At 38.0% G+C, this 72,089-nt stretch overlaps 1 protein-coding gene and 2 pseudogenes across 1 annotated transcript in view; 1 reads left to right on the plus strand and 2 right to left on the minus strand.

The window, feature by feature from the left end:
- Nucleotides 1–12,434: 12,434 nt before the first annotated feature.
- Nucleotides 12,435–18,965, minus strand: LOC118857597 (annotated as a pseudogene).
- A 2,573-nt stretch (nucleotides 18,966–21,538) lies between these two features.
- On the plus strand, nucleotides 21,539–44,536 carry LOC118857598 (annotated as a pseudogene).
- A 22,947-nt stretch (nucleotides 44,537–67,483) lies between these two features.
- The window catches only part of LOC118858676 (VIP peptides-like), an 8,104-nt gene continuing 3,498 nt past the window's right edge, over nucleotides 67,484–72,089 (minus strand). Inside the window, exons 3-7 of the mRNA XM_036769267.1 lie at nucleotides 70,895–71,038; nucleotides 69,361–69,465; nucleotides 69,062–69,181; nucleotides 68,711–68,784; nucleotides 67,484–67,752 (exon numbers count right to left, since the gene is read on the minus strand). Of these exons, the coding sequence (XP_036625162.1) occupies nucleotides 68,754–68,784; nucleotides 69,062–69,181; nucleotides 69,361–69,465; nucleotides 70,895–71,038 (400 nt within the window). The 3' untranslated portion in view covers nucleotides 67,484–67,752; nucleotides 68,711–68,753. The remainder of the gene's footprint in view (nucleotides 67,753–68,710; nucleotides 68,785–69,061; nucleotides 69,182–69,360; nucleotides 69,466–70,894; nucleotides 71,039–72,089) is intronic.

The raw sequence follows: 72,089 nt of genomic DNA on the forward strand, positions 1-72,089 counted from the left end.
TACTAGCTGTGTGACCCTGAGCAAGTCACTTTGACATCTGCCTCAATTTCCTCATCTTAGATAAAATGAGGATAATAGTGCCTACTTCACAGGGTTTTTGTGAAGATAATGAAATAATATTTGTAAAGTACTTTACAAACCTTAAAGCACCATATAAATGGGAGTTGATGTTGTGGTGGTGGTGGTGATCTTGGTGATGATGATAATGGTGATGATGGCCCACCTCTGACTCATAGTAACTGTTTGACTCTTGGCGCAGGCCTTATCCTTTCAGTTCTCTAGGCCTTTGGTGTCAAACTCAAATAGGAATGGGGCCATTAAATCCTGCAAGCTGGTGTCAGCTTAGAAAGCCACATGTTAACATTATCTATGTTCTATTTTATTTTCTATTTATTTTGTTATATATTTCTTAATTACATTTTAATTTGGTTCCAACCAACTCCCAGAGTGCTGGGGGTCACAATGCCCCTGAAGGCTGCTTGTTTGACACCTCTTCTCTAAGCAACTCTAAAAAACTTCATGTTGCAAGGGAGAAAAAAGTGCAGACATGCATTGTTAAAGGAAATTTTTTCACCAAGTTCATTATAGCTTCCCTATCTGTTCATATATCAGCTTCTATCATTCCTCTCAATCAATATTTTCTTTTAATTCGCTAACCCTCTTCCAACTTACTCCTTATATTAATTCAATCACAAGTCTGGTCCCTGTCCTTCTTCAAAACAACTGTACTAAATGTAAAACACTTCTTATTATCCTCATTTTGCAAGTGAGGAAATTAAAGATTCAGAGACATCAGATGGATTGCCCAGAGTCACAAAGCCAGTAAGCGTGGGAGGAAAGACTCAAAGATTGGTCTAGTTCTCTTTTCACAGTGTCCTGTAAAGTTTAATTTGTTTGGTTTCCTGTTTCTAATTCTGGTTAAGCTAGTATAGGGAAAAATTAGCACTGGGTTTGTAAGGAAGTATGTCAAAGAAATACAAGACCTCTGACAGACAGGAGTGGAGAGAAAGAGTTTTCCTTCACATGGTCAATCCGCCTTGGTTTTCAGGTAGCAAAAGAGAAAATAAAGTCCAGTTTTCTTCTGTACTCCAGTATAGATTTGTATGTCTTCAATATTGCAGTAAGAGAAGTTGGTATTTGATATTTAAGACTTTTGTCAAAAGATAAGGTTCTGCCCAGAGAACTTTACCTTTCCTATAGTATTTATGAAGAATTCTGTTTATTTCATCATGGTAGTGTTTAAAGAGCCAGCCTCAGAACCAGGAAGAGCTAAGCTCAAGTCCTTGCTTTGACTGGAGGGAGGAAAGAATAAAGGAAACAAGCATTTACTAAGTACCTACTATGTACCAGTCACTGTACTAAGTGCTTTTTAAGTATCTCATTTGAACTTCACAACAACCATTGTACAATTGGGGAAACTGAGGCAGACAAAGTAACTTGTCCAGGATCACTAGTCCAGCAGACTAACTAGCAGTCATTAATTCATTCAGCATCATTTTGTGTCAGGAACTACGATAAGTACTGGGGATACAAATACAGAAAAGACAGTCCTTGTCCTCAAGGACTTTACAGTTGAAAGGAGCTTACAATCTAATGGGAGAAAAGCTCTAAAGCAGGTGAGTATGTGTGATGAGGAAGGTAGCCCTCATGGGGCCATGGTACAGAAGTCAAAGAAAGAATGTCTGAGATCAGAATTGATTGAGGTCTTCTTGACTCCAGTCTAATTTCTCTATCGACTGTACCATCTAGCAGCAGCTTAGGTATCAGAGTTTCCCATCTTTCAAAAGCACGGAGAAAAGTTAAGCAAAATCTTGAACCATTTGAGTAAGCATATTGTGGCAGGCCCTCCACATGGGCTCATCATGTCTTACCCTGATCTTCATAAATTCCTTGTAGGACCAGACTCTGAGTTGGCTCTCATGGCAGATCCCACTTGTGCCTTTTCAGTGGTGACTGACAGATTTGGTTTCTGATGTTGGCTTACTCTTTTTGTTGTTTACTTTCAGACTTAACCAACATACACCTTTGAGAATCATCTCTGCCTTCTTTGACCTGGGTCCTTGACTATCCCTTGTGGACTTCTGAGCACTAAGTTGCTAAGTAGCCCCAGGCTGTGACAGCTTCAGCATGAGAGAGCCAGGAATCATCATCATTATCACCATCATCATTATCACCAAATAGTATTTATTAAGCAAGCATTCATGTGCACATGGCATTGTTCTGGGCGCTTTGCCAGGGTAAATTTTATAAAGATTTTGCCTACTAGAGTTTACGATCCATAAATAGTATATATGTTACGGCTTAAGTCTAAGCCAACAAAATGTTAACATCAGCTGTGCCTTTTGGTTAATGTCCAATGTCTTTTCAGGGAATCAGCAGTTTCATCTTTATGCAGCTAATGTTGATATTACGGGCTTAATTCATGTAAAGTTTAATGAGCTCTGGTTCAGAAAACATAATTTCTCCATATATTTTGGTTCTCACTTAAACCATCTGGGTTGGGGTAATGTTTTTGTCACTAATCTTAAGCATTTCTAGATACTTCACAGAACACACTTTGTTGTTCTTCATAGTTGAATCAAAATTATGCAAAAGTACTACCTGTATTTATGCACGCTGTTAATTTTTTTTTCGAATAGTCTTTCTTGTCCTGTACACATTAAGACTGTTACATTACTTGCCATTAAAACAGTTCCTTGAAAGGTCTATCTCAGTTTGCCTTTCAGAATCATCCACCCAAACCCAACGCTCTTTGCTGTATACCAGGCTCTTCCATTAGCTCCTCCCATTTTCAAGTTGTCCACAATTATTTCCAATGTTGTTCTTCAATCTCTTGAATTATAGTTAAAAATGCATAAATACAGACAAAAAATAAAAGAAGGTATTTTATCAAGATGCAGAGGAAAAAGGATATTTTTGTTGCCTGTTTTATCAAAAAATCACTCCTTAAGCACCCATTTGTACTTTTTCTATTTTATTATGATAATAAATCTTTGCTGGAGGGCTCAAGGAGATCATCGTATGAGACCAGCTAGGGAGTAAGTTGGAAGAGAGTTAAAGAATTAAGGAAAGAAGCTGATTGAGAGACATGACAGAGACTAGGATTTGAGTAGATAGGGGAGCTATAACTGATGAAGTTTTGAGTTCATTATTTTGGGTAATAATAACAATATTAAGGAGTAGTAGTGATGAGGTTAAAGAAAAATGGTGATGGTAGGGAACCATGTGTTTTTAGGGGTGTTCGAGACCCCAAAATACCAACATACTGGGTCTTGCTGAAAGAATTCGACCCAAGCCTTCCCAGCCAAGGAAAAAGACAAAGTTTATTAAAGATTCGCCATATTGGGTTGTCTTGAGAAATCCCACCCTTTGTGACACTTGTTTTCACTAGCAGGCCAGATTCAATATCTGAGCTAGATTGAATCTGAGGGCCTTCATGGAGTCAAGATGGATCCTATATACAGAAAGATTGTGGGAGGGATTGAGGAGTGGTCGAATAGTCTGGGGTGACTAGAGGAGGGGTTTATGGAGGGTCTTGAGGAGGAGTCTAAGGAGGATCTTGATGGCACTGGGGAGACTAGAGGTCAAGACTCTAGGAAACAAAAGAATGAGGTTTTGGTAGGATTAAGGGTGGGAAGCAGCTAGATAATAAAGGGCTAGGCCAGGTAGAGATTTGGGCCTAGATAATGAAAGCCTTATGGCCTTAGGCAAAGGCCAGATCTAGAGGGAAGATTCAAGGAGAGTTCAAGGGGGTTCCCAGAGACTGTACCCTCATCATTCCCCCCTCAAACAAATGGGATCCAAACCCCATCAGTAGCAGTAGTTGTATTTATATAGTGCTTTAAGGTTTGCAAAGTACTCGATATACATTATCTCATTTGATTCTCACAACAACCCTTGGAGGTAGGTGATATTATTATCCCTATTTTGCAGATGAAGAAACTGAGACAGGAGAGGTTAAGTGATTTGCCCAAGGTCCATGCAGTTAGTAGGTGTCTAAGACAAGATTCAAACTCTGATCTTCCATGACTTTCAAGTCCACTGTTCTACCAATACACTTCAAGTGCACAACTAAGAAATTTTACATATGCCAATTGTTACTCCATGTATTTTCCCCCTTCAAATATATGAAGTAATATAAAAGTGAATATAGAGGGGTGATCAGGAGAGCCCCTGATCAATTATGAGTCCCGATCAGTAAACTAGATAAGATTTCAAAGTGTGAATCATTACTAGAAGGAGCAACTCTCTTGGAAATAGATATCCTCCCTACCCCCTCACTAGAGAGAGGACTTCTCTGATTGGTTCCCTGTAACTTGGCCTGACAATTGGTGGCTGAACCCCAAAAGGAGAGGCCGTTATTTGGGAACTACTTTTCTGTAGTCCACAAAGTAAAGCTTAACCTTTTTACCCTAGGGACCCTTTTCTCAAACCTTCTCTCCGTTGGGTTTCTAGACTGAAATGTAACATGGTGGTGGGGAAGGAGAATTCCGTCAATACTCCCTCCCTCTTTCCACAAAGCAATGGCAATATAAAGAAGAAACACATGACAAACACTGCCTACACTTGCACAGGCCAGTCTGACACTGGAGTTTCTACACCTACTGTTTCCTGGCTCTTTCCTTCTGTGTTTTTGTTTCTTTTTGTGACCATATCAGTGACTAGCAATCAGACTCAGAAAAATGTGATAACTCTCTTCAACTATTTGAAGGATTGTCATGTGGTATGGGGATAAGGCTTGTTCTGTTTGACCCCAGGGGGCAGAACCAGGAGCCTGAGTGGAAATTATAAAGGCAAATTTAGGCTTATAATCAGGATAAACTTTCTAACCATTAGAAGCTTCCCAAAGTGGAACAGCCTACCTCCAAAGATTGTCCGTTTATCCTCCTTGAAGGCATTCAGGCAGAAGTTGAATGACCACTTGGTAGATGTTATGATGGGGACTCTTTTGTATTGGTTGGACTAGAAGGTCACTAACATTGCTTCCATTCTCTACTCTGCCAACCCCCAGTATTTCCAATCTTCTTGTATATTACTGCTTTCCAAGTTGCCTTTGATCCAGTGACACTAGCCTCTGGGCCACTCCAAGAGCTGCTCTGCTCTAGCCATTTTCTCTGACTGTCCATCAAGCCCAGAATGCTCTCTCTTCTAATCTTTATCTACTGTGAATAAAATCTCATCTTCTACAGGAAGACTTTCCCAACTCTTCTTAATTCCAGGACTTTTCCTCTCTTATTTATTTCCTATTTATCCTATATCCCATATCTATATGTAGCTTTTTTTGTAGATATTTGTTTGCTTGTTGTCTTCCCTATTACACCGTAAGCTCCTTGAGAAAAGGAACTGTCTTTTGCCTCTTTTTGTATCCCCAGTCTTTAGCATAGTGCCTGATATATAGTAGGCACTTAATAAAGATATATTTCAACTCTCAAATTCTGTGATTCTGTAGATCCAGAAATGTCCTGGAGAAGAAACGGCAGAAAGCAGATGGGAGGTGGGGAGGGGACAGAATGCTAATTACAGAATCACTTATCTTTTTGTGGCATCTCAAAGTTTAAGAGAGTTATTACTTTAATATTTTCCATATCTAGAAATTAGGAGACTTCCCATTTTCCCTAGATATTTTAAACTATACAGTTTAAGTTATAGAGGCCTGAGCATTTCATTTTAACCAGACAGACAAGGTCTGGGAGTTTTAGTGAATTATAATTCAGTATGAGTTAATAGTGTAGTATGATAGGCAAAAAAAAAGATAATGCAATTTTAGACTTCATTGAAAAATGTTGTCCAGTCTAGTAAGGCATCTTCTATTAACTGGTAGCTGAATCCAGAGATCAGACGAAAACTTAATAGAACCATTTGGTAGTGAGATTGTGCTGCCTGATTTCTCCTTGCTGCCACACAGACAGACCCCAGTGCAGGGACCTTTGTGGTATAAATGAAGCAGCTTCCTGTGGGAGTATTCAACAGGTAGCTAGCTGATCTAGGAAACACCTCACTCAGATAATATTTGCTGAAAATTCTCTCTTTGTAGTTCTTACAAGCAAATGGGAGGAAATTTTAAAAGAATTATTTGATCTCAGGTAAGGAAGCTTTTCTTATTAAGTATGTAATCCATTAAGCAGTAGGCACCAGTTCAATATTGGCTTTAGATACTAGATTCAAGAGAGTCATTTCATTTGTGTGTACACACACACACACACACACACACACACAACTTCTGTGAGTTTTTTCCAACCTTAGGGTCATTGTCTCCTATGCTCCATATAGAATGAGGTAAATCCAGGTTTAAGAAATGAATATGACTTTTCTGATCCACTTCTAATAAATTTATCAGTAAGCATTTATTAACATTAGAAGAACCAAAAGTCAATTACCTACACATATATTTATTATAATTTTAAACAGAATATGTTTGTGTCTAACGGTAGCCATCTCTAGGGCAGAGGTGGGGAAGAAAAAAAGAAAAAAAAAAGAAAGTTTCGTGGTAACTTTATTATATATTTCAAAGGAATAACAAGTTGTAAATAATAAATTTGCAGTTTCATATACAATCATCTCTTTTTTCAATTCTACCATGTTATAGAAATGCTTGTTTTATTTCTTAAGTTCCAAATAAAATAAATAAAAAATTTGAAAATTTAAATATCAATACATATGCACATATAAATTGATTATACTTTCTCCTACTGGCCAAATATACTTTATAAAATAAATAATTACAATCAGATATTTTAATTTTACTTTGAAATAAAAGCTTTCATCTTACTATCTTGATTTCCTTTGTCTTACAGATTTTTTTTTTAATGCCCTGTGTCAATTGGCATAGCTTGGTCCTTCCAGGTATTCCTAACATAGCTTAGCATAGTGCCTGGCATATAACAGGTGCTTAATAAATACTTTGGATTGATTGAACATGGTATAACAGATAGAGATCTAGTTTTGAAGTCGAGAAAACCTGATCTTAAGTCCAGCTCTTGACTCACTCTGGTGGCATGGCTTTGGATTTGATATTTAACTTCTTAGTGCCTCCAAGCATAGCTCTTGAAAACTACAAATCCAAGGAAGGCGCTGAGCTGCCCTGAGAAGGTTATTTTTCTGAGTCATCACTCTGTTAGTGAAATCACAAGTTGGGTCCTACCCCCATGTGCCCAGACACTATGCAATATTGTTTGTTCTTCAGTCATGTCTCTGTGACCCCATTTGGAGTTTTCTTGGCAAAGATACTGAAGGGGTTTGCTATTTCCTTCTCCAGCTCATTTTTAGGATGAGCAAACTGAGGCAAAAAAGGCTTAAGTGACTTGCTCAAGGTAACACAGCTAATAAGTGTCTTGTCATATTTCAACTCAGGAAAATGAGTCTTCCTGACTCCACAACCAGTATTCTACGTATTGTGGTGCCACCTAGCTCCTGGGCAAGGTATTGAGATATAAAGACAAAAACAAAACCAAAACAAAGAAACAATAGTGTAAAGCAGAAAACAGGGGCAATTCTTGAATGAAGCATAAAAGTTATTTCCCTTGCACGAAATGAGATTCCCTCTCTCTCCACCTCCACAAATCCTAATATTCGACAAGAGCCAACTTCTAGGCAGCAGAACATAGTGAGGAGTAGCTGGAAATAGTGAACCTGTTAAGAAGATGTGAGTTTGAAAATGTCCTCAGATATTTGCTAGTTTGGGACCCTGGGCAAGTCATTAAATTCTGTCTCATTTTCCTCATCTCTAAAATGGGGATGATAATAATAGTACCCATCTCAAAGGGTTGTTGTGAGGATCAAATTGTAAAGCACAGTGCCTAGCACATAGTAAGTGCTATATAAAATGTTAATTATTATTATTAATTATTATTATTTTGTGCAAGGCTCTATGCCAGGTGATAAGCATACATATACAAAACAAAAACAATACCTGCCCTTAAGAAACTTACTTTCTATTCAATACATAATAAGAATTCAAAAAAGATCTCAAACTTGAGTACCTGAAGATGGCGGCTGGTAAGCACGGACTAGAGTGAGCTCCGTACCCGAGTCCCTCCAAAAACCTATAAAAATGGCTCTGAACCAATTCTAGAACGGCAGAACCCACAGAACAGCAGAGGGAAGCAGGGCTCCAGCCCAGGACAGCCCGGATGGTCTCTGGGTGAGGTCTATTCCACACGGAGCTGGGAGCTGGGAGCTGGGAGCTGGGAACGGAGTGGAGCAGAGCCCAGCCTGAGCGGCGTGGACGATCCAGACCGGAAGCCGGGCGGAGGGGGCCCTAGCGCCCTGAATACGTGAGCAGTTACCAGACCCCTCGACCCACAAACACCAAAGACTGCGGAGAAGGTTAGTGGGAAAAGCTGCGGGAGTGGAAGGAGTTCGCGGTTCAGCTTCCAGCCCCGGGGGCAGCGGGGGTGGGGCAGCTACAGCTGTTGTTACTTCCGGCTCCAGGCCCACCTGGTGGGGGGAATTAAGTGGCGGATCACAACAGGGGTGCACAGCCTGCCGAAGATCTGAGCCCAGTCTGGACTGGGGGTCCTTGGGGAAGGAGGAGTGCGGCTCTGACAGAGCTGGCACCTCCCCCCCAAACGTAGAACATAGAACTCTGTAATCTACAAGCAGTCATACCCCACTGAAAAGCTCAAGGGTCAAGTTAGTTGGTTGGGAATATGGCCAGGATGCGAAAACGCGCCCAGATTCAGTCTCAGACTTTGGATTCTTTCTTTGGTGACAAAGAAGACCAAAACATACAGCCTAAAGAAGACAGCAAAGTCATAGAGCCTACAACCAAAGCCTCCAAGAAAAACATGAACTGGCCCCAGGCCATAGAAGAACTCAAAAAGGATTTGGAAAAGCAAGTTAGAGAAGTAGAGGAAAAATTGGGAAGAGAAATAAGAAGGATGCGAGAAAACCATGAAAAACAAGTCAATGACTTGCTAAAGGAGACCCAAAAAAATACTGAAAAATACACTGAAGAAAACAACACCTTACAAAATAGACTAACTCAAATGGCAAAAGAGCTCCAAAAAGCCAATGAGGAGAAGAATTCCTTGAAAGGCAGAATTAGCCAAATGGAAAAGGAGGTCCAAAAGACCACTGAAGAAAATACTACTTTAAAAATTAGATTGGAGCAAGTGGAAGCTAGTGACTTTATGAGAAATCAGGATATTATAAAACAGAACCAGAGGAATGAAAAAATGGAAGACAATGTGAAATATCTCCTTGGAAAAACCACTGACCTGGAAAATAGATCCAGGAGAGATAATTTAAAAATTATTGGACTACCTGAAAGCCATGATCAAAAAAAGAGCCTAGATACCATCTTTCAGGAAATTATCAAGGAGAACTGCCCTGATATTCTAGAGCCACAGGGCAAAATAGAAATTGAAAGAATCCATCGATCGCCTCCGCAAATAGATCCCAAAAAGAAATCTCCTAGGAATATTGTTGCCAAATTCCAGAGCTCCCAGATCAAGGAGAAAATACTGTAAGCAGCCAGAAAGAAACAATTTGAATATTGTGGAAACCCAATCAGAATAACCCAAGATCTGGCAGCTTCTACATTAAGAGATCGAAGGGCGTGGAATGCGATATTCCGGAGGTCAATGGAGCTAGGATTAAAACCTAGAATCACCTACCCAGCAAAACTGAGTATCATGTTCCAAGGCAAAATATGGACTTTCAATAAAATGGAGGACTTTCAAGCTTTCTCAGTGAAAAGACCAGAACTGAATAGAAAATTTGACTTTCAAACACAAGAATCAAGAGAAGCATGAAAAGGTAATCAAGAAACGGAAATTGCAAGGGACTTACTAAAGTTGAACTGTTTTGTTTACATTCCTACATGGAAGGATGATGAGTATGATTCATGAGACCTCAGTATTAGGGTAGTTGAAGGGAATATGCATATATATATGCATATATATATGTTTATGTATATATATAAGTGAATGTGTATGTATGCATGTATCTATGTGTATATGTATGTATGTGTATGTATGTGTATATATATATATGTAAAAGAAAAGAGCAGACACAGGGTGAGTTGAGGATGAAGGGAAGATAGCTAAAAGAAATAAAATGAAATTAAGGGATGAGAGAATAACTTACTGAGAGAGGGAGATAGGGAGAGATAGAATGGGGTGGATTATCTCCCATAAAGGTGGCAAGAGGAAGCAGTTCTAGGAGAGGAGGGGAGTAGGCAGGTGAGGGGGGAATGAGTGAACCTTGCTCTCATCAGATTTGGCCTGAGGGGGAATACCATACATACTCAGTTGGGTATCTTACCCCACAGGAAAGAAGAGGGAGGAAGATAAAAAAAAAATAAAAGGCAGGGGGATGATGGAGTGGAGGGCAGATGGGGGTGGAGGTAATCAAAACAAACACTTTGGAAAGGGGACAGGGTCAAGGAAGAAAATTCAATAAAGCGGGAGGGGTTGGGAAGGAGCAAAATGTAGTTAGCCTTTCACAACATGAATATTGTGGAAGGGTTATACATAATAATACATGTGTGGCCTAGGTTGAATTGCTCAACTTCTTAGGGAGGGTGGGTGGGAAGGGAAGAGGGAAGGGAATTTGGAACTCAAAGTTTTAAAATCAGATGTTCAAAAACAAACAAAAAAAAGTTTTTGTATGCAACTAAAAAATAAGATACACAGGCAATGGGGCGTAGAAATTTATCTTGCCCTACAAGAAAGGAAGGGAAAAGGGGATGAGAGGGGAGGGGGGTGATAGAGGGGAGGGCTGACTGGGGAACAGGGCAACCAGAATATACGCCATCTTGGAGTGGGGGGGGAGGGCAGAAATGGGGAGAAAATTTGTAATTCAAACTGTTGTGAAAATCAATGCTGAAAACCAAATATGTTAAATAAATAAATTGCATTAAAAAAAAAAACTTGAGTACCTCAAACATCTGTCCTTTTGTTTTGTGCTGTGGAATATTTTTATCAGTGACTTGACTAAAGGCATACATGTCATGTATATCAAATATGCAAATGACACAAAGTTAAGAGGGACATCTAATATATTTTATTACAGAATTAGTAATCAAATCATTCTTAATCAGTCTAGAACAGTGGGTGAAATCTAATTAGGTGAATTTGAATAGGGATAATTGTAAAATCTAACATGGGTTCAAACAATAAGCTTAATAAGATCAAGAAAGAATCAAAAATAAGATGGAGAAGGTGCGGCTAATTACAAGGTTTTCTTGAAAAGGACTGGGAGTTTTAGTGAATTATAGGTCAGTATGAATTAATAGCATGGTAGGATAGCCCCCTCAAAAGATAAAGCAATTTTAGGCTGCATTGAAAAATACTGTTCAGAACTATGGAGGTGAAAGTCTTTTTGTATTCTGTCCTGTTTTCAGTCTTGTATTATTTTTAGTTCTGGGTACCTTGCTTTAGAAGACACTGAGAAGCTATGGAGTACCAGAGGAAACAGGCCAGGGTGGGAAAAGGTCCCTAAACTGTGGCATAGTATAATCAGTTAAAATAAGTGGGATAACTTAAACTGGAGAAAAGAAGATTTAGAACAGAATACCACTGATGCCATTACTTGAAGGTTTCTCCCATGAAATAGGGATTAATTTTTTTTTTTTTTGCTGTGTTCTGGGGGATAAAAACTAGACCATGAATGAAAGTCACAGAGTCAAATTGAATCTTTGTAGATGAAAAAAATGATAGCTAGGTGGTACAGTGGATAGAGTGTCAAGCCTGGAGTGAGGAGGACTCATCTTCCTGAGTTCAAATCTGGCCTCAGACACTTATTAGCTGTGTGACCCTGGGCAAACCACTGTTTGTCTCAGCTTCCTCATCTGTAAAATGAGCTGGGGAAAGAAATGGCAAACTTCTCCAGTATCTTTGCTAAGAAAACCCCAAATGGGGTCATGAAAAGTTGGACAGTAAGTTTCAGGTACACGCATGCAAACACTGAAATTCTGAATTTCCTGATGGACTTTTTTGTTCCCCTGCTGATGAAATCCATTCCATGTCAAATGCCAATCAAAAAAGAAATAGAATGAAACAGACTCATACCTCTTTAAGAAGAGATTTACAATGGACATGTCTATGCAATCTGGATGGGTAAAGGAAAGAAAAGATAGCAAATAGCATTATCACAAAAATAATTAACTTCTACAGGTCTGTTGCAAGTATGTTACGTGAGGAACTAAAGAAGAATGCTACCCATTTATCATCCAATTGAGTCCATGTAGGATTTTCTGTCAGACCAAAAAGGACACCTTTAGGAATAGATCAGGATTTCCCTGGTGTTCTCTCAGGGGATTCCTTCATACATTTTTAAAAAAAATACTATTCCAAAGTAAAAGTAGTAAGAGTTATTTAGATTAGTCAGTATCGAAACAAATTTCCATGGAATTTCTGGCACATAGTTTCTTCTGTCAACTCAACTTTTCAAACAAATAGTTATCCTCAAATGTCCCTTTGATGGAGGATTTATCCCACAGTCACAAAGTGGCTTTCTTTGTTCTGAGTAAGAGCAATTCTTTGTTCCTTCAGGATCTCAAATGACTCATTCAAAGTCATCCCGGTCTGTTTTGCAACAGTGTTTATGTCAAATTGTAAGGCAACTCCTTTAGGACTCTACTTCTCTTCAGGGTGATCCCTTTTCATCAGAAATGATGGTATAGGAGTATGAGTTAAAGGAAGTCTCTGAACTACTGAAGGATGAATTAATTTCTCCAGGATTATCAGTGGATACAGTCAAAATCCCTCCGTTTGTGGTAGAAATTTGCCATTGACGAGGTCTCTTTGCTGTTGGTTTGTCTAATAGTTGTCCTGGGTGCACCTGGGCCTTAAGGTCTCTGCTGAAAAGGAATGTTCCCTGGCATGTGTGTTTTTGCTGATTTAATTTAGTTCCATTCCTTTTTTTTCTTTTTTTTTCTCCTTTTAAATTCATTTATTTAATATATTTAGTTTTCAGCATTGATTTTCACAAGAGTTTGAATTACAAATTTTCTCCCCATTTCTACTCTCCCCCCCCCCACTCCAAGATGGCATATATTCTGGTTACCCTTTTCCCCAGTCAGCTCTCCCTTCTGTCGCCCCACTCCCCTCCCATCCCCTTTTCCCTTCTTTTCTTGTAGGGCTAGATAAATTTCTACGCCCCATTGCCTGTGTATCTTATTTTCTAGTTGCATGCAAAAACTTTTTTTTTGTTTTTGAACATCTCTTTTTAAAACTTTGAGTTCCAAATTCTCTCCCCTCTTCCCTTCCCACCCACCCTCCTTAACAAGTCAAGCAATTCAACATAGGCCACATGTGTATCATTATGTATAACCCTTCCACAATACTCATGTTGTGAAAGACTAACTATATTTTGCCCTTTCCCAACCCATCCCCCTTTACTGAATTTTCTCCCTTGACCCTGTCCCCTTTTGAAAGTGTTTGTTTTTGATTACCTCCACCCGCATCTGTCCTCTCCTCCATCATCCCCACCTTTTTAAAAATCTTCTTTCTTCTTCTTTCCTGTGGGGTAAGATACCCAATTGAGTATGTATGGTATTGCCTCCTCAGGCCAAATCTGATGAAAGCAAGATTCACTCATTCCCCCCCTCACCTGCCCTCTCCCTTCCTCCCACAGAACTGCTTCCTCTTGCCACCTTTATGCGAGATAATCCACCCCATTCTATCTCTCCCTATCTCCCTCTCTCCATATATTCCTCTCTCATCCCTTAATTTGATTTTATTTCTTTTAGATATCTTCCCTTCATCTTCAACTCACCGTGTGCCCTCTCTCTCTCTCTCTCTCTCTGTATATATATATATATATGTATATATATACACACACACACACATATATATATACACACACACATATATACATACATACACATTCACTTATATATAATATACATAAACATATATATACACACACACATATATATACACATACATATATACATACATACACATTCACTTATATATAATATACATAAACATATATATATGTGTGTGTGTGTGTGTATACACATATATATGCATATTCCCTTCAGCTACCCTAATACTGAGGTCTCATGAATAATACACATCATCTTTCCATGTAGGAATGTAAACAAAACAGTTCAACTTTAGTAAGTCTCTTCTAATTTCTTTTCCTTGTTCTTTTTCTCGATTACCTTCTCATGCTTCTCTTGATTCTTGTGTTTGAAAGTCAAATTTTCTATTCAGCTCTGGTCTTTTCACTGAGAAAGATTAATAGTCCTCTATTTTACTGAAAATCCATATTTTGCCTTGGAGCATGATACTCAGTTTTGCTGGGTAGGTGATTCTTGGTTTTAATCCTAGCTCCATTGACCTCAGGAATATCGTATTCCAAGCCCTTCGATCTCTTAATGTAGAAGCTGCCAGATCTGGGATTATTCTGATTGTGTTTCCACAATACTCAAATTGTTTCTTTCTGGCTACTTGTAGTATTTTCTCCTTGATCTGGGAGGTCTAGAATTTGGCGACAATATTCCTAGGAGATTTCTTTTGGGGATCTATTTGAGGAGGTTATCGGTGGATTCTTTCAATTTCTATTTTGCCCCGTGGCTCTAGAATATCAGGGCAGTTCTCCTTGATAATTTCTTGAAAGATGATATCTAGGCTCTTTTTTTGATCATGGCTTTCAGGTAGTCCAATAATTTTTAAATTATCTCTCCTGGATCTATTTTCCAGGTCAGTGGTTTTTCCAATGAGATATTTCACATTGTCTTCCATTTTTTTCATTCCTTTGGTTCTGTTTTATATTATCTTGATTTCTCATCAAGTCGCTAGCTTCCACTGGCTCCAATCTGATTTTTAAGGTAGTATTTTCTTCAGTGTTCTTTTGGACCTCCTTTTCCATTTGGCTAATTCTGCCTTTCAAGGCATTCTTCTCCTCATTGGCTTTTTGGAGCTCTTTTACCATTTAAGTTAGTCTATTTTTTAAGGTGTTGTTTTCTTCATTATATTTTTCAGTATTTTTTTGGGTATCCTTTAGCAAGTCATTGACTTGTTTTTCATGGTTTTCTCTCATCCTTCTCATTTCTCTTCCCAATTTTTCCTCTACTTCTCTAACTTGCTTTTCCAAATCCTTTTTGAGGTCTTCCATGGCCTGGGACCAGTTCATGTTTTTCTTGGAGGCTTTTGTTGTAGGCTCTTTCACTTTGTTGACTTCTTTAGGCTGTATGTTTTGGTCTTCTTTGTCACCAAAGAAAGAATCCAAAGTCTGAGACTGAATCTGGGTGCATTTTTGCTGCCTGGCCATATTCACAGCCAACTAACTTGACCCTTGAGTTTTTCAGCTGTGTATGACTGCTTGTGGAGTTAAGAGAACTATGTTCCATGTTTGGGGGGATGCGCTAGCTCTGCCACACCAGCACTCCTCCTTCCCCAAGAACCCCCAACCCAGACTGGACTTAGATCTTCAGCAGTCTCTTCACTCCTGCTCTGATCTGCCACTTAATTCCTCCCACCAGGTGCTCCTGGGGCCAAGCAACTGCAGCTGTACTTCTGTAGCTGCCCCACCTCCGCTGCCCCCGGGGTGGTAGCCAAACCATGAACTCCTTCTACTCCCGCAGCTGTTCCCACTAACCTTCTCTGTTGGATTTGGTGTTTGTGGGTTGAGAAGTCTGGTAACTGTTGCAGCTCACTGATTCAGGGTGCTAGGGCACGCTCTGCCCAGCTCCTGGTCTGGTTGGTCCACACCGCCCACACTGGGCTCTGCTCTGCTCCGCTCTGCTCCCCACCCCCTGCCAGATAGACCTCACCCAGAGACCATCCAGACTGCCCTGGGCTGGATCCCTGCTTCCCTCTGCTGTTTTGTGGGTTCTGCAGTTCTAGAAATGGTTCAGAGCCATTTTTTATAGATTTTTGGAGGGACTCAGCGGGGAACTCACGCTAGTCCCTGCTTTCCAGCTGCCATCTTGGCTCTGCCCCAAGTCTCTCTTTTAGTTCCATTCCTGGTGAAATTGACTGGGATGTTATTCCTTCTGCTTAACTGGTTCAACCTCCTAAGAACTGGGATTGGCTTCCTCTGCATGTCATTTTGCCTCTGAAGATCTGTTTTCCATTTTAACATCAGATAATATTGCTGTTTGCTCTTTGTTGGTTGATAGGGCTGACTCCTTTACCAAACCCATTTGCTTTCTGAGCTGTCAGGCCAGTGATAACTCCATACAACCATCTCTTTCCAGGGCCCATTCTTCCTCTTCAGCCCAAACCATTTTTACTAAAACCAGTCTGCTGCTGTAGTCCCCATCTGGGTGTTCTCATCCTGAATTGATGGGTACTGGTATGTTTAAGTCTTCTATTTAATTTTGGAAAGTTCTGCTTTCTTTCTCCCTTCTTACTCAATTTGATGATACCATAATCAACTCTCCGTAACGACTCTCCTCTAACAATTCACTTCAACAGAACCAAGTTTTTGGTATCCTGACTCTATTTGGGGTCCAATACTTCTAAGTATCACAGATCCCACCACTTCTGGCTCTGGCTTGGGGCAGAAAACAGAAATAACTCCATCCAGACTTGTGGAGTCAAAATGCTGGGCCTGGAGAAAGGCTCCACCAAGGCATGAGCTCCCATTCCACTTGGACCCATGGGTCCTAGAAAACCCCCTCAACTGCCACCCCTTGCCCACAACTACCCCTCATTTTGGATAAAAACCACCCAGTTGCCCCCAAAAACAAAGCATCAATAATGATTTTGACATTTTTATATGGCTATAAATTGTTTTGACTTCTTCATTGGAAAATTGCCTATTCATATTCTTGGACCATTTATCAATTAGAGAATTATTAATTGGTTGAACTGATGAACTGTTTATGTCAGAGATTATTTACCTACACCTAATCTCTAGTTATCTGTGCAATTTGGTTCATATCTATATAGCTTATTGTCTCTCATCAAATGTCTATTGATTAATCTGAAGATAATTAAATGACATAGGGATAAAATTGAAAGGAGTTGGATAAAAATTAGAAAAAAAAGTGAAAATATGAAGAAAATTAGTGAGGAGATAATCAAGTTAACAAAAAAAGATGTTCCCTTAGTTTAGATATTTGATTAGCAACCTAATGAAATACCTAGTCGTTTCTGCATATCATTTGTTGTTATAAATTGTTAGAGAGCTTATCATATTGAGTACTTAGATTTTTAAAGTGTAGACCCAAAACCCAGGATTTGGGTCTACTGAGTCAACCCCTGGAACAAGATTTATTTTCTTGTAAGGAATACAAATCAGTAAAGGGGTCTTTTTAAAGACACAAAATCAAAATGAGTTACTACTGAGATTATTACATGAAGTAATTATCTTGGAGAACTCTGTTGTTTAAGAGAACTTTAAAAGGATAACAACTAAAATCTAAAGGAAAGAGCCCCTATTAAAAATGAAATGAAGTAAGAGAAAGCAAAGGCTGTTAAGTATTCACATCACCATGAGAAAAAATATGCAAAGAAGGAGACATTCTGTGTTGTAGATTAAAGCAAATTATTCAAGTCAGCTCCTCTTTCTCTTCCTTTTTTCTTTCATTCTTTCTTTTCTCTCTCTTCCCTAACTCTCTCTCCCTCCCTCCCTCCTTCTTTCCTTCCTTTCTTCCCTCTCTCCCAGCTCTCCCTCCCTCCCTCCTTCCTTCCTTCTTTTGTTCTCCTACCCACCCTATAATGTCATATAATCAATCACTCTCCGAATTCCAGACACAATTTATTCTTTAAATTTCTTCCCCTTTGATCTTTGGTTGGACAGTCAGTCAGTCAACAAATATTTAATCCACTTCCTCTTATATGCCAGGCATTGTGCTAAGTGCTGGGATACAACAAAAGGCAAAAACAGTTCCTGACCTCAAGGAGCTTACAATATTCAAACAACTAGGTATAAGTAAAATGAGCACTGGATAGATTAGAGATAATCAACTGAGAGAAGGTACTAGCATTAAAGAAGAGTTGGAAAGACTTCCCATAGAAGGTGAGACTTCAGCTGAAACTTGAAGGAAGCCAAGGAAACCAGGAAGTAGAAGTTAAGAAAAAAAATTCCAGACTTGGGGAGGGGAGGGAGGATAGACAGTGAAAATGCTCTCAGCAAGACGGAAAATTTTGTGTGAAAAAATAATGAAGAGGGCAGTGTCACTGGATCACAGGGTACTTGGAGAAGAGCAAAGTGTAGGAAGAATGGAAATATAGGGAGGGGTTGGCTTCTAAAGAGCTTTAAAAGTCAAATATGGGGTTTTATATTTGATGCTGGAAGTAATAGGGAGCCACAGGAGTTTATCAAAAGGGAGGGTAACATGGTCAGGCTTGCACTTTAGGGAGATCATCTGACAGCAGATTGGAGGATGGCCTGGAGTGGAAAGAGATTTGATGCATGGAGATCAATCAGAAAGCTAATTCAATGGTCGAGGCATGAAGTAATAAGGGTACCAAGATGGTAGCAATGTCAGAGGAGAGAAGGAAGCACTTGAGGATTCACTCCCAAGAAAAAGAGGAAAATTCTAATGAGATAATGCAATATTTTAAGGATAACAGTTAATTGTGTCTGCAAAATCATTTCAGAAACTCCTAGGTAGTGGCACTGGAAAAAAACTTTAAGTTAAGTTTCTAACAGCAATTTTCTTGACTATTATCATGGAGTAATTGCATAAAAGTGGTTTGTTTTATCACTGTTTTGCAGGTGGCTTCCAAAGTAATTTGTCCACATTAGTTTTAATTTTCTAGACCAGATGTAGTAAATAATGTTTGTGTTTTCTAGATGCTGCCTGATAGACTGCTTGTCCTTACTGTTATAAGGGAATTAGTCACTTCAATTGGAAACAGGTGTGACTGAATTCTATCTAGATGGAAGCTAAAGAAAGATAGACATCCCTAAAAGGAGTATGAGAAAGATAATACCTTAGCAAGTGATAGTTATGTAGTCTGCACTACATAGGATGCAATTATTAAAAAGTTTTTGGCTACTCCATTTTGTTAAAGCCCAAACGGCATAACAGGAGATGAGGGGTCAATAGCCATCATCTCCAGAGCAGAACAGGACTGTGGGAAAACCAGATGAAAAAGAGATTATCGTGATTAAAAGGGGAGGCAAAGTAGAAGCCAGAAATTTCCAATCCAGTGGCAAAAACCAAACATGACTGAAATTAATAGAAGCAAATGAAGCCACACGGGACAGAGCGACAGGGAAACCCAGATCTGAGAAGCCAGGTGTCAAAACCATGGAGGAGCCATGTAGGTGTATATGATCCTGGATCACTTTGTGATAAATTAAGTAATGCATGTGACCATCCCACAGCCTCCATTCAATGGGCTGAGCATGACAATCATGGACAAACTGGTATCTTAAGAAGCCACTACCTAGGAAGCCAGACATATGAAATATGTTTGTTGTTCAGTCACTCAGTCCTATTCAACTCTTTCTTATCCCAGGCACTATACTGCACCAGGTTCCTCTATTCTCCGCTCTCTCAAAGTCTGTCCAAGTTCATGCTCATTGTTTCCATGATACTATCTATCCATCTCATTCTGTGCCATCCCTTTTCCCTTTTGCTTTCAATGTTTCCTATCACCAGAGCCTTTTCCAATGAGTCTTGTCTTTTCATTATGTGGCTAAAGTAGTCAAGCTTTGGCTTCAGCGCTTGACCTTCCAGTGAATAGTCTGAATTATTGACTGATTTGATGTGCTTGCTGTCCAAAGAACTCCCAAAAGTCTTCTCTTTAGCCACAGTTCAAAAGCATCTATTCTGAAACTCCCAGCTTTCCTTATAGTCCAACTCTCACAGTCATACATTGCTGCTGGAGAAACCATAGATCTGACTATACAGATCTTTGTTGGCAAAATGATGTCTCCACTTTTTAGTATGCTATCCAGATTTGTCATAACTTTCCTTCCAAGGAGCAAGCTTCTTTTAATTTCATGGCTTCAGTCATCATCTGCAGTGATCTTGAAATATGTGAATTTTATGCTTTTAAAAAAAATCTTATATCCCACTCTCTTTATCTTTCTCTGGACATTATATGCCTGGGTCTGAAAGAATTTTGTATTATTTTCATACTTACGGCTTTTATTCAGTTTTACGAAATGAATTTTCTATTTCTCTGACAGCTTGTTTTCCTATCGTTAATAATTTTAGACTTGTCTCATCGTCATTTCTGAACATCTACTTCATGCAAGACCTTGCGCTCGCAGAATAATGCACAAAAAAGTCAGAGTTTTCCTCAACAATTCATGGTTTATGGAGTAGAATCACAACATCCTAGAAACACAAAGGATTTCAAGAGATCCTAGAATCCTCTGTCAACATCCAAGGTAGCCGCTGCCGCCACCGCCGCCGCAGCAGCCACAGTAGAAGTAGTAGCAGCAGTAGCAGCAGCAATGTAGAACACCAACAGTGTGAAATAGTGGAAAGAGCAGAGAGTGAGGAATAAGGAAGAGTCATAGATAGAGATATGCACACATACACACACATATGTGTATATGTATAAGCATCTATCAATAGATTGCTATCTATACATACATAAAGATCTATAGATATATATGCTATATATACATGTTTATGTGCATATATGTGTGTATATGTCTACAGACACATACACACATACACAACATTCCTCCTTATATCTATAGATACATAGATCTAGATAGGTAGATAGATATGCCATATAGATATGTTTGTGTGTGTGTGTGTGTGTGTGTATATGTGTGTATAGGCATTCCCCTTGATGTATCTATAGTTAGATTTCTATAGCTAGATAAAGTTAACCTAGCCTTTTGAAAAGTGTTTATTCTCATGTTATTCTAGTGGAAAACACATAAAGTATGGGTTGGCTTACTTTTAGTAGTTGGATGAAAGACTAAGTACAAAGAGTAGTCATTAATGGTTTGATAACCACTTGGTAGGGGGTTCTCCAGTGAGTGCTTCAGGGACTTGTGCCCAGCCCTGTGTCCCTTCACATTTTTATCAGTAAAGTCACTGTATTCACTCTATATCATTTCACTATATCATTTATAATACACTTAACAAATATACAGGTGACAAAGCTTAAAGGGATACCTAGCACGCTGTAGTTAGCATTCAAAAGATCTCCTCAGGCAAGTGTATTGGCCTGAATTCAGTCAGATGAAATTTAAATAGGAAATAAAATGTAGTCTCACCCTTGGGATCCAAAAAAATCAACTTCACAGTTCCAACATAGCAGAGACAGGATGAGATGGCAGTTCGACTGAAGAAAATCTGAGATTTCAAAGGACTTCAAGCTTAATATAAGTTAACAGTAGAATATGGAAGCCAGGAAAGTGAATATAATCTCAAACTACATTAAGAGAAGAATAAGGATGGAAGTGTATCATCATATTTTGCTTTGGTCTGACCACATCTGAAGTATGATTCTTAATTCTGAGAACCACATTTTAGGAAGGATACTGACAAGATGGAGAGCATTTAGAGGGGAGGGGTCTAAATTCCCTGATGTATGAGGATCAAAATGGATTTACTTAGCTTGGAGAAAAGAAGGCTCTGGGGAGAAAGGTGATCATGTATACAAGTCATTAGTCTTGTTCCATTTGATTCTAAAGAGCAGAACTGTGAGCAATGGGTAGAAGTCGCAAAGAGGCAAAATTAGGCATGTTGTCAGGAAGAACAAGACAAAACAAAAACTTGCTATTAGACCTATTCAAAAATGGAATGTGCTGCCTCCAAAGGAATCGACGTCTCAGCATCTATGATGATCATTTGCTAGAAGGGACACTTCTTGAGGTTTGAGAGATGATCACTGAGATCCCTTCCAGCTCTGAAATACTGTGTTCCTATAATTTTTATGAACATAGCTACTCTATACATGTACAAGGCTGGTATAGGGAGACAAGATGTTTTAATTTCTCATCTGCTTCACTCCTTTGAACTTCCCCATTGCACACCCCAATGTTTCTCCAACAATAACCACATTCTCCTTCTAGATTGTATCAGACTTGGTATTCAGTGCCTCATCTGCCTCATCTATACCCTCAGCACTCCCTGCCCTTCTGTTGAGAGGTTGAACAAAGAGCTCCTCCCAAAGTTTCCATCTAGGGAGGACTCTCAGGCCTGCCATCTCTTCTTTTCCTCAGCTGGTTGTACTTCTATGGACTTCATCATGTCCTATGCCAGGTACCGTCTCCCTCTCTAACCCCCCTACCCCATTTTCAGCTTCTTTTTGTTTTCTTCCCTGATAGATTTTAAGTTCTTATGGCCCAGGCAGTATCTTTTTTTTTTTAATCTCCAGTGCTTAGCCTGGTGACTAGCACAGGGTAGGTACTTAATAAATGCTTATTGACTGACAAGAGAAGCACACACATATTTACTACACAGTTTGTGTTGTGTTTTGGTTTGGTTTTCTGTGTACAAGGAAAACGTTGTTTTCGCTGAGTAAATCAGAAATATTTTTTTTTGTAAAACATTCAAGTGATTTAAGGCCCCAAGGTACAGTGGTTTAAATCATGGCATGGCCACCTTCTCAGGCAAGCTTCTCTAGGTCTTAGTTTTTCCATCTGTAAAATGGAGGATTCTTTCTCATGATTCATTCCATTGGTCAAAATTCTTCTCCACGACTTGACTAGTGCATAAATTAATTCAATGTGAAGTTATACATGACAGTTATATGAGACTTCATGCCGTCTTGGGGAGGGAGGGGGGAGGAAGGGGAGAAAAACTAGAACTCAAAACTATGTAGAACCGTGCGTGGTAAACTAAAAATAAATAAAGAAATTTATTAATAAAAAAAATGGAGGATTAGGCTAGATGGTCCCCAAAGGTCCTTTTCAGTTCTAAATCTTCAATCTAATGATGTATATAAATGAGAGGCCAATTTCTTGTTAAATGAAAACTTTCTAATCCTTAGGCCTATTTAAACTGTTAGTTAGAATATGCATATGCATACTATCATTGGCCACTAGTTTTTGTGTATATTTGTGTGTGAGAGCATGAGAAAGACAGAGACAGAGAAAATACAATCTTGTTTAAGTGTGTTAATGTTAGTGTGGCTGTTGGATAATCAATTGGCTAGATCACGGGGCCTAGAAATCAGGGAGATCAAATCCAACCTCAGTCACATATTGGCTGTGTGACTCTGGGCAAGTCGCTTAACTTTTTTTGCCTCAGTTTTCTCAACTGTCAAATGAGTTGGAGAAGGAAATGGCAAACTATTCATATCTTTGCCAAGAAAATCCCAAATGGGATCACAAGGAATCAGACATGACTGAAACAACTGAATATTAGTGGAATGGCTAAACCAATTGATAATCCAAAGATCATTTATTCTTGTCCTTGTCAATGATTGAAGATTGTGCTTAAAGATTTCACTTTGCCACTAAATAAGTTCTACTCTCATCAGTCCAGAGTAGGGGAGATTAAAAGCTAGAGAAGAGAGATATGTTTTAGAGTCCTATGGGTGGGGAGCCTGTGGCCTCAAGGCCACACGTAGTCTTCTAGGTTCTTGGGTGCTGCCTTTTGACTGAGTCTAAGTTTTACAGAACAAATCCTTTTATTAATAAGATTTGTTCTGTGAAGTGTGGATTCAGTCAAAGAGCCGAACTTGAGGATCTAGAGGACCACATATAGTTTTGAAGCCGCAGGTTCCTCACTCCTGTTAGATAATTTAAATAGATTCATAGAGAAGGAACCTAATAGTGACAGATTAAAGAATTGTTCATTATTTGTCAGTGATGGGAACATAGAAGAGATATATAAAATGAATCTGTACTATCTTGGGGAAGCAAAATTGTGGTAAAATGAGCAGAGGAAGACAGTGAAAAGGATATAAGGTTCAAAGCTGTTAAGTTGTATGAAGATGAAGAACAGGGTTTTACAGTGGATTCATTAACTCCCAAACCATAAATGTCCTCTGAGGAAGCTGGGTGGAGGTCAGAGGGGTGCCACAGTGAGAAGTCCTAAGAGAAAGCTATGATTAAAAAAGGGCAGGGCTGAGTTAGAAGTAGCCTTGTGCTAGTGAGGCCAGCAACAGAGCACCATCAAGAGAAATGGATGATTTAAAGGCTGCCTTGCTTTCAGTGAACCTCAGAGTCCACAGGGCATAATTGAATTAAAGGTAATAGGACTTTTCTCAGGACACAGCTCACTTTCTAGTGGATCTCTTGAAAATTGCAGGTGGATAATTTTGTTTCTGCTTTGTGAATTCAGAGAGCCTAGACCACTCAGCCTCAAACAACTCATGATACCAAACCATCCTGGTTTCAATGATAGGGCTTCCTGAGATGCCCCCAAATTCATATATACCCTTTGATCTCTTCAAATTACCTCTAATCCTTGGTGATTCAGGTTGTTCGCAATGCTTTCACAGAAGACCTGACTGGAAGTAGGGCTAGAATAACCCCATGAAAGCATTCAAAGTTCACCTGAGATTTGAAATGACAAAATTAGATCTTTTTCTCAGAAATTTTGAAGAAATTTCTTTGCCTTGTCTAGAAAGTATTCATATATATTTTTAATTAATATGTTTATATGAATCTTGTAGAATGTACTATAAGAGGGGAGTTGGGAGGGGATGGTAATAATCTCACTTTAAATAAAGACATTTTGGGCGAGCTTAGAAGTAGTTTAAGATTTAAGGCTTTGTACTAAAGTCTGTCTTCAGTTTTCTGAATTTCCACAGTATAGTTCAGCATCTATTCTTTTTTGTGGTGTTAATGTAAGAGTAGGGGAAGCAAGCTGGGAATGGATATAAGTTGGGATGACTGTAATAGAGCTGGGAGGTACAAATAGTGCTTTACTCTCTAACAATCCAAAGAGCTTTCCTTTCCGGGTCTGGGGCCTGAGGAAGGGGATGAAAGGGTGACTCAACCCCAGGAAATCCCTTTAGTGTAAATAACTGTGTTGGTCCCTGGGAGGTATAGGTTCATTGGAAGGGGGAAGAGAATTTTTTTGACTCTTTATATGCTTGGGTGTGAACTTCTATTCCCATCCCTCAAGTTTCTCTCTATTCTAAACCACACAGCTGCAAAAGTGGTTTTCCTAAATTAGATTTGGTTGGGTCCTTCCTGTTCTCCCACCACCTTATTCCCTCACCCCCCAAAAGACACCTCCAATGTTTCCATTTTATTTCCAGAATCAAATACAAACTCCTGTTAGGGATTTAAAGTTCTTCACAACCTGGACCTTTCCTTCCTTACCAGACTTCTTACACATTACTTCCCTCTACATAGTTTAGAGACCAGTAATATAGACTTTTATTAATAACATTTATTAAGCTCCTACTATGTGCCAGGCTTAAATTTGGTTCCTGTTGTTGTTGTTGTTCAGTAATTCAGTCATGTCTGATTCTTCATGACCCTATGAACCATATTGCATATAGGGTTTTCTTGGCAAAGCTACTGGAGTGCTTTGCCATTTGCTTCTCTAATGGATTAAGGCAAAGAGAGATTAAGTGACTCACTTAGGAAGTTAGATTTGAACTCAGGTCTTCCTGACTCCAGGCCCAGAGCTCTATCCACTGGGGCAGTTAGGTGGCTCAGTATGTTGAGGGAGTAATGAAGTCCAGAAGAGCAGAGGGGTAGAGAACTATAGTCACCCCTCTCCCTGATTTAGTAAACTCCAGTGATTCTTAATCACTTCCAGGATCAAATATAAAATTTTCTGTATGAGTTATAAAACCTCCATAACCTGACCCCTTCCTAGTCTTTTCCTTTCCATTCTTTTTACATTTCATTTCCCTCCACATACTTTGAAATACAGTAATACTGGTTTTTTTGCTGTTTCTCATGCACAATACACCATCTTCTAGTTCTAAGCATTTTCATGGGCTGTCCTCCATACTTAGAACTCTTTCATCTTTACATCCTACCTTCCCAATTTATCCTGTTTGGATCTTGGGTGAACATAGTTGTTTGTATATTGTCTCCTCAATTAGCCTATGAGTTCCTTGAGAGGAGAAACTTTTTTTGCTTCTTTTTTTATTTTTTGGTATCCACAACACCTAGAACAGTACCAGATGCATAATAGATGCTTAATAAATGCTAGTTGACTGACTTAATAAATATTTTTATCAATTTAGTTCTTTTGCACTATCTGTCCCTTTGCACAGAGTTCACTATGTCCCAACCTCCAGCTGTTGGAATCCCTGATTTCCTTTAAGACTCAGCTTAAGCACCACCTCTGCAGGAGAACTCTCTGGGTAGTGCTTTCTCCTCTAAGACCACATTATTTAAAAAAAAAAAACAACATAATTTTATTTTCAGCTCCAAATTCTCTTTCTTCCACCTCTCTCTATCCCTCACTGAGAAAGCAAGAAATATAAAACTTGTATATACGTAAATGTGTGTGTGTGTGTGTGTGTGTGTGTGTGTGTGTGTGTGTAGTCAAGCAAAACAAATTCCTGTGTGAGCCATATCCAAAATATGTGTGATACTCTGAACCCATCACCTCTATATCAGGAGGTGGATGGCATGTTTCATCATGAGTCCTTTGAATTGTGGTTGGTCATTCCATTGATCAGAGTTTCTAAGTTTTTTGAAGTTGTTTGTTTTACAGTAATACTATATAAATTATTGTCCTGGTTCTCCTTACTTTGTTCTGTATCAGTTCATAAAAGTTTTCCAAGGTTTCTCTGAAACCATCTTTCTTTGTGTCTTATAGAATAATAGCATTAAATCACCTTTATACACTATAATATACTTTATATACTATACTCCTCAGTTTCCAATTCTTTGTCACCACATAAAGAGCTGATATAATTTTTATACATATGTATTCTTTTCCACTTTTTTGATTTCTTCAGGATATAGACTGAATAGTGATATTTCTAGGTCAAAATGTATACACAGTTTAATAGGTTTGGGACCATAGTTATAAATTCCTTTCCAAAATGGCTAGACTACTTGAAAGCTCCACCAACATTGCATTAATGTACCTGTTTCTCCACAGCCCATCCAACCTTTTTCGTTTTCCTTTTTTTCCCTAAATTTGCCAATTTAATGAGTGTGAGGGGTAACTTAGAGTTGTCTAATTTACATTTCTCTAATTATTCATGATTTAGATCATTCTTCATATGGCTATTGATGACCTGGATTTCTTCCTCTGAAACTTGTCTAAGGTTATATTCTATCTCCTTTTTAGGAGTTTGTATATACATACATATACATGTACCTATGCATGTCCATACACACATATATACACATGTATTGTGTATATACATATATATGTGTGCATATAATACATATGTATATTTTATGTGTATATTTACATCTCCTCCATTAGAATGTAAGCTTTGTGAGGGCAGGGACTATTTTTGCTTTTTCTTTGTATCACCAGTGCTTTACACAATGCCTATCATATCATAAATGCTTGATACATGCTTGTGGATTGATTGATCTATTAAAAATCAGTAGTACAATTATCTACAAATCCTAAAAGCCTGGAGGAAGTTTTTATTATTTGATCACCTAATGAATATCACTCAAAACAAAAAAGTTTAGCCAGGCATCCTGAATAGCATATTCACTCCAAACGAGCTAATTGCCTATTGCCTAACATTACTTGATAGGAATTTAGGTACTTTGACAAGTATATTTTCACCATCCCACTGAAGTCCTGGGGTGAATGTAATGAGCTGAAGGATTTCAATTTTGACCTAATAGATGCTGGGTAAGATACAGAATTTAGGAAGAACATAGTTCTTTTCCATGTGGATTTTGTAATCTAGTAGGTAAATATGATACATACAATGATAACTACAATGCAAAACAATATGTAGATTATTAAAGTGAAAAATAAAGCCACATCCCAATCTTTTGCATTTGTTATCATTTAAAGGACAAGCCAAAATATTTTAAATCGACTCCTTGTGTCTACTCCATTCAGAAGTGAAATGTGTATTCGTGCATGAAAACAAATATACTGTAGATTCACAGATAGATTAATTCCCTACTTGTTGTTTGAATTTGAACTCTTTTGAACTCAGGAAGCATCATAGTTTCCACAGTGAATAATGCAAAAGAGAAAGCAAGGGTGATTGAAAACTCAGGCTTAGCTCAAGTGCCACCTCCTATTGGAGGCCTTTCCTTTTCTGATCCTCCCAAGTGTTAGTGAACTTCACTTTATTTTGTATTTATTAAGCTGTGTACATGTGTTCTCCCAGTAAAAGGTAAGCTCCTTGAAGGCAGTAACTGTTTCCTTTTATTTTTGTCTCTGTATACTAGTTACCTAGCTTAGTGCTTGGCACAAGTATTTAATAAGTGCATATTGAATTACATTGAGTTATATCATTATATTCGCTTTCTATAAAAGAACCAAATGCATGCTACCATATTTGTTGCTTATTAAAAAAAACTCTCCATTATGGTACACTTTTGATTCACCAATATGGGAAATAGTATTATAGGAGCCCAGTCAAAGGTGTACTGGAGCAAGCTCAAACTGCCTGACTAGGGCTGATTGTTAAACTTTCAATATGAGTATTTACACCTGAAAATTTAGTAAATGTTACAAATCAGAGTTTGATTTATTGTTTTGTTATTTGCCTAGAATTGAGAAAGTGATGGAGAAAATATTACTCATGCAGATTCAATTTAAAAGTGCATTACATAACGTTTTTTGAGAGTCCATTGTTAAACATTCACCAGCATGCTGCTGAATCCAGTGCACAATGAAGAAGCATGAAGAGTCCTTTTAAAAGAGTGCCACCAGTTACACAAACCAGGTGGCAAAACCAAATCTCATCCTTTTATAGTCACATAACATAGAATTATGCCCAGGTATCTGCATCATAATGGGAAAGAGATGAACTAATATTCTATTGCTTTAGTACTTCAAGCAATTTCTGCCATGGCAAATTTATTCTGGATCTAATCTCATGTGATTTAAATAATTCAAAATAAGTAGAGCACTTGAAAGTATGTTTCTTTAATATGCTTTAGGCTAGAGTGGGGTCTTATTAATTAAATGAGTGAATTGTCCTCAGACCAAATAAACAGTTTAAGTAACTGATCTGTACAGTGTCCAACTCCATAAGAGACATGAGCAGGAATAGTCAATTCAAAAACAAATAAAAATAGGATTATCATCAATCACTAAGCAAAGAGTTCTGTTCTAAAAAGGGGAAAGGAAAGAAATAATCATTTATATACTGTCTACTATGTGCCCAGTAATGTGCAAGTGCTTTTGCAAACATTGTCTCATTTGATCCTCACAATATCCTTTACAGTTGAGGAAACTGAAGCAAATAAAAGTTAAATGCCTTCTCCATGATCACACATTTAGTAAGTATCTGAGACCAGATTTGAACTTGGGTCTTCCTGACTCTAGTTCTTGCTCCATCCACTGCACCACTAGCTGCTTCTAAAAACAATGATGATTGCTTATGTCTACAGAGTGATTTACACTTACAAAGTATGGCCATATGGGCACACACACATATCAGAGTTCTGTGAGATAAGTATTCAAGGAGTTTAATCTAGATATGCAAAAGATGATAATGGATCCACTCAATCAACATTTATTAAGAACATACTATGAATGAATAAAAAAAATTCAAGTGTTTACAATGTGCAAAGCACTGTGTTAAGTTTTAATGACAGAAATAGAATAGCAAGACAGTCTCTGATCTCAGGGAATGCATTCTGAAAGCAGGAGATCACACATGTAGGTTTTGGATTCAAGTCAGATGATAATGCTTCATGGCTAAGAAGATATTAATTCATCTGCTTTCATGTTATTTTTACTTATAAAATAGTATTCATTTTGATGATGATGGTGCCCAAGGACTTTGGTGGTGAGAACTTTCTTTTCCAGGTCTTCAGGTTGGCTGGCAAGGACTTAAGGGTCATAACACCTGCAGAAGTAGTTGCTAGGTCCAGTCTCCATAAGGGTTGATGGTTGGTTGTTGGTTACGTGGAATGGATTAGAAGAAGTGTGGCAATCTGAGGGACTACTATTCTTGGAGTTCAGTCATAAAGATAGGTTAAGAGGAGATATCATTTTCCCTATTTGCTGATGGTATACTTGGGAAAACTCTAGAGATACCAGCTCAGATACTAACTGAGGCTTCAACAAAGTTACTGGCTACAATATAAGTTGTCAAAAATCAATGACATTTCTATATAATAACAAAATAAAAGAAGCGATACTAGGGAATAATTATAATAATAGGGAAATCCTATTCAAAACAACTACAAAATACACAAACTATCTGAGGATTGCCCTATCAAAGAACAGAAAAAAACTTGTACAGCTTAAATTACAAAGCATTCCCTAAAGAAATAAAGAATAACTTAAACAGTTAGAGGAATATTCAAAGCTCATGGCTATGTCATGCCAATATAAAAAAAATGACAGCTACCAAAATCAGTGGATATTGTCAATGCTATACTAATCAAACTATCAATAATTTACTTTCCAGAATTTGTTAAAATAATAATAAAATTCATTTGGGAAAACAAAAATATCTAAAATATCAAGGGAAATGATACAAAGAGGTAAGGACTAAAAGGTTCCTAAAAGGTCTTCCAGACCTCAAACTATTATAAAGTATCAGTCATCAAAGCCATTTGATATTGGTTAAACAATAGAGAGGTTGATCAATGGAACAGATTAGACAAGAGAGAAAAAGAAGTAAAAGAACTGAATAACCCTGGGGTTTGATAAAGTGGAAAAAATAAATTATTTAGGAAAAATTCCTAACTTGAAAAAAAAGCTGCTGCCAAAATTGTAAGGCAATCTGGCAGAAATTAGACTTAGGCCAACACCTTACACCATATTTCACAATGCATTCTAAATGGCCATACAACTTAATATTTTTTTTTGTTTTTTTTTTGCTTTTTGGCAGGGCGATTGGGGGTTAAGTGACTTGCCCAAGGTCACACAGCTAGTACATGTGTCAAGTGTCTGAGGCCGGATTTGAACTCAGGTCCTCCTGACTCCAGGGCCAGTGCTCTACTCACTGCGCCACCTAGCTACCCCCACATCTTAATATTTTTAAACTGTAATTTGTTTGTATTAAAAATTCTTTTAAAATTTTGAGTTTCAAATTTTCCCCTTCCCTTCAGCCCTTCTCTCACCCACTGAAAAGGTAAGCAATATGATATCAGTTACATATGAGAAAATTATTCTTAAAATTATACTCAGAGTTAATCAGTTCTCTCTCAGGAAGTGTATAGCATTTTTCATCAAAGGTCTTTTGGAATTAACTTCGATCATTGTATTGATCAGAGTAGCTAAATCTTTCACAGTTGATCATCCTTACAATATTGTTGTTACTGGGTACGATGATCTCCTGGTTCTGTTCATTTCCCTTTGCATAGGTTCTTATAGATCTTCCCAGATTTTTATGAAACCATTCTGCTTATCATTTCTTATAGTACAATAGTAATCAATCACAATCATATGCCACAACTTGTTAAGCCATTCCCTAATTGAGGAGCATCCTCTCAATTTCTAATTCTTTGTCACCAATAAAAAAGAGATATATTATAAATATTTTTGTACGCATAGTTCCTCTCCCTTTTTCTTTGATCTTTTTGGGAAAAAGTAGTCAAAAAACTGTGTCAAAAGGTATATACACACTTTTATAGCTCTTTGGGTATACTTCCAAATTGTTCTCCAGAATATTTGGGCAAATTCATAACTCCACCAACAATTCACTAGTGTACTTATTTTAACACATCCCCAATAGCATTTGTCATTTCTGATAGTTATGAGATGGTACTTGGAAGTTATTTTAATTTGCATTTCTCTAGTCAATAGTGATTTAGAGTACGTTTTCATATGGCTATAGATAGCTTTGATTTCCTCTCTGAAAGCTGCCTGTTCCTATCTTTTGACCATTTACCAATTGGGGAATGCTTCTTATTTTTATCAATTTGACTCCATTCTCTCTTTATTTGAAATAAAATGCTTTTATCAAAGAAACTTGATCTAAAATTTTTCTATATTACTTCATTGTTTATGACACCTTCCAGTAAAATGTAATTTCCCTTCTTATCTTTCTAAATTAGGTCTGTTTTTCCTTTTGCTTCATCTGAGGTCATGATTGCTACCCACTCTCTTTTTTTTACTTCAGATGCTGAAGATGATAGATTCTGTTCCAACCCCTTATTATAATTCTTTGTGTGTGTCTTCTTTTAAGTGTCACCCTTGTAAAAACATGTTGTTGGATTCTGATTTCTAATCTATTCTGCTCTCTGCTTCCGTTTTATGGGTTAGTTTGTCCCATTTACATTCATAGTTATGGTTGCTAACTGTGTATCTCCCTCTATCTTATTTTCTCCTCCTCCTCCTCTTCCTTCTCCTCTCTTTTTACCCTGTCTCTTCTCAAAAGTCTATTTTGTTTCCTATCACAGCCTTCCTTAATTTACCCTTCCATATTGTCACCTCTTCTTATTTTTCTTATCTCCTTCCCCTCCTGCTTCCCTCTTGGATATGTTAGATTTCTATACCCAGTTATGTGTGTGTGTGTGTGTGTGTGTGTGTGTGTGTGTATTCTTCACTTTTTAAACCAATCAGATGTGAGTGAGTTTGAAGCATTACCCACACTTCCCCCTCCCCATTTCCCCCTCCACTGGAGAAACTTTTCCTTCCATGACTCTTTTATGTAAGATAATTTTCCCTATTCTTTCTCTCTCTTCCCCCTTCTCCAAGTGCAGCCATCTTTCTCATCCCCTTATTTTTTTGAGATAATCCCAACATAATTGACTCATACCCATGCCCTCTGTCTATGTAGACTCATTTTAACTGCCCTAATAGTAATATAGTTCTTAGGAGTTACATCTATTATCTTCCCATAGAGGAATGTAAAGAGTTTAACCTTATTAAGTCCCATATGATTTCTTTTTCATGTTGATTTTTTTTATGTTTCTCTTACAGATGGTGTTTTAATGTCAAATTTTCTATTTAGCTCTGATCTTTTCATTAAGAATGCATGAAAGTCCTCTATTTCATTAAATATCCATTGTCTTCTAAGGAATTATATGCTGTTTTGCTGGGTACATTATTTTTGATTGTAATTCTAGCTCCTTTGCCTTTCAGAATATCATATTCTAAACCCTCCATTCCTGTAATGTGGAAACTAATAAATCTTGTGTGACCCTAACTGACTCCACAATATTTGATTTCTTTCTGGCTATACAAATTTGATGTTAAAGAACATGTCATATTAAAGAAAAGATGAACAGATTATATGCCTCTCACAACCTTGGGTAGGAAATGTATTTTAAACAAAACAAGAGAGAGGCAATTACAAAAGATAAAATACATAAATTTGATTACATGAAATTGAAAAGCTTCTCTAGAAAAAATTAATGCCCCTAGAGTAAGAAAGAGAAGGAACAGTCGATTAAGAAAAAGTCTTTGTATCACATATCTCTGATAAGTGTTTGGTATTCGATATACGTAAATGATATATTTATCCGTTAGCCATTCTGTAATAGACAAGCCATCAAAGGATATGAACAAACAGTTCTCAAAAAAAAAGAAATCACAATTCAAAATCATATGGAAAATGCTCTAAGGCACTAATAATAAGAGAAGGGCAAATCAAAACAACCATGAAATTTTACTTCATACCCTGCCAATTGGCCAAGATGACAAAAGATGGCAATGGTGCATGTTGGAGGGGTTGTAGAATAATAGGCACACTACTACATTGTTGGTAGAGCTGTGAAATGATACAATCATCTTGGAAAGGAATTTCCAGTTGGGGAAATAAAGTGATTAATATATCCATATGCTTTGGACCAGAGACCCCATTACTAGAATTGCATCCCAAGGAAGCCATTAATAAGAAGTCCCCATATACACCAAAATATTTATTGCAGTATTTTTTTTTCATAGCAAAGAATTGCATGTACAGTAGATACCTATCAATTGGGGAATGGCTAAACAAATTGTGGTACATGAATGTAGTGGAATATTACTGTAGGTAATGATGTGCGATGAATGCAGAAAAGCATGGAAAGATCTGTAGGAACTTGTACAGAGTGAAGTGAGAAGAGCCAAGAAAACATTATACAGAGTAGCTTCAATGATGTAAATGGAAATAACAACTATGTACCAAAAAAATCAAAAGTGAACCTAACAAAATTATTAAAAGATCAAGCCGGACTGGAATGAAGAGATTTGAGAGGACAGCTCTAATCCATTTCTTTGTAGTGGGAGGTCCACAAGCATTACACATTGAATGTAATTTTGGACTTTTGCAGTTGTTATATGGGGCTGCTGTCTGGAAAGTGAATTGGGAAAAATATTTGGGATCACTATGATGATGCAAGAAGTAAAAGATACTGATAAAAACTTATTTTTTTTAAAATCTACCTTTCTGTAATTAGTGACAGTAGTCCTCATATTATTTTCCCATAATCCCCAAATAATCATTTGGCTTATATTTTGTTTTTATTACCCTAAAAATTCTAAATGCAGTCAAATGAGCTGATAGACCATAAAGTCCTACAATTATCCTTACCTCACTCATTGCTCTGATTTCAAACAGGTCTTCTCAATAAATTAATATGAGGAGAAGTTTTCTATCTGATCCTCAGAATAGTCTATCTTTCTTCAACAGTTTACCTGAGAAGCTATAATTTCTTCACAGGTTGATTTTTTTGTTATTTTTCCTCATACAAATATTCTATTCTGACCCTTTCACCAACTAAACTTTCCATAGACAAAAGGGGCAATGCTTTACTGTCACCTGGAAGAAATGACATATGCAATATAGGGTATATGTGGTCAAAAATAGAAATTGATCAGTCATGTAGCAAGAACAAAAGATAACTGATGGACAGCGTTCTATTGTATATGGGGAGAAGAGTTGATAAGTCAATAATAAGCATTTATTAAGCACTATGTGGCAGGTATTGGAATAAGTGCTGGATATACAAATATAAGCAGAAAGACATTCCCTGCCCTCAAGGAGCTTGCATTCTGATGGGGGAAGACAAAACATATAAGAAATCTATAAGGAATTGCTGTGGGGTGGGGCAGACAAAGTATCTGGTATGTGAATTCCATGGCTGTAGTGAAGCTTTAGGATAGAGAGCTGAGGAGAGCTAGAGGTAGTCCAGAACACAGTCTGGAGAAGAATTAGAAATGGCTGACCTGGACACTCTCCTTGAACAGAAATTCTGAGAAGAGCCATCTAATCAGAAGGAGAGCCCTCAGGGATGAAGGGGCTTCCTCAGTAAAGCAGATGCCAAGATCTTGGAGGTGGGTGGCTGAGTGGAATACTATATCACTTGAGGGCATGGACTATTTAATTTTTGTTTTTCTGTTTTTAGTATCTAGCACAGTACTTAGCACATACTATTCATATAAGCTTTTGCAGAATTGGATTTTTGAATTTTGCTAATAAAGGAAAGAGTCAGGACTATAACCTAAGTATTCTAGGACTCTTTCCACTACATTAAACTTCATCCAGCCTTAAAAAAAATAGAAAAAAATGGAGAAAGTGGAACATTGTTTTCTATTAGGAATTTTTGAAATTGAAGCTGTTCAGAGATAGGTTCCAGTTAAGACAGGCACCTGACTTGGCTTTCCAAAATTAATCTAACCCCTAGCTTCTCTTGTTTTAGAAATTTCCTAGAATTAGTTTTTTTGGTGTGTGTGTGATTTCCATAATTATATATTTCAGATATGGATTTGATTAAAGTGACATGTCCTTATGATTTTTGTGTAATTTCTAGAAAGAAAAGGGAAATGAAAATTTCTTTATTTGAGTATCTTGGATTATACAAAAAAATTGATTCTTATTTCCAATAGATACAGAACAAAAGCATTTTCTCTGCTTCTGTGTTGCTTGAATATCTGTTTTGGTTCTACCATGTTTAAGGTTAAAGGGTTGTAGAAGATTTTTCTCCTTGTTTCACATTTTTACCTGATTTTTTTCTTCGTTAATAGTTATTAATTTTCTCACTTAAAGAGACTGTTAAGTTGTTTTACTTGAGTAAAATGTTTTATGATATACTTTTATACATAACAAAATGTGTAAATAATACAGTAGCATCATTTTCTCTAAGGAAAGGATGAAACATGAAGAAAACAAGAAGAAAGAACATTTTGTTAAATGAGAAACTATTAGCAAGGACAGCTTTTCACCCACTGATCTATCTCTAGTACTTGGTAAAACCAACTTCTTAGAGCTAGTAAATGAGATAAATGTTCACTTAATGTGTCATCAAAGGCTAATCTGGTGCTTGCCAACAGAGGCTGTGCTCTAGGAGTGAGTCTTTATTCTGCCCAGGAAGGTTATAAAACTCTTTAACAGAACTTCAATCAGAAATTGAACCTATTCTTGAAGGAAGTAGTATTCAAATTCATGGTAAATGCTATTGAATTGCCAGCCAATTAAACGGCATCTTCAGAATGTTAACATTTTTTTCTTCTAATATATATAGGATTAAACACATGTGTGGTCACCTCAGTTAGAGAGAATGATTCATGATTTATAAATCAACGAGCTCTAATCTGAATAGCTTTCGCAGGTGGAGTTCTTTATTCTTACACAGCAGCCAACTAATGATGCACAAGGAAATCAGTCCAGTGGATTGACCTAGTGCTCAATAAAAAGAAATTTTCCTCACAACCTCCTCACCATCATTGTCTTTGAAGCAGCTAGTCGATGGGTTGTATTATCAATCCCACATAAACAACTCCAAGCTCAATCAATAATCATTACATTTCCCTTTCCATTTCTTTCAAATTTATTCTGGGGATATCTTATGTGAGAAATGGAGGTGCAGTGGCTCACATGCTGTGTAGGCATAGGTAGCAGATAAAATGAAAGCTCAGGGTTCTTCCAAGGTTCCTTTGCTCTCTAATATAAGGATCTTTAAACACCCTCACACTTGGATAGTCCCTCAGATTATCTCCTTCCTACTCTCTCTGGACACTTGAAAGACAACATGATATTTCTCTGTCTCTTTGTCTCTGTCTCTCTATCTCTCTGTCTTTGTCTCTCTCTGTCTCTGTCTCTCTCTCTCTCTCTCTCTCTCTCTCTCTCTCTCTCTCTCTCAACTTTGAAAGTTCTTTGCCTTCCAGAGAGCTGAATGAGGGAAAGGTGACAACCTGGTTTCCCACCAGCGCATGTGTAAGCTCATGGTCATCTCTTTATATGTATTCTTTCCTGATCTAGGTGAACAAGTATCCCAAAATGGAAGGTGACTTTTGAATTCAAGAGATTCAAAATTCCCATTAGATGTCCCATTAATAGTCAGAGCTGAATGACTTCAATAGCTGATAGTATTCACTTAAGTGGTAGAGTCAATAGCTGTAGAAACATCTTCATTAGGAGTGTGAAGATACAGTGAGAACATACAGATGAAGAGCAATAGGAAGGTAGGGCCAGCTTCAGGTAGTATGTCCTCTCATGGCAGAGAAAAGTATCAATTATTGACTCAGGAAAGGTACTGATCCTGGGGGCCTGAATGGTCTGGCCAGCAGATAGCTAAAAGAAATTTCCAAAAAAGACTCTAGAAAGGGGAAAAATTATTTCTAAGGCCAGGATTTTTGAGGTACCCCATTGTCACACATGTTCTTCATATATATCCCATACTACTATTATATTTTAATGACAATAGCTGACATTTATGTAGAGCTTTAGTGCAGCTAGGTAGTACAGTGGATAGAGTGCAGGTCCTGAAGTGAGGAAGACTCATCTTCCTGAGTTCAAATCTAGCCTCAGACACTTTACCAGCTATGTGACACTGGGAAAGTCAATTAACCCTGTTTGCCTCAGTTTCCTCAACTGTGAAATGAGCTGGAGGATGAAATGGCAAACCACTTAAGTATCTCTGCCAAGAAAGCCCCAAATGAGGTCACAAAGAGTCAGACATAACTGAAACAATTGAATGACAAAAAATATAGAGCTTAATCTGTGTCAGTTATCATGCTAAATGCCTTATAATCATTATCTTTAAGTTTGAGCTCATGTTCCCCATAGGCATTGCATATTTTTATGGAGGAGTGCACTGCAGGTTTGTGGAAGGGGAGGTTTTGTACAACTTTTCCTGCTATATTCTTTTATGAAATATCTTTTCTATAAGCTAATTAAATCTGGAAGGCTAAAATTGTTCATGGGGGGCACAACAGTTGGAATTCAAGACCTTTATTCCTAGAAACACAGTCCCTTAGATTTACTTCTACAATTATGAGTGAGTAGGTAGTCACCTCTCTAGAGACCTCAAACTGAGTGTGAGTGTAGGTTGTAGAACTAGTCCAGAGAACTAGTCCATCTCCTTTCATCTCTCCATATATGCTGCCACTATTTTATACATAAATATATACATGTAGACGTATACACACATACACACACACATATACGTGTGTGTGTATGTGTATGTATGTGTGTCTTCTGTATAGAATGCAAACTCCTTAAAGGCAAGGACCCTTTCACTTTTGTCTTTGTGTCCTAAGCACCCAGTGGTGCCTGGCACATAGTGGATGTTTAATCAATGCTTGATGAATGTAAAAGCTTATGAGGTGAAGCAGGAGCCTTGTGGCTTATTTCCTCTTTATCAGAGACAATGAGGAAAGAACGTCCCTGTCTACTGTACTATACCAAGAACTGTGAGGTTAATATGTCCTCAGAGGAAAGAGAAGGTTATGGCAAGTATCTTCAATTAACAGTTGGTTAAGTTTGGGGGGCATCTATTTCATCATTAGTTAATCCTTTCAGTGTCTGTTTTGAGGGCACCTTGCCTTCATGGCACTAGACAGATAAAACACATGCTTCTGTGGCTATTCTACAAGGAAGACATACATAAAATGCACTCTCTGATCTTCCCTCTAGTCTGGTGGAGGCATAGTGATTTACAGAGGACATACAGGGCACTGAAAGCCCCAAAGAAGATGCACTCCCTTACATTTTTTTTCTCTTACAATTGGACTGGATTTCATCCTACTACTATAAAATGGTCCTAGCCAGTCTAGATGCTACCAAGAGCTAATAGCCCTGAAATTCCTAAATAGCTCACAGCATAACATTAGCACCAGGTGTCCACATCTGTATTCAGGTCCTTCCCTCCACCTCTCCACCATTGGCATCAAAATTCTTCTTCTCTAGATCTGTTCTTGTTGGGATTCCTCTTTCCCACCCTTTTAGGGTTCTTCTTCCCTTCCCCTGGTGAGCAAACATGACCTCTTTAGGTGCTTTTCATTGAAATAGCTAACCAGTTCAGGAAGGTTGATACCCTCTGTTTGTTAATAGGTTTTATTTTCTGGTCTTTCTCCCTTCCTAACCAATACTACCACCTCTTCATTGGTACTACTACTACTGTTTCTCTTACAGACAAAAATCTCCTGGACTATATCTTTTTCTGATGTACTCGCTACCAAAGGGGCTGTTGTCACCTCTGTTGCAACTGCAGGAATTCTGGTTGGCATATAGATTTGATGTACTATATATGAAAAATGGGGATGGTTCTCCCTAGACCTAGGAGGTTCAGAGAATTATAGAATTTGAGAGTTGGAAAGGATTTCACAAGCCATCTGTTTTAATCCATATACTAAAATGAATCCCTACTATATCATCATACATGACAAGTGGTCATTCAGTTTTGACCAGGTTGAGCATTTAAGTCTCCAAAATGGCTCCAGTTTCTGGATATCCAACCCTAGAGGGCCTATACCCTAGCAAATGCAGATGCTACTGGTTCCAAAAGGGAACCTTTATTTTTCCATTGGTCTTCCTGCTACATTGCTGTGTCACTTAAGCTTTGTTTTGAAAATGGTCCTCCCTAGGCTGACCTCATTTGATCTCTAATGTATCTGTGACACAGTGGTCAGAGGTATAAGTTTAGCTTTATACAAACCCTTCCTTTCCCTAAAGGACAAAGTGGATTTAATTCTATTCAACAAGTATTTATTAAATGTCTCCTAAGTTCCAGTAGCTTTCCTAGGTGCTACACATATAAAAACAAACAAAAGGAAATAGTTTCTGTCCTGAAGAAACTTCCATTCTACTGAGTGGAAATAAATTAGACCTCAATAAGGAAAACACAGGATGTGCAATAGACATGCAAAGTAGTTTGAAGGTGGAAGGTGGAACTTGAGCAGAGGTGAGGAGGGAGAGCCCTTTTGACATGGAGGAGAGGCTGTATGAAGGCATGGAGATGGGATTCTAGGACGTAAAGTGCTAGTCGAGTGGCTAGGTGATTAGAGGCAGAGTAGCATAAGATTCCATGGCACTAAGTTGAAAGTTGCAGGAAGCAAGGGTCTCCAAGCGGCAAGCAGGGAAGCCAGACTCTCCAAGGGCAGAGAGTGGAAGTTGGAGAGCTAGGAGGCAAGAGCATCCAGTCACATTGTTAAACATGCCAGCTCAGTGTCTGGGGGGAACAGTTCTCCCAGCTCTTGTGTGGCTTGTTCCAGATGGGTAGGGCGCTCAGCCTCTTGATGGCTTGATTGCTCTGTGCTGATGATCGCTGACTTTCTCTACCTCCCTTAGAGAAACCTGGGCCTATGGGAATCCATTTGAAATATTTCTGTGAGTCCCCTAGAGAAAGGCAGAACATGAAACAAGATGGTATTTATTTATAAAGTATTCTTAAATAAATATGCCCTTGAGTTTGTTCCTTTGTTACTCATTGCCTCTAGGAAGGAAATATATATATGTATACATGCATGTATATATGAATGTATATATACATGCATGTATATATATATTTTTCCTTTAAAATTAAAACATTATTTTTTTCAGATAGATTGATAGATAAAGAAACCTTGAGCAATAATGTTTCTAATCTCTGTTCTCTACACTAACTCAAATTACATTTTGCTTTTACTAGTATTCCATGGTTATTATGAAGGAAAGGAAGATTACTCTTTTTTCTCAGCCCTTTTGTCTTCCCCAAAGCAAACCTCTGTTGGCCCAACAAAACTTAACAGTCTGATCACTAGTAGTAGGAATAACTGTTTATTCCTTAGGGTGAACACCGGGACCAGAATCAGAGAAGAATACAAGTAATCAAAGTAGAAGGCCAAGTTGCGAGGCAGACACAGAGAGAGAATTGCCAAGCCAATGGCAACAACAAAAGCAGAAGTTGAGAATTTGGGACAAGTCAAGTACATAGGGATAAAAGCTAGGACAAAGAAAAAGAAACAGGGCCAATCACAAGGTTGGGGACGACAGGTCAAGCTGGGATCACAGCTCCCAGTTGAATGACAGTTGCTTAGCTGACAGTGTACTCTAGTACTGTTCTTTAAAGGTTCATAGATTGGTGCATAATAGATGTCATATCTGTAACCAGGGTGGATGACTTAAGATTTGCCTTAAGATATATAAATTTTGACAGAACTGACAACACTTGTGGTATTTCAACATCAAAGAAACATCTGAGTTGAGTCCTGGTGAGCAAGATTATCTTGTTAAAATAGGAAGTTACTTAATGACATATATCTCTTCCTGGTGGCTGCATCCTAGGTGAAAACTTTGGTGCCTGGCCCTGACTCATTTTCCCCCCATACCATTTCCTGTGGTGAGCCTCTCATTGTTACAGGGTCTATGTGCCTAGAGGATGGTCCAGGGTTTCTGTTTCCCTACTAAAAAGGTCTATATAATCCTATATATAGTCCTATAATCTCCCCCACCCCCTCACCTCCAAGAGCCATAGAATTTGTCTTTAAAAAAATTGATTTAAGGGAATGTTTTTCTTCTTTTTGTCTTGTATAAATTTTGTGCAGGGCTTCACAAAGAACAAAAATTGCTACTTACAACTCTTCCACATGTGTTCTCTTCTCTTTGTATCTCTTTTCTCCTCTCCAAGACTCAGAGAATAGGCCTTTAGAACTTCCATTGGGTGAAAAGAGCAAGACTGATGTATGCTCTGTCTTGCAACCCTGGTATCCCAAGGGAAAGGGCCACTCCTGATCTTGATTCTTTGGTGCTTTCTTCAGGAAGAGTGCCTCATTAAGGCCTTACTTTAAAAGTTCTGGTTCTGACTCAAATTTATCTTTAAAAATTTTGTTTTCACAATCAAGATCCATTTGCAGTCTAATGAAATAATCAACCAACTGTTTTTATTGAGTCCCCCCTCTCCCACTATGTGTCCAGATTCTTAATCCTTTTCATTTATATGTTAAACATGCATGGCCCTGTTTACCTTTCTTTGGGGAAAATAATGATTGATGTTTCTATTGGTTTTCAGCTGTTGAGGAGATTCAGTCTTTTCCTGGCAATTGATAATTTGATTTAAGCAGGGGTTTTTAACTCAGGTTCTGAGTTTGTGTTGTTTGTTTTCACTTTTGATAATTGTAATCGAATATAATTGGTTTCCTTTGTAATTCTATTTATTTTATGTATTAAAAAATCATTGTGAGAAGGGTCGATAAGCTTCTCCAGATTGCCTAAAATGAAAATTATTTAAGAACTCCTGATCCAGAGGAATCTTTGAAATTCAATTTAATTCAACTTTTATGAGTAGAATACTAGTTTTATACTTGCACTTTTATGTGCACTGGATTATATAGCATAAGAAATAGATTATAAATAACTTGAAAGCAAAAACAGTTTCAGGAAAGAAGACATATATGATTAGGTATAAAAATTAAAGATATAGACAACCTTGTAGCTATGGGGTGCTCACTCTATGTCTTTTCAAAGAGCTCTTTATTTCCCACAGAGTAGCTAGGCCAGCTCCACTTTGGGGTCATCTTTAACGTCATACGGAGATTTGGTGAAGGGCTGGCATGAAGCTGTCCAGGCTTTGGATAGGGAAGACTGGGGTTTAGCCTTGGAACTATTCTCCAGAATTGAATAATCTTCTTCCAAGATCTGCTTCAACATGGGCTATGTGCATCTACTAACTGAGAATCCAGAGGCAGCCCTGCAGGCATTGGATCAAACAGTGACTAAGGACTCTTGTGCGGTTGTTGGATTCTTCTTGAAAGGAGAGGTTCAGTTTCAACTAGAAAGATTCCCAGAAGCTCTTTCTGACTATGTCCTGGCCTTGGCCAACCTGAGAAACAATGCCTTCAATGCTTGGGTTTACAGTACAAGCTACAAGCTTGGGAGGTATTATACAACATGGCAGCTATGCAGTACCAGTAGAAAAAGCCATCTTCAAGAGACCAGATGGGAGTTCAGTCAGTCTAGAGGCTGCCCTGGATTACGTACAGAAACAAATCTTTCTGGACCTTCTGCAAATTCCCAAGGGTGAGATCTTTTGCCCCTAAAAGAAGGATGTAGAGAAGCTGAATTCCATGGTTTTCCTGGGGAAGCCCAAGGTCATTTCATCTGTCAATCCTAATGACAAGTACATTGGTTTTGAGCCTCTCAGGCCACAGAAAATTGACTGGCCACTCTCTCTGATTTAGCCCATCAACCATTTGAAACAAGATAAACTAGAACGTCATAATGTAATCCCACATTCACCCACAAAAGAACCTCCTAAAAGGTCTTATTTAAACCAAGTGTTTCAACAATCTGGGTAGCAGCTTCTGTAGGGGTATAAGATTCACCCACAGCCAGCACTCAGAAAGCTGCCAACAGCACAGGTTCTTTTGATCTGCCTAATTAAGGAAAGCAAGGTGAAGGGGTTGACAAGCTTACTTTTAATTCAGCATTCAAATATTATTCAGTTAGTTCAGGGGAAAAAAACCAGCACCCTGAACTTCAAAACAAAATGCAAGCAAATTACAAACATCAACAGACTTTGTCTGATTCAATCCCAACACATAGTTACCAGAGTTCAAAAAAGTTTCAACATCTGGGTTTACAAGCTGGAGGGCTCCTTAGCTACAGCTGCCCGGAGTCTCCTCATCAACACCATCTCCAGAGCCCCACACAAATGGCTCTGTCCTCCCTTCTTATAGGGCTTCAGACATCAAACACCGTCTGAATCACCAGAGCTCAGGCTCTGGTGATTGGTTCTTGAGTTGGCCCCTCCCCTTAGGACCCTGAGAGGTTCACATCCACATGGATTACGTTAACACCTAACGGGGTTTGGGCCTGGGGCTTAGGGCCCAGTAAAGCTCACTGAGATAAATTAAGTCACTCAAAGAAAACAAAGGCCATTTTGGTTACACCAAGCTGGGGAGTCAATTTCTCCACTTCAAGGACTCCCTCTTCCTGAAATGTTCACTCTGGGCTCCACAGTATATCCTGAAATATTGGTCCCATCACACCAGGGAGAGGTGTCCAGCAGCCCAGACACATCTGTCAGCCTCAGTGTGCATTGTAGCTTCTCTGTGACGCTGGAGGTGAAAAGGGGAGCATCTGTGCCTGTCTTCAGAGCCCTGCTGAGAAACAAGCTCCTGCATGGCTCAGTTGTAGCCACCAGGACAGTGGGAAGTTCGTTACAATTTCTGGAGAAGAGGCACGTAAAAAGATGTGGCAGGAGACAACAGCAGACAAAAGACTAGTGTCAGGCAACAGAATGCTGTGAAGGCCAGTGTGTGCTCTATCAAATCGTTGCTCAGTACAGCTACTCTGCACAGGAACCTGAAGACCTAGAGTTCTAGAAAGGCAATACCCTGGATGCTCTCTCTGAATTGAATGACAAGTGGCTGGAGGGCCATTGCTGAGGTCACATTGGAATTTTCCCCAAGTGTTTTGTTGAACTGGCTGGTGCGGCCAAAGAAGAAACTCCAGTTGAACCACCCATGACTTACAGCTTCTGAAACATTCCTCAGGAGAACTTGGACCAGGGAGTACACAAGGACCAGACTCCTTGCCATCAGCAGAGTTCCCATTCCCACAGCTAGAGTGTTCCCCAGGGTCCCATCTACATGAAGATTCCTCTCAAAAGCCTCCCCACTTAGTGTTCTTTAAATTCTGCACTTGAAGTTTTAATAACTCAAAACTGCACCAAGATGCTTGGGACACCCTGCAATATACAATTCCAACAATATTAACAACCCAGTATATGCCACAGTGAAAATAATGTACAATGGCACAGTGAAAAGATTGGCAGAGATTTCCCAGAGATTTAGGAATCTTTTTGTTTACACACTTATCAGCCAGATTTTTACTCTAAAGTCTTATGAGAAGGAAAGGGATTGATTGGACCTGTGATTTTATTGGTATAAGGGTTTTCTCAGGTGAGAAAACTCCTATCAATGCAGATGTTGTCTGTAATTTACAATCTTAGAAAGTTGCCTAGAGCACTGAGAGTTAGAATGACTTGGCCAGGGTCACAAACCAGTTTGTCCTACTTACTTTAGAAGACCCAGACCTCTAGTTCCTGGGAAGGAATCACTTCTTAGGATATCTGCTTCCTGACTATTAGGATCATAGGACTTGGAACTGGAAAGAAAGGACCTGACAGGTCACTGAATACAACTTCCTCATTTTATAGAAGGAGAAAATGAGGTTCAGAGAAGAAGTGACTTGCTCACGGTCATGAGGCTAAGAAATAGCAGAAGAGGGATCTTAACCTGAATCCTCTTCCCCTAATCTCAGTGCTTTTTCCACTGTGCCCAATAATCATTGAGGTAGAAAAAAGCTGGAAGGTAGTCAGATCATTCCTGACTACAACCCAGGATTCCAGACACCTAGCCCTTTGCTTGAGGTGTGTTCTATTCTGATCTCTTCATTTTTCAGATAAGGTCTAGAGGGAAAGACTTAAGGTCAAACAGTTAGTGACAGAGCCCAGAATATACTTCTTCATCCTCCAAAAAGGGAAAACACCTTATGAAAAATATTACAATTGTTAGTTATCATTTTTAAAAAATCTATCCCGATATCCAGTTTGGGTCTAGAGTTAATGAAATGGCAACATTTTTGCAGTATTATTTTTTTAAAATGAAAAGGGGAAGCAAAGCAGATACTCATTAATTCAGGGAGTGGCCAAACAAATTGTGGTAAATACATTTTGCTGTATGAAATTGTGAATATGAAGAATTCAGAAAAATGTGAGAAGGGGTATGAATGTGTGCATCCTCTCTGGCTCTGAGAGGATTTACCTGTGCTCTGACTCAGGGATGAAGGATTTGTACTTTGGGGTGACACAGCAGACCCTTACTGGTCCCTGTGATTTGGAGCTTTGTCAAAGAGGATTGGCAACTGATCCAGGAAGAGCTCCCCCACCAGCAGCACCCTCAGTAGGTTGTAAGCACGAAGAAAGGACTTCCAGCATCTTTAGGCCCTGCCTGATTCAGAATGCAGATCTCCCTTGGGCTGCTGGCAATTGTGAGAGAGGAGTAGAAAAGTAATTTCTATCTCTTCGCCTAACCCTTAGCAGTAGCTAGAGGCACATGACACAACAAAACACGCTTGCCTAGGTGAACCAGAGACTGAACGTGAAGGCCTTAACTATCTCTTCTATTTTAAATTTCTTTCTCTGAGCACAGATAACCAAATGGACATCCTAAGAGATGAGTATTTCCCCTCCTTAGGGTCTGCTTCTTGAGTTTGAGAGATCAGGAATCCTTAAATTAGTTCTGGTTGCCCAGGAGATGACTGTTCTTCTGTGAGGGGAAGGGCATTACTACCAGAATTCAGGAGCCAAAGCACTAAAGCCAGAGCATTTCCCAGATGGACTACACATTAAACAGTGTAGGTGTGGAGTAAAAGTGAAACGTTTTTTCAGCAACCTCACAAAGTACCTTTACCTTTGGGGAAAGTATGATATACATATGCATATATGTGTGTGATATGTATATATGTCACATGCATATATATATATGTATATGTGTGCATATATATGTACATACACTTATATATACACAAAGAGTGTTATGTTTATGTTTCAGGTATTTGTTAACATACACTTGTGGATCTTTTGTGTTTTAAGTATTTCTTTGGTAGTGGGGCAGAAAAAATGTATCTGTCCTATACCTGATATCTGCTTTTTACATTGAATACTTTTCCTAGAGGGAACAGTGCTAATTCCTTTTAGGGTAGACCCTAGACATGAGCTTTACCTAAGCTTTGTTATAGAAATTTTCCTTAGGACTCTAGGATGGGTATATAACAAGCAAGAGAATATGTGACTCCTTGGAGCTGGGGCATATGCTCAGCTCCAACTCCGATTAGAGAAGTATGGGGAGAATATATGACCACAATAATGTAAATAGAAAGAATGAGAAAAGAAACAACTGTATAATTATGACTAAGCTTAACCCTAGTGAAGAGATGAGAAAATTCATTTCCCTTCTTTGCAAAGGTGGCGTAATATGATTGTGGAACAATGCAATACCTGGCACATAGTAGGCATTATATAAGGGCTTATTCCTTTCCCTTCCGCCTTTCAGCTGATGTTAGTCCTGCTAAACAAACTTCTTTTTCTCTTTTTATCCTTTATTACAAAGGGATAGCTTTCTGAGATAGGATCTTCAGTCCCTGACTATCTCTTCTGTTTTGTGTTTCTTTCCCTGATCACCTGATCACAAGTGAGGAGAGGAATAAATCAGAAATTATGTTAATGTATTTAAAAAGCTATCAATAAAAAATGTTTAAATTAACAGAATCTTAGCAGTACGTTTCATAGTAACAGAAATTAGAAAAAAGTGGGTTGTTGTCAATTGAGAAATGACTGAATAATTAGAGTATATTAATATCATTATACTTTTAAGGAATGAAGACTATAAGGAATTCAGAAAAACATAGGAAGACATATGAATTGTTGCAAAGAAAGGAGAAGAATACGCACAGTGATTATAATAATATAAATGAATACAACACTAAAAGGCAGCCAAATTCAGATTAATTGCATATGTTGACCAGTGTTGCTCCCCAGAAACCAGGTGATAAAACACTTGTGCCTTTTGAAAATATAGAAGTAGGAGGCTTTGTGAACACAGCATTGTGTGTTCTCAGATACAATCTTTTTGTCTGTCAGTTTTACATACCTGTTTTCCATTTCACAAACCTGTTTTTTACATACCTGTTTTTGTTTTCACAAACAGTGAAAACTGTTTGTTATAAGAACTCCAACAAATCTATTCCATTTTTTTTTCATTTTGTGTGTGGAGATTTTTTTGTCCTTCCCATTTTATCTACAAATGCTCTCGGAATGAGTTGACATAGTTGTGTCTGATGCCAAGCATTCTGCTGGCTTGTTTTGTTTGTTCCCCCTTCCCTGCTCTTCACTCTTTTGTGAGGCAGTACTGCTTGTAATCTTCCACTACCCTCCTCTGTCATGTTTTACAAATGAATTTATATTCTAGACTGGTGTTGCCCTTGGCTGCCATAACTCTCCGCCTGGCAAGGAGATCAACCTTTTTGTTTGCTAGCTGATGCTGTTTATGGCCTCTTTAGGTCCTTCTTTTGAATTAGTTAAACTTTTAGAGAATTGGGATAGTCCACGTCAATGACCAATGTCCTTTCCTTTGCCCATTTCCTATTTTGGGAATGAAAGCCTCATTTGCCTGGGTTAGGTTAGAGCTATTTTGTCTCCTATCTCTCTGCTTCCTCTTAATTTGGTTCTGACTTTGATCTTTGTTCTGACACTATGTGTTCAGTGATCTGGCTGTGTAGGGCTGATTCTAAAATGACTCCCACACCAGGGTCATTTTCTATCTGTCAAGGTAAATTTAATATAATTGTGTGTGTGTATTTGAGATATATATATATATATTTTCTGATTGCTACCTTTGGTTTTCTTTTTGAAGAAAGCATTTGTGAGTTAGGATGCTTCTATATATTCTACAAGGCTCTGACTTATTTAATTGCTTAATCTCGAACCATATTTTATAATATATCTTTACTGTATTCCCTATGCACACTTTTCAATTTATGTGTCAACCTGGTCTGAAGAATTTTGTCAAGTTTTTCATGTAATTTCTTTGCCTCTTCATCCTCTCTTACTTCTACTAAAGTCCTACTCTGATGTCTTCTTATGGCATGAAGGTGACCATGGATTGATGATACCAGCAGAATAAAAGTTCTGGAAGATTCCATGGAGGTAGGAAGGCAGTGAGTATAGTCTTGGCCCCAGTTATACCTGTTATCCAAAGACCAGTCCAAATAAGTACGGAGAACTTCATCATTTGTAGTCTGATTTCTAGGCTATGAATTCTTTGGCTATGGTAACTCATTAAATAACAACAAAAATGGTTTTCAGTTCTAAATAGCCCTCATCTTTTGCAGCGTCAGTATGGCAGAAAAGAAGGCAGAGTACAGTAAGAATCACAGTTTTTAAAGAGTCTATAAAAATGAATTTAACTAGTAAGAGACAACATGGCCTAGTAGATAGAGGGCTGTCTTTCAAGTTGGGAAGACTTTGGTTCAAATCCTATTTTTGATAAGATGACCAATGATGTTGAGTAAATTACTGAACCTCTCAGTTTTCCAAGGTGACTTTCAAAGACTCAAAACAATAGAAGAGTTGCTGATCTGAATCAGTGAAGGGAGGCTCCATACCAGGAATTCCCTACACTGATAAAATTATAGATCCAGACCTTACTCTGCCCCACCCCCAAATTGTGAGATCCTTCTTCAATAAACTTAGCTACATTAATATTCTATCAATGAAAAAAGCATCTATACAATACAAAGCAGAAGTCATAAGGGTGTTATAGTAATATAGAAGAATGGCTCATATGTCTTCCTTTGGAAAGCAAAGGAAAGAGTTAACAGAGATGGTTTCATTGTGCAATCAAAGGCAAATAGAAACATAGGACAGTTGTTCATCTTACTTTTCAAAACTCATCGATGAGTCTATTCTCTATTATAATATTCTATAATTGAAATAGCTAGGTAGCACAGTGCATAGAGAGAAGACCTCATTTCAAAAATCATAGTCAAATATTTTCAGTATAGTAAATTTACATATTTGAATACTATCTCTGTGACCCTGGGCAAGTCACTTAATCTCTGTTCGCCTCATTTTCTTCAACTGTAAAGTGATAACGGTTATACCTGTCTCCAGGCACTATGTTGTTCCCTTTCTTTCCCCAATGGCATGAACCATGGCTGCAAGTCGGAATGGAGCACTTATTATCCATTCTTTTAATATGATTTTTTCTTGATAATTTTCCTTATCTAAGGCACTTTTGTTCCTAGTTTCTGTCAGTACATCTTGTATGGCATAAGGAAGAAAGGAAAACTACAGAGAAATGTGGTGCTCCAAATGGGCATGAAAATATTTGAGACTACTACATCTAAGGAGCAATTGTAGCCACATGTACATAGTTCTAGCATTATAGATAAACAGAAGAAGCAGAAAGGAAGATTGTTCTAGCCCTAAGAGGTTCCATTTATCAAATTGTTATGTAATGAATTTTTGATGGTTGGAAATGAATTAGTATTGTTGTTATTAATAGCTAAAAGATATCACTTTAATGTTTGCCAAGAGCTTTACCTGTTTTATATTATTTGATCCTCACAACAGCCTTGGAAGGTAGATACTATTATTATCCCCATATTACAGAAGAATAAGCTGAGGCTAAAAAAAGAGGTTAAATGACTTGTGCCAAGTCACATATCAAGTAAATGCCTGAGGCAGAATTTAAACCCAGGTCTCACCAACACTAATACTATCAGCTGTGCCACCTACCTGCCATTGCAGGACTGATCCAGTTGAGACAAGAGCAGGCTTTGGAATCCATCCAAATTGCTTCAATAGACACACTGGCTTACAAGAGAAAGTTGTTGCTAGTATATAACTACAGCCCAAATATGAAATCCAACAGAATGCCCCTGGGGACAAAAGGCCTAGCGCAAATGCGATCTTTATCTTCTTAATGATTGGTTCACAGAAAAGGGAATTCACTCTCCACAGGTTACTTATTGTCATAGACATTTGATAAGGTCTTTTCTTAATGGTTATCTTACTGTCTTGGAGATGGAGTCATTTCCTTGGGCCTTCCAGACTGAGTCTGACTTCAGGATCCCAATTGAGAGGAGACCTGATGTCATGTGGAAAGCTGGCTTTTTCAGGCCTGCAGTAGCCCACAATCTAATCAATCAATCAGTAAACATTTATTAAGTAGCTGTGCTCAGTGCTGGAGGATGTCAGTCCCTTCCCTTAAGAATCGTGCTTGCAATTTAATGAGAGAAGACAGCACACCAAAAAAAGGGGGGAGGGTGAGACAGAGAAGATACTCTAGCTGGAAATGATGGAGGATGTCCAAAAGAACACAGTCAAGGGACAGGAAATGAATTAACTACCCTGGATCCCCTCCTTCAATAGAGGTTTAAGAGCTCATGGCTTTACAATATAATACAATAAGCATTTATTAAGCACCTACTATGTGCCAGGCACTATGCTAAGTGCTGGGAATACAAATAAGAAAGACAGTCCCAGCCTTCAGAGAGCTTACAGTCTTATGCAGAGGACAATGCCAAAGGAGGCCGATGTGGAGAGGGATCACCAGAGTGTATTCTGGGGAAATGGAAGAGGAAAAAGTAGGGCATTATAATTTTATATTTTTTGTTCATTCATTTCAGTCCCCTCTGACTCTTCCTGATCCCATTTGGGGTTTTCTTGGCAAAGATACTGGAATAGTTTCCCATTTCCTTCTCCAACTCATTTTAGAGAAGAGGAAACTGAGGCAAATAGGATAACATGACATGCCCAGGGTCACAGAGCTAGTAAAATATCTGAGGCCAGATTTGAACTCACAAAGGTGAATATTCCTGATTTCAGGCCCTGCACCCTATCTACTGCACCACATAGCTGCTGCACAAATGATCAAAGGCAACTAAGGATACTGATGAGTTATGAGCACCAAAGCTGAGGCCATCTCCATGATGATGAGATTTCCCAATGATGGGTTCATGAGGGCACTATGGGGAAGCAAAAGGAGTGCAGCTGAGTGGGAAAAGACAGACAATTTAAAAATGGACAAATATTAAAAATCACATTAGGCATTGAGTTAACTTATTCACATTTTGCACAAGGAAAGGGGTATTCTATGGCAAGAGTTCTTAATTGTTTAGTTTTTTTATTCCATGGATCCTTTTGGTAGTGTGGTGAAGCCTATAGGCCCCTTGTCAAAAATCACATTTCACAAAAGCATGAAAGAAGACATATAGAGTTATAGAGAAAACCAGTTATGGTGAAATACACTTGTCAGAAGTTTTTTTTTTTTTAAACAGCTTCATGGGTCTCATGTTTCAGAAGCCCTGTTCAATGGGATGGTCAATAAATAAGTCTGTGACTTTCACAACCAACTCCATGCTTATGATTTATATCCAGATCCTGTCTCCGAGATTTTTATAGGGTAATGATTCATTTTTCTAGTTTACCAAGTTTAATGTTTCATCAAGAAATGATAGCGAATATGTGTGGTGCCTTCAGACACTGTGAAAGAGTTAGGACCCTAACCTCTATCTTGTGTTCTAAAAACCTGTGTTAACCATTCATAGGAACGTGGTGCTTTCCTGACTCTGTAGAAGGAAATGGAATATTTTTACTTAACATTCATTGACTTCTGTAGAGTTATATAACAACTCTTAGAATTTGATGGGCAAAGGCAGATCACCCTCAGAGTTGAGATTTGTCCTGCCTACAGGTGACTAACTGCTTTAGCTTGATCGGTCATACTTCTGTTTGCTCAAACCAATGTGTGAAATTTGTTGACACTCCTTTGACAATTGGCTAATGCAAGATAGCTTCTTCCCATCAGGCTTTGCTATTCAGGATGGTACTAATAGATTGGAGAACAGTATATATAGTTAGTTCTCCTTTTACTCCAGTTCACTCTTTGTAGATCAATGGTTATTTATCTCTATAGGTGTAGGAGGTAGTCCTAAAAGATAAGGGAGATATTATTCTTTATCTGTTAAACCCTAAAGGCAATAAACATAAATAATTTTATGTGATACATTAACAACAGGAAATTACTTCAACATTTAAAGTATCCATGCTCCCTACAAAGCAGATTACAACCCTACTACACTATAGTAGAGGCTGTGATACAAAAGATTTTAGCACCTGGTGACCATCTTTCTGGTGATGAATTTAATTCAGTCATCAGATCATGGCACATCACCAGGATGATAACTAAAGCCTTTCCAGTTAAAACCTGTCAAATTTTCTGTTTTACTTGTATAGCCTTTAAAAACCCATGGACCATGGTAGGACATTGCGAACAAGACTTTGGGGGAGGAACATAAATAATAGAATTCCAAATGTTGATTTCCCAATTATTGTCACAATTATTCAAATATTTAAATCGGACTAAAAATGCTCACATTTGGCAGTTTCTTCATAATTGTGAAATATCATACTCATGGATTTAAAATATGCTTATAAAATACTCCATTGAATGGAATTCACTCCTCATCTTCCATTCCATTCACCATTTTAACTAAGTATTTGTATTAATTAATTAGTACTTGCCTAGACTTGTCCCACTCAATAGGTCAACCTGACCTCAAAGGTGGGTTTTGTCTTAACTCTAACTCTGTTCTGCTTATGTCTCTTATTTACTTCCTTCTTATTTCAGAATTTAATCTCACTTGGTTCTTCTCCATTTAATTTCTTGTCACTAGCTCCTTTCCTCTGGTTAACTACCTTACCACTCCAAACCAGTTTCACCTGGTGAAGATCAGTCATTCTGCCTCAGCCCAATTTTGGTAGAAGCATACAAGCATGACCATTGCTACACAAAATGGAAACATATCAAAAAAAACTCTTGTCCCTTATAATTCACACAGTAACGTGTATATAGACATGATATAGGAATAGAGAACTGGCATTAGACCTAGGAAGACCTAGATCCAAACTCTACTTCTAACACATCCTGACTGTGTGATCCTGACCAAATCATTTAACCTTTCATTTCCCTAAACAACTGTCTAAGATTGTAAGTTATAGAGACTGTAAGTTACAGAGAAGGTGCCAACCTCCTCTGCAGATGAAATTTCCTGACCTAAAAGTTCCCTATGTTAATAAAATGACAGGCCCACCCCTATCAATTTGCATATGTCTATATGTATGTATGTATGTATATATGTCTTTGTCTGTATATGTATATAGATGAATCCTACAACACTAGGCAAGGGATTATCTATCCACAGAATACCTGGGGATTTATATTTCTGCCTACTTTGGGAAGAGAAAAATTACTGAGAACATCTCTCTGGGGTAAGGGGTAGAGATTTTTCACAAATGATGTTGATGAGAATTTGGAGGGACTCTCAAGAACAACCAAAAAAAGACAAGAAGTGAAAAAAAATGAAAGTCTCATGGCCACAGCATGATGGAGCAGCAATTAATGTCTTTGATACGTGCAATTCCCTTCTTGTCCCCCACCCCCCGCCCCCACTTTCTTTAGGATTATAAGAGATGACCTTTATCTAAATGGACAAACTAGGAAATGTGTGACTATGTGTGTTTACATCACTCTGATTTGTTTTCCCAATTTTTCTTCTGCTTCTCTTATTTGATTTTAAAATCCTTTTTGAGCTCTCCCATGGCCTGAGACCAATTCATATTTTTCTTGTAGGCTTTAGAGGTAGGAGCTTTGATTTTGTTGTCTTCTTCTGAGTGTGTGTTTTGATCTTCCTTGTCACCATAATAACTTTTGGTAGTCAGAGGTTTTTTTTTTCCATTGTTTGCCATTTTTCCTAGCCTATTACTTGACTTTTAACTCTTTATTAAGGTAGGGCTCTTATTCCAGGGTAGAGGGTAAACAGTCCCAAGCTTCAGGGGTTTTGTGCAGCTGTTTTCACACATACTTCTAGGGAACTGTAAGTTTTCAGTTCTTCCAAGGTGGTATGATCTAAGGAGAAGTATTCACTATTCTCTTGGCCTGTGCTCTGGTCTGTGAGTTACCACAAGCAGTCTTTTCTGCCCTGGAACTGCGAGGAGGGTCCCCCCTCCACTGCTGCCACAAACTCTGCTATGCTAGTGCTCCTCCTCACCCTGGGACTGCCAGTCAGGATTGGACCCCCAATCTGAGTAGCACAAAGCAATAGAATCCTGCATCAGTGCTAGCAAAAATACCCCGTAATCTCCTTCAACCACTTGTTCAATCTCCCTATTGTCTGTGGGCTAAGAGCTCTGGAAATTGCCACTGCCACTGCCGATTTAGTCACTTCCAAGGCCTGTTCCTGTTTTGCTGGGGCCGAGGCTGTGCTGGCATGGCCCTCACTGGACTGCACTCCATTCTCACCCTGGTGCAACAGACCTTCCCTGCTGACCTTCTAAATTGTCGTTGGCAACTTAGAGGGGTGAGGTCTGAGCTGAGGGGTCTGGAAACTGATGCTGCTGAAAGTGATTCAGTCACCCTGAGGCCTGCTCCTAACTTGTTGGAGACCAGTCTGCACTGGTGAGGCCAGTGCTGGACTACGCTCCTCTCTCACCTTAGTGCAATAGCTCTTTCCTGCTGACTTCCCAAGTTGTCTTGGGCTGCAAATTTGTTTCACCCTATATTGTTGTGGCTTCTGCTGCTCTAGAATTTGTTTACGGGGCAGCTAGGTGAGTAGAGCACCAGCCCTGGAGTCAGGAGGACCTGAGTTCAAATCCGGCCTCAGACACTTGACATACTTACTAGCTGTGTGACCTTGGGCAAGTCACTTGACCCTAATTGCCCTGCCTTCCCCCCCTCCAAAAAAAGAATTTGTTTAAATCCACTTTTTAAAGGTATTCAGAGGGTTTTGGGGAGAGCTCAAGTAAGTCCCTGCCTTTACTCTGCACCTTGGCTCTGCATCCTCAACTATGTGCATTTTAAAGAGGTGAGAGTTTGAAGCAATGCTGGCCTAAGAGAAACAAACTAACTGGGTGGGCTCTATCCCGCTCCAGCTATACTTCCATTTGTGCTTTTGTGAGATTTATTCTGTTAAAGAAAATATCTGCCAGATTTAATATTATTTCTCATAAACGCCTGTGGGCTAGCCTGTTCTCATATTTCCAGATGTCCCTTTGTTTGCAGTATGAAGCTGCATGGGATCCACACAGGAGGGGGTCAAGACAAGCCAACAAGCCAATCAAGCACTTACTAGGTGCTAAGCACTGAGGGGTTTTAGAGAATTTTGCTTTCTAACTGGGGGCATAAGCACGAGCCATTTTATAACCAGCCTTCTAAGTGCAAAATTACTAAGAGTTTTGGCCTTAGTTTATAAATCGACCTCATAGATGCTAGTTATAGGTTACATATACAAAAATATATGTGATAAATGTGTGTGTAATCATCTGTATCCACCTAGCCATGCAGAACATGTTGTTGAATTCTATGCCTGGAGTTAAGAAGACCTGAGTTCAAATCTGGATAGATAATAGCTGTGTGATGCTAGGCAAGTCAGCCTCTTTCTGTCTCAGTTTCCTCCTTTTAAAAATTGCTCCCATGATAACATGCACCTCCTAGGGTTATAGTGATGGTAAAATGAGATAATACTTGCAAAACAATTTGCAAGCCTTAAAGTGCTATATAAATGCTAGCTATTGTTGTTGTTATATGTATATGTATATTTTTATATGTGCCTCAGTTTCCTCAACTATAAAGAAACTCAAGATGAGAAAATTTCTTCTACCATGTAGGTCAGCCCTTTTTCTTCAACTTAGTTGCATAAAGTTATCTGGAGGGAGTTGCAAACCAGGCCTTTTGCTTATTGTATTTAAAAACATACAAAGCACTCTTACCTGGTGAGCTCATTCAAAAACAGGCAGGTAGCCAATAAAAGAAGCATCTAGAGCATGGAGAGATTGTGATCTGCCCAGGGTTGGTGCCACAGATACTATGTGATAGGGGTGGGAATGAAACTCAGGTCTTCCTAGTTCCAAGGCCATTTCTCTATCTACTTTGTTATTCTACCATTCAATTCTGATTTCATATTTTGGGGGAGGAATCAGGTAAATGCCTTGCGAGTGAGAATTAGAAATTGTAGTTTTCAGAGAAGTTTCCCCATCTGTAAAATGAAGGACCATGTACTCTTTGAGGGCCCTTTCAGCTTTAATATTCTCTAAAATTTCGCTATCCCAAGTCATAAAGATGTAACAAATCAAAATTAAGAAACTGAATTTTAATACATTTCAGAGGAAGGACCTGAATAAAGATAAATTAAACTTTTAAGAGTAGAATTTCTTTTCAGGAACAAAAGCAAACCTGTATGTAGGAAGGGCAGGAAATATATAGCAAGATGTCAAACTGGCTAAACCCGTAACTATAAAGAATAGAACAGCAAATGAAAAAAAGAAACAAAATATTGAAACCAGGACAGGTCACCAAGAAAGAGTATAAAGAAAGAACACAATTATATAGGGGGTGAAATGAGAAAAGTTAGACTAGGGAAGGAGATGGAGCTTGTAAGAGCAAAGAATAGTAAAAGAAAACCATTCTTCAATTACTTTAGGAGAAAGAGAAGGACCAAAGAAAATGTCTCTCTAACAGTCAAGAAGGGAAAGTTGTTAACAGAGGACTATGAAAAGGCAGATGCTCTGTGTGTGTGTGTGTGTGTGTGTGTGTGTGTGTGTGTGCATTTTCTTCTTTCTTTACAAAAAGTATAATCTGGGATCAGTTGACTTAGACTGAGCTCTAAAGCCAAAGGACAATAGGCAAAGAAGTAATCAAAGTTATGTGTATATATATATGTATATAAATACATATATATATACATAAACACATACATATATAGGTATATATACATGCATATACATATATGTATATATACCCATGCATATACATATATGTATATATACGTGCATATACATATATGTATATATATATATATACCGTATAAAAATATGTACTTAGCATTCTTAGGAATTGGAAGATGCTCTTATAGAAATACTATCCATGATTAACACTAATTCTTGAATAATGGGAAGAGTCCCTGAATCTCAGAAAGGAGTAAAACAGCGATCACTCTCCCAAAACAGAAGAAACCAAGAATCAAAAAAGAGAAAAAGAAAACAAAACTTCAGTCATTATAGACTAGTTAACTTAAGTGCCTCATATGTTATTAGATCACTAAACATATGGAATTTATTATCCAAGCGATTTTATTGGTCTAAAATTTTTAAAAATCTATTCAAGGGCTCAGATCATTTGATATATGATAGATTGACATTCGCAATTAAAAAGAAGGTAGAGACATTGAAGGTACACTCCTATTCTTTGAAGATACCACATAGCAGGAATATGCCCTGCTATGTCACAAAATATCCCTTGCTGATACTGTCAAATACAGGACAATAGATTGCATTCAGGAAAAAATTACTAATGTCTATGTATATTAGATTCAATTCAGCAAATATTTATTGAGTGCCTACTTTGTACAAACACTGTGCTAGGCTCTGTGGAAGAGGTACAAAGTTTAGATTAAGACACGGTCCCTGCTCTCATGTAGTTTATAATCTATAATACTGAAGCAACAAATGCACAAATAATGATAATTAAAAACATTAGTATATGTTTGTTAGGGATACACAAAACAATTTACTCCATGAAATACAAGGGAGAAAAAAATCATTCATTGTAGACTAAAGTGAATGAATAATGCAGTGGATACTAACAGATAATAAAGGCAGTAACATTTGAGTTGAATTCTAAAGGACTAGTAGGAATTCCTCAACCAAAAAGAGGAAGAAGGGCATTCCAAGCAAAAGGAACAACATGAACAAAGGCATGAAAGAAGGCAGAACAGTTTTTTTTTCAAGTTATCAAGTTTGGCTAGAATGAAGGATATGTGTGAGATTGGGGGAAAAGGTTGAATAGGACCAGATTGTATAATACTTTGAAACAGAGGCAAAGGAATCTAAATATTACTCAGTAGGTATTAGAGAATCACTGAAGATTAATGAATAAAGGACTTTATCCACCATATGGCCTGAGCCTGTTCAGCAAAAAAGAAAAAGGTTCCAACTTTAGGAAGTCCCATACTCATCTGGGTGATTTTGATGTCCCTCTCTCTTCCACTCAATGCAAGTATTGTGGGTGGGGAAAACGGATAGTGTAGGTATGTCTATGTGATCCAAATTCTCTATGGTTCCCATAGAGCAGAGCAGCTTCTATCTCCCAACTCTCTCTCTGGATGGTTGTACCAACTTAGCTGTCATGGGGATATGGATTTTTGTTGATTTATACAATTAAAATCAGGGCTTGAACCCCCTCTTCTGGCAAAACCTATCCATTCTCTAAATTTATTGGATTTCCCTAAGTTCTAGTCATGTAACTCTCCATAATGATGGACAAACATGTTTCCCCATCATTTGTATTATTATTATCTATATCAAGCATATAACACTTTTAGGATGTTATATTGCTTGTTCCTCCCAATAACCCTGTGAGGGAGGTCCTATTATTATTGAGATTATAATATTATTTATTGAGGTTATATTATTATTAAAATGAAAGGTTAAATGACTTGCATAGTAAATATGTGAGGCAAGGATTTGAACTCAGGTTGCCTGGAAATGAAGTCCAGCGCTATTTCTACCATGCCAGCTAGCTACCTCTTGGCATAGTACATAAAATATCTGCCACTGAGCTTCCCCCTGAAATCTCTCCCAGATCTAGGCAATCCCCAGTGAGGTCAAGGACAATCCAAATCAAAGAGTTTGAGGGATGAACACAATTCAGTTTTTATTAATTTCCATAGCTTATCTTCCTGAAAATCTCCAAAGAATTATAGACAGTGTAATGTAGTTTGCAGCCAATATTTAATCATGTACCAACAGGGTCAGTTGTTACATGAAGACTAAACAATCTTGTACCAAGGAGTGAGAAGTACTTGTGTGAATTGATAAGAAGAGTATTGAAATTGTAGTCAAAGAACCTTAGTTCAAATGTTGCCTTCGCTACTCACCATCTGTTTGGGCAAATCATCTAACTTCTCTGGACCTTGTTTTTTTTTCTTAAAAAGAGAAGGGATTAAAATGATTTCTAATTCATCTCTGTATGTATGATTCTATGTTCTCTCATAGCATGGAGTTCATAGATCCAGGACTGGGTGAGAGCTGGGATTCCCAAAGGCTAGTGCTTTTCCATTGGCTGTTTTGTCGCTGTCTCAAACAACCTCAAACTCTAACTGACATGATTAGTTGATCAAAGAGCAGAGGGATTACATTCATCTACCAGTCCTGGCAAAGGGAGTCACAGGGTATTAGACTGACACACATTTTCAATGAACAATGAGAAAACTGATTGTGGTTTCAGAATTGGGAAGAAGATAAGAGGGAAGGAAATAGGGAATAAGCATTTATATGGTGCCTACAATGTGTGAGGCACTTTCTTAAGCACTTTACATATAAAGCAACAATAATTATAATGCTATAGAAATGTTATTACTATGTGCCAGGCACCATGCTAAACACTATGACAATAATAACAACAAAGAAACAATTATATAATGCTTACTCTCTTCCACACACTGCGCTATGCACTTTACATTCATCATCTCCTTTGATTCTCGCATTAACGTCATTATTTTTGTTTTACAATTGATAAAACTGAGGCAAAGAGAGATTATGTGACTCGCCCAGGGACACACAGCTAATAAGTTTTTGAGGCCAAATTTGAGCTCAGGTTTTCTTGACTCTTGGCGCAGTACTCTATCTACTGCACCACCCAACTGCTTCTAGGGAGGAGAGCCAGAAATATGTATATATGACTATGTCTTCATTCTACCCTGACACTTCTCTTTGATCTTGAAAACTTAAATCATGGCATATCTTTCCTATGACCATTTCCCACCACTTTACTGTTGCATACTTTGCCTCTCATCCCTCCACTGGCCAAAAAATCTCTGACTCTACAGAGATGGCAGGAAGGTAGATAAACAGCAGAGTGATAGTATGTTTGTCACATGACCAAATTTTCACATACGGAAGAATAACCTTGTGTTGTATGAAGATGGATTAGGTTAGAGGACTCTTGACCTATTGTCAAAAAATTTGTTATTTTTTGAAAAATATTTTGATAAATCTATTTCAATATAGTTTTTGTTATGATCCTTTATATTTTATGCATTTAAAACCCGGTAGGGGATTTGGAGGTTTCACCAGATTACCCAAAGTGTTCATGATATACAAATGTACAGAACCCCTGATTAGATTGAGATGAGAGTAGAACAGGGAAGATCTATTAGAAGACTACTATTTTAGTTCAGATAGTAGAGATGTGAAAAGCAGAAAAGAGAAGATAGGACAGTTGTGAGAGACGTTGTGAAGGCAGAATGAGAGGTTGTCGTGTGGGTTGGATATAGGAGAGGAGGGAATTATAAATGATACTACCAAGGTTTTGAAGATCAGATACTCTGCAAATGGTGGTGTTGCTGGGGACAAGTAGTTCATTCAGAAGTATGTTTGGGAGGAAAATAAAGCACTTCTATTTTGAACCTTGTGCATTTGAGATTCTGATGGAATGTTCATAGTTCATGACCAAACAAGGATTAAAGAAGTTCAAAAGATAAAATGAAAAATTTTGATTGCATAAATTAAAAACGGTTTGCATAAAGAATCTAATTCAGTTAAAATTTGAAAAAAAAACCTGTTGTATGAAAAACTTTTATGGAAAATTTATCTAGGTCAAAGTGTAAAGGGAACTGACTCAATAACAATAATAGCTAGCACTTATCTAACAGTAAAAATAACAGCCAACATTTATACAGTGCTAACAACGTGCCAGGCACTATGCTATAGACTTACAGTTATTTTCTCATTTAGTCCTCACAACAACCCAGGGAGGAAGGTGTTACTATTATCTACATTTTACATTTGAGGAAACTGAGGCAGACAGAGGTTAAGTGACTTGCCCAAGGTCACACAACTAGGAAGCATATGAGACAAGATTAGAACTCAGGTCTTCCTGACTCCAGGTGTAGTGCTTTATCCACTGTGCCATCTAGCTGCCATATAGTCTTTAATGTTTGTAGAGTACTTTACAAATATTATTTCTTTTTATGTTATCCTCACAACAACCCTGTTAGTGAAGTAACAATTATTATTTCCATTTTACAGATGAAGAAAGTGATGTAGACAGAGGTTAAATGACTTCTCAGGGTCATATAGTAAGTCACTGAAGTGAGATATGAGCTCAGATCTTCCAGACTCCAGGTCTAGTGCTCTTTTCACTACACTGTCTCACTTCTTAAATTCAATGACATAAGAACAAGAGCCACTTCCCAATAGATAAATCATCAAAGATTTGAAGAGCCAGTTCTCAAAGGAAGAAATCAAAGCTACCACCATCTAAAAATGCTCCAAATCACTAATATTTAGAGAAATGTACATTAAAACAATTCTGAGATTCCACCAAAGACCTATCAGATTAGCAACAACAACAAAAAGAAAATGACAATTGTTGAAGAGGATGGGGGAAAATAGACATACTGTCTCACTATTGGTAGAGATATGAATCATTCCAGGAAACTATGCTCCACAAAATACTAAACTCTTTTAAAAGAAAATTAACAGTATTTTTTCCAATTATGTAAAATATAATTTTTAACATTAATTTTTAAAACAATTTTGAGTTCCAAATTTTCTCCCTCCTTCCCTCCCTCCCAATCTCCTCCCTAAGATGGTATGCAATTTGCTAAAGGTTATGTATGTGCAATCATGTTAAATATTTCCATATTAGTCATGTTGTGAAAGAATAAACAGGCCAAAACAAAAGAAACATGTAAAAATTAAAATTAAAATAGTATGTTTTGATCTCCACTCACACTCTAGCATAGAGGTGGATAGCATTTTCCATCATGAGTCTTTTGGAATTATCTTGGATCACTGTATTGCTGAGAAGAGCTAAGTCATTCATAGTTGATCATTGTACAATGTTGCTTATACTATGTACAATGCTGTCCTGGTTCTGCTAACTTCACTTTGTATCAGATCATGTAAGTCTTTCCAGGTTTTTCTAAAATCTACTTGTTTGTCATTTTTTATAGCATAAGACTATTCCATTGCATTCGTATGCCAGAACTTGGTCAGCCATTCCCCAATTGATGGCTATCCCCTCTATTTTTAATCTTTGACACCACAGAAAGAGTGGCTGTAAATATTTTATACATGTAAGTTTTTCCCCTGTTTTGCGATCTCTTTAGAACATAGACCTAGTGGCAGCATTGCTGAATCAAAGAGTATGTACAATTTGATTGTCCTTTGGGCATATTCCAAATTGCTCTCCAGAATAGTTGGATCACTTCACAACTCCACCAACATTGCCTTAGTGTCCCAATTTTCCCACATTCTCTCCAACATTTGTCATTTTCCTTTCTGTCATGTTAGCCAGTCTGACAGGTGTGTCAGTTGGTACCTCAGGTTTTAATTTGCATTTCTCTGACCAGTAGTGATTTAGAGCATTTCTTCATATGATATAGACAATTTTGATTTATTCATCTGAAAACTATCTGTTCATATCCTTTTGACCGTTTATCAATTGGGGAATGGCTTGTATTATTATAGATTTGGTTCAGTTCCCTATATATTGAAAAATGAGGCCTTTATCAGAGACACTGTGAGGTCTTTGTAATCTTGTTGCATTGGTTTTGTTTCTGCAAAAACTTTTTAATGTAATACAATCAAAATTATCCATTTTACGTTTTGTAATGCTCTCTGTCTCTTGTTTTGTCATAAACTCTTCTCTATGGATCTTACAGGTAAACTATTTCTTGCTATCTCAATTTGTTTGTGGTATCACCCTTAATGTCTAAATCATATATCCATTTTGGCCTTATCTTGGTATATGGTATAAGATACTATTCTATACTTAGTTTCTGCCATAGTGTTTTCTAGTTTTCCCAGCAGTTTTTGTCGAATAGTGGGGTCTTCAGAAAACACTAAAGTCTTAATGCTCTATTTTTATTGTTAGGGACTAGGAGAGAAGGGAAGAGAATTGGAAAGTACCTTATGGAAACTGCCTTGTCAATGTGTAGGAGTCTTATTGTTGTTCGTCCTTTGTTCTTAAAGAGGACCATGACATCAAGAAGGTGATGCCATGACTTGCAAGTGAATTAGACTTAAGTGAAGGAGGGCTGTGCAAAATCACCAGCCTCACTCTTTCCTCTGGAGCCATCTGGGTCCAGTGGCAAGATATAGATCAGGACAACTGGAGATGGCCCTGGCTACAGTGGCCTTTTGAAGCTAAGGTCTTTTCCAGGTTTCAGTTTAACAGAGGTAACACCCATTCAGTGATTAAGGATAGGTAAGAAATGAGGCAAAGAATGGCCTCTTTTACCTAGTCAAAAAAAAGGGTCAATCTTGGAGGGGAAGACCTCCAGGGTCTCTGGTCAAAACAGCAACAGTTGCTATTTACAATCACTCTGAACCATCAGGGCACAAACAGTGACCAAGTGAGGTTTGGGCTGGGACACATTGTTGGCCAATCAATGAGAGCCAGAGTGATTTGGTTTTCAGAGTCTAATCCTGGGGAGGAGCAGGGAAGAAAATAAAGAAGAGTATTGCTGGGACCTGTAAGTTCTGTGCCCTTTGCCTTCTCCCAAATTCATTTCTTCAATTAATTTTGTTTGTATTTTAGGAAACTCCTTTCAAAGTTTGTCCCTAGTGTTTCTGGGAGACTATAAATATATTCAGAACAAGCTTTAATACTGTGTTCTTCTTACCTTTGCTATGAGTAGGAAGTATAAAGGTATTCTGAGGGAAAGAGATTGAGGTTGATAGTGTTGCTTTCAATGTTGTATTCAGCCAAGACATCCCTGTAGACTGACCAGTAAAACTGACTATACTCAGATCCATAGCCTATGCAATGGAAAGAGTTTTGGGGGTTTTTATTTGATTTGATTTTTTTGTCTTAAAAATTAGCTCCATGCTAGACTCTAGTTTAGCATAACACTTAAACTTTATAAGGCTTGAATAATGTCACAGAGTATGAGCTCTGAGTTCTGCCAAGTAGCCCCTGTGCTCACCCATACCCAAGTCTTAGCTAGGCCCTGAATCTTCAATGTTACTAAGAGGATAAAGGACTGGTCCAAGATCACACAAGTAATGAATGTCTTAACTGACATTTGAACAGAGAACTTATTACAAATCCACCAATACATTATCCTTCTTCTGCCACTTAACTCTCTGTGTAACTTTGGGCAAATTATTTCACCACTCTGAGCTCCATATTCATCTACAAAGTAAAGGAATTTGGATTAGAAGATTTCTGAAGTTCTTTTCATCTCCAAAAATCAATTTCATAGCAATTTAGTAACTATAATTAGAGAGGTAGCATAACATAAGTGATAACACATTGGTCAAGAAGATCTGGGTTACACTTAACTGTGTAATGAAGTTCAACTCGCTTAATTTCTCTGAACCTATGATTCCTCATCTGTAAAATAGGGAGACAAATACCTGTAGCTTATACCTGAGATGTTTTTCTGAGTCTCAAAAGAGCTCAAATATGCAACATTCTATGCAAAACTTGAAGTGTTTTCTAAATATGAGATTTAGTTAAGTACATTATATTCATTGGACAAAATAAGCTATGACTCATCTCCAGAGCACATCAGACAAGAGGCAGTAGGCTTCAATTTTTGTTGTTGCAAAGCTGTGTCTGACTCTTCATGACCCCATGGAACATAGTTGTCCATTGAATTTTCTTGGCAAAGATGCTGGAGTGATTTGCCATTTCCTTCTCCAGTGGGTTCAGTGGATCCTTTTATTAGGCCAACAGAGGTTAAATGACTAGCCCAGGGTCACAAAGCTAAAAAGTGTCTGAGGCTAAAATTGAATGCAGGTCTTCTTGATTAACTACAGGCGCTGTGATCTACTCACTGAGCCATCAGCAGCCTGTGTGGCTTCAATTTTAGAAAAAGTTTAAACATGGGCACTGAATTAAATGGTTCATTGAACATAGAACTCACTTGGAGATGACATTTTTAGAAATCGCTACTTTTTCTTTTCAGTCTAATGATCATTTTTGGCTTTGCACCTTTCAGGGATAGTCTTTTAAAAAGATGACTGTGTCTGTTCTGTGCCATGGCTGACTTTCTCCTAGTCCCACAATGGGCCAGTTCCTTGGCTTCTCTTGTGTAAACCATGGCATTTTCCTAATCATGTAGTTGGGTATTAGAAAAGGTAAAAGCAGAAAAGAAAAGAGGGAGTAGAAACATTTCCTACTTCTTAATAATCGATTTACAATTGTGTTTCCATGACCCCCAATATCCAATCAGTTACCAAATCCTACTTTCTCCTTGTACCTCTCAAATCTATTGCTCTTCCTTTCCATTCTGTCGTCACCATATAAATCCAGGTGCACATGCTCTTACATTTCTAATATTGCAATAGCATCCTTGTTAGTCTCAATGATTCAAGTCATTTCCCCTTTCTGATTCATCACTTCACATTGCTCCTAGATAATGTCCCCAAAGCACCAGTTTCCCTGCTCAGAAGACCTCAAATGGCTTCTCCATATCCTGTCTAAAGACTAAAGTCCAAACTCCTTATTAAGGTATTTAGGTCCTTTATAATCATGGCCCCACTTCCCTACCTTTCCAAATTCATTTTACACTAATATTCTTCTGTTTCTGCCAAATTGGTCTGGCTCATCCAACAAACACACATCACCCTATGATTCCTGCCATTTGTTTTTCAGAGTTTCCCCACCTCCACCTCCTCTCTACCAATGAAACTATTGTATCTATCATTTCAAGGTCCAATTTGAATCTTATATTTTTTCTGCAAAGTCTCCCTTGACTTCCTAGCCCACAGTGATGTCTCCCTCCTCGCCTGTAGCCTCTGGTAGGTTTAGGTAGCTTTATGGCCTCATTATCATTTATGTCCATATTTCTTCTATTCCCAGATAGGATGTTACTTGAAGGCACAAATAGTTTCACATCATTCTTTTTGTATCCCTAATATGATGTCTCCCACATAATTGGTGCTCAACAATAAATATTCATGGGTTGGTTATAGTCAGATATGATGCAAGCAAAGGGTATAGGGAGTCCAATTTACCATTGCTGGTGAAACTACCCATTCAGTTTATTTGTGATTTAGCCTCTACTTTTGAATCCATTTATGTTGGTTATGGTGGCTACGCTTGAATTAATCCAAAATCCAGGCTTATGTTTGAATCTGCTTTTTTCATGTAAATGCCAATCTATGAGTCATTACTTTTTAGTTGGTTCTCTAGGTTTCTACATTTTTCTGAATGTGCTTTTCATAGATAGCAGTGGCACTGTTATCTTAGATCCTGGAGACTCACAGCTAAATCGATTCATTGAATCAAACACTTAAAAATGTTTGCAGTGAAAATCAAAAGTCTTTATTGTCTACATTTCATTAGTTACAGTCATTTTGAAAAAAAATAATTGTGCTTTTGGATCTACCTTCTCTACATGATTGCTAATGTCACTGGACATTTATAATGAGTCTCCTTGGAAAAAAGCTTTGCTCCTGTAAAGCAACACACTATCTACCCCAATGTCATTGCACACCTCCCCAAACCCAGAATCCAGTGAGAGTTGCATATACCAGAGCTACATCCATAGAGTCAAACCCCTAAATCAAAGTGAATCTATTCCAATGTAGATGTGTGTTTTGGAAACTGTAAAGCCAAATGTGGGTAGTTTCTAATGATGCTCTAATGAAGGCTGTCTTTTAGAGTTGGAATAAAAACACAAATTCTCTCCCCCACCAAAAAAACCCCCACGGGGTTCTGTGAACATGAAGGAATATGTTAGTTTTCTTTTTTGATGGAAAAATCTTATGTTCACGAATTATGCATAATCTATAAGTGTACCCTCACAGCACAGTTTTTTATAATTGAATATTGAAAGCCAGTCTGCACTTCTTTTTTCAATGCATTTATTAAAAGAAAGGATACATAACATATGAAGCCATAGGGTTTTCTGATTCGAATACACAATTTAGGCAAAGATCTCTAAAATGATATTTACAGTGTAAACACCACTTTTATTACATGAGAAGCAAATAAACCACAACTTTCACTACAACATATATTTGTTTTGGTTTTGATATTGAAGATGTTTCTTTGATAGATTTATGTAGAACTCAAAAAATAGTCAATTTGTTCATCATAGATTTCTTTCAAGAATTCTGAAAAATAAAAAAAAATTAAGAATAAATCTCATTTTATTTAAAATTTTAGTTTCATTTTTATAATAAAGATCTTCAAGTTAATCAATACAATGTAGGTAAACATGCTAGCTCAGAGAGAGATATACTTTTCAAAGAATGAGACCCTAACACAAGGAAATGAAGTATTAGAGGTATAGTAGATACAGCATTAAATACTGGCCGCTTCTGTACAATGAATCTTTAGTATTCTGGCTCAGAGAAAATTAATATATTTTAAGAAGATATTTAATCAGAGAGAAAGGGTAAGGATGAACCTTGGATTAAGAAAAAAAATCATGACTTGGTTCTCAAAAGGAAATTCAATTTTTGTTCCACATCTCAACACAAGAAAAAATTTGGGAGAAGGGAAGGGATAAATGATATTAGGGCACGATTCAGATTATCAAAATTCTTACTGTTAACTCTTGATACAAGTGACAACAAGAAATCATACTGAATTATTATAAGCTGATTTTTGGATCGGGTTCTACAACAATAGAAACCAGAATTGTGTAGCCTTACGTGGTCCACTAATATGAAGTACCCCACTCTTATGAGGAGATATTTCTCTTAAGGAAGAAACATGGTCAACAAGATGTCTCTTGGATATAGAAGGGAAAGAGAATAGGAATTCATGCAGTGCCTACTACATGCCAGGCACTGTGCTAAGGGCTTTACAGAAATTATACGTTTGATCCTCACAACAACCGTGAGAGGTCAATAATGTTATCCCCATTTCTGTTAAGGAAAATAAGGCAAAGAAAAGTTAAGTGACTTGTTGAGGGTCACACAGTTAGTAAGTGTCTGAGGCTAGATTTTAACTCAGGTTCTCCTGCCTCCAGGCCCAGCACTCTGTCCACTGTATAACCTTGCTGCAGACTTAGAGGGTGAGGCAGTTGCCCCTAGAACAGAATGATTAATGCTTAGTTAGACTTACCATTAGGAAGCAATGCATCAGCTCTACTTTGCAAGCATGACTTTCAGCGTTCTAGGTTGGGATTATCTTCTTCACTGTGATAGATAAGAGAAAAATGCATTTGGAGATTCTTAGACAATCACAACTACTTGTACAGAAGATTGGGGCCCCTTTTGCCAACATCTGGGGAAACCTAGAGGTGAGCAATACCCTGAGCATAGTTAGAGTGACCCCGAGAAGTAAGAGAAATGAGCTATCACGAGAAGATAACCCTTGGGGTTAGTTAGCTCCCTGTGTTGGAACCAGTAGACATAGTACTAAGTCTTGGCTTTTGTATTTAGTCCATCTACATACACACTCATTTCCTTTTACCTTCTCTTTCCATTCAAAACTTTTTCCAAGTATTTCTTCAAAGCCTCCTTCCTCAGGAACTGGCTGTAACTGTCAGTGAAGACTGAATCAGAGTGACGCTTTTCTAGCATACTGATCCTGCTATGGATGGTAAAGGAAAGGAAACACATCAGATTTAAAAGTTTTAGCAAATGTGCTAACAAAGCAAGAGTTTATGAGTGTCCATTTGTATCCATTTTGTACACAAAAATCAAATATCAGTGAAAAATAAATATATGACTAGTAAATTAAAAGGCAGTTAGTAAAAATAGATTGCTCACCCTTCTCTTTTATGAATAAGATATTTAATGAATTGTCTAGCAGCAAGTTCCTCCAAGGATTTGCTAACATCATTGGTGTACATCCCCTTAACATGTCTGCTATTTCTAAAATGGGGGGAAAGGTCATTTAAAGGTTAAAATATTCATATTTGTTTGAAAGATAATAGAAAATAAGTGTTGCCTTTCAATACTATGAATAAAATTATTTGGAATAAATTTTTAACAAATTATTTTAGTCATTTAAATGTCAATTTTTATTTCACTCTCATCATCCTAAATGCAAAATGATATTTATCTGAATTTTATGACAATGACTTCTATTTGTTAAAGTTCCAAAAATCCAATTACAGCTTTAAACTAATTTGGAAAATAATGGGAACCTAGATATAGTTGAATTTATAGCTTTGTTTTCTGCTTTTTTGAGGGGATTCATACCCGATTAAGCAGATTCTCACACCTAACTGCATTCATGGCCTTTATTTCTTATTGACTGACAGTTTAATTAATTAGTTAATTGTGTTAAGGTGAATGGAACAAAACACATTTGCAATCAGAGAATGGTGGAATGACAATAGTCATTAAAGTTTAGGCCAATCTGAATAAAAAAATCTGCTGCTCTCCCATTTTGGACAAATGGACATCCAAATACAAATATTACTAATGAGAGGGAGCTCACTACTTTTCAAGCCAGCAAGTTCAATTGTTAGTGTTCCTACAATTTTTGAAAGTTCTTGGGATAGAGCTAAGCTCTCTTGGCTACATGAAGAGCAACTCCAATAAATTTAATTTAGTGCTCCCAGTGAATGGCACAGACAAAGACATTCTGAGTATTGTGGAACAGAGTGCTACTGAAAGATTTGATCAGCCTGACTCATTATAATGTATCTAGCAAATCCATAACTGTAAGAGATATAGAAATAATACGTAGCTGTGGTGAGCTAGACTGACCAACTTTATGCTGCATACAGTACCACCATGTGGCATTGGAATGGCCTTCAGTAGTGCAGTGAATAATAACGATGTTAATAACGATAGTGACAATACCTAGCATTTACATAACATTTTATGGTTTGCAAAGCAGTTTACAAATATGATCTATTATCCTCACAACCAGGCTGGGACTTAGGTGGTGCGGTGGATAGAGTACTGAGCCTGGAGTCAGGAGACCTGAGTTCCATTCCAGCGTCAGACACTTACCAGCCATGTGACTCTGGCCAAGTCATATAACCTGTTTGCCTTAACTCCCTCAATGTAAAATGGGAACCCTGGAGAAGGAAATGACAAACTACTCCAGTATCTTTGCCAAGAATATCCCATAAAAATTGGGTCATGAAGAGTCAGATATGACTAAACTTAACAACAACAACATTATATGTTTACAGAGAGGAAACTGAGGCAGAAGTTGTGATCTACTTTGGTTTACAAAGCTAGTGAGTTTCTGAGCCTAGATTTGATCTTTGGTCTCCCTGACTCCAGGTCCAGAACTCCATCTAAAATTCTCAGATTACAAAGCAATGAATATAAATGAACTCACTTGTTCAAGGCTCTGGGAACATCCAAAAAAGCCAAGTAATTTTCAGGTAATGAACTTTCCAGACGATCATTTTCCACATTTAATAAACCTAGATTTTGGTCAGGTTCATTGGGGCCATCAAACAGCATGCCATTGCCCAGCCTGCTGGAAGGGAAAACATGAGCTCGCTATAAACTACAAGACAAAACATCTCTAGATATATTAAAAACCATTCAAAGCAAGTTATTTACAAATGGATCCACCCAAATAATTTGCTGTTAACAGAGAACATACAATGCATACAGAAAATTCTCTGCTCTCTCATTACGTGTACACCTGTGCATGTGCATGTGTGTGTGCGTGCACGTGCATGTGTATGCAATACAGATTGTACATATTGAAAAAATGCCAAGCAAGGCCTGAAACACCTATTCCTATCATTGGTTAAAATGAAAACAAAATAAAAGGAGAGTTGAGAATTAGTGTCACCAAAAAAATAAAAAGAGAAAACAGTAGGGAAGAATGTGCAAAATAACGAAGTGCAACAGATGAAAATGCCTTGTTTCAGGCAGATTTGAGGGACAAGGATGTGAAGCTCTAAGGAAGACAGAAAAGGTAGTCAAACTCAGGAAGAAGGAAAGATGGAAAGCAACCAGCGTAGGAGATATGGAAGGAAGGAAAAGGTAGGGAGAATAAGGTTGTGGGAGGAATTTATGTTTGTAAATGTAGATGAGGAGGAACCCTTATTATAGATTTTTAAGGTTCATAAAGGGCAGTAGGTGCACGAGTGCTGGCCCTGGAGTCAGAAAGACTTGAGTTCAAATCCAGCCTCAGATACTTATTAGCTGTGTGAGTCTGAGCAATATACTTGATCTCTATTTGCCTCATTTACCTCAACTTTAAAATGGGGATAATAATAACACTTACCTCACAGAAGATTGTTGTGCAGATCAAATAGAGAACATTTGTAAGGTGCTAGGGACTTCACAGGGACTGCAATGTAGTAAGCACTGTAGAAATGCTTGTTGCCTTCCCCAATCCCTCTTTTCCCCATAACAACCGAGTCATGTGTGCAGTGTCAGTATTGTTATCCTTATTTTACCGATAAGAAAGAGAGGCAGGCAGAAGTTAAGTGACTTGCTCCTGATTGTATAGCTAAAGTCCATGTCAAAGCTGCATTATAAAGCCGGATCTCCTGACTTCAAGTCCACCAGTC

Source organism: Trichosurus vulpecula, chromosome 7, assembly GCF_011100635.1.
Source record: "Trichosurus vulpecula isolate mTriVul1 chromosome 7, mTriVul1.pri, whole genome shotgun sequence".
NCBI classification, from domain to species: Eukaryota; Metazoa; Chordata; class Mammalia; order Diprotodontia; family Phalangeridae; genus Trichosurus; species Trichosurus vulpecula.